The sequence below is a fragment of the Malania oleifera genome, chromosome 11 (assembly GCF_029873635.1).
Source record: "Malania oleifera isolate guangnan ecotype guangnan chromosome 11, ASM2987363v1, whole genome shotgun sequence".
NCBI lineage: Eukaryota > Viridiplantae > Streptophyta > Magnoliopsida > Santalales > Ximeniaceae > Malania > Malania oleifera.
This window is the reverse complement of record NC_080427.1, coordinates 37,844,230-37,905,177: the sequence shown is the minus strand read 5'-3', so window position 1 is coordinate 37,905,177 and position 60,948 is coordinate 37,844,230. Positions and strand designations below refer to the sequence as shown.

General features: G+C 34.3%; 2 protein-coding genes across 5 annotated transcripts; one reads left to right on the top strand and one right to left on the bottom strand.

Moving 5' to 3' along the window:
- Positions 1-3,212: 3,212 nt before the first annotated feature.
- LOC131167376 (protein DETOXIFICATION 42-like) lies at positions 3,213-29,235 on the top strand. Of its 4 annotated transcripts, none has more exons than XM_058126173.1 (14): positions 3,213-3,355; positions 3,744-3,837; positions 4,141-4,262; positions 5,987-6,190; positions 6,346-6,524; positions 8,198-8,333; positions 25,047-25,143; positions 25,303-25,403; positions 27,195-27,358; positions 27,750-27,821; positions 27,987-28,103; positions 28,211-28,306; positions 28,422-28,543; positions 29,023-29,235. In XM_058126173.1, the coding sequence occupies exons 2-14, from the start codon at positions 3,761-3,763 to the stop codon at positions 29,063-29,065; spliced, it is 1,530 nt and encodes a 509-aa protein (XP_057982156.1). In that variant the 5' UTR covers positions 3,213-3,355; positions 3,744-3,760; the 3' UTR covers positions 29,066-29,235. The 4 variants fall into 4 exon arrangements, with proteins under 4 accessions (XP_057982156.1, XP_057982155.1, XP_057982154.1 ...); XM_058126172.1 differs by having other exon boundaries at positions 3,214-3,355; positions 3,676-3,837; XM_058126171.1 differs by having other exon boundaries at positions 3,222-3,355; positions 3,671-3,837.
- A 6,535-nt stretch (positions 29,236-35,770) lies between these two features.
- Positions 35,771-40,037, bottom strand: LOC131167374 (zinc finger CCCH domain-containing protein 30-like). Its single transcript, XM_058126168.1, is given in 5 exon segments — positions 35,771-38,444; positions 38,447-38,500; positions 39,295-39,375; positions 39,730-39,782; positions 39,922-40,037. Coding segments are annotated over 2 exon segments (2,190 nt in total). The 5' UTR covers positions 38,478-38,500; positions 39,295-39,375; positions 39,730-39,782; positions 39,922-40,037; the 3' UTR covers positions 35,771-36,285.
- Between the last annotated feature and the right edge of the window lie 20,911 nt (positions 40,038-60,948).

The window sequence follows — 60,948 nt, the reverse complement described above, 5'->3', positions numbered from 1 at the left end:
AAAAGGTTAGTGATCTCAATGATTTGGCTAGGGTCTATTTGGTATTGTTGTTATTTTCTATTTTCTGTTTCTACATAATGAAAAAATAGATTATAAGAATGTGTTTGTTTATGTTGCCAATTTTCTACTTCTATTGTCGGTTTTCAACCTTTTTTGAAAAAAAATTGAAAATTAGATTTTATGATTTTTAGTTGTTTTGACAACCTATTATTAGAAATTTTAATATCCTAAAATAGTTCTTTTGGATTAAACCATTCATTTTATACATTTTTAAATTAAAGTAAAAAAAAAATGATCATATGAATTTAAATATAATGAAGATAAAAATATAGATAAATTTCAAAAAATTATAATTAAGTTATAAGAAATATTTTTATTATTTTGCAATTGTCATGCCCAATAAATTTTTATTGTAAAGTAAAATTTGAAAGTATAATAATTATAATATTTTTTACTATAGTATTTTTTTAATATGCAATATTTGTAATTTTATTATTTTAATCATATTTTTATAATATTATTTGAGTCAAAGACGAGAATGAATATTTTTTAATTAAGTTTTAGATTTGTTTAAGTTTTATAAATATTAATCAAACAAATCGCTAGTTTCTGATTTTTAGTTACAAAATCTGGTTTTTGGTTTTCGTTTTTAATTTTTGTTTTTGTAATTTTTGTAAGTGACACCATACGATCCCTTAATAATTGAGTGACCCCAGGTACACTTAACTCGAACTATGGACTGTTGGACGGAACATGGGACTAATTCTCAACATGGACATGGTTCACACTAATTTAAGATACTAGGAGAGTTAAATGCTTAGTTAGTAATGAAAATTAAGTTTTACTAACAACATATAATATTTAGCGTACACAAATATAATAGGTTTAAAAAAATGACGTTATTTTATTATAATAACTATGTAAACATTGGTTTTATTTCAACTAATTTGGAATAGTATAAACATTTTAATATTAAAATTTAAAAATTACTTATCGGTAACTAATTCTATATTGTTAAAATAATACAATTTTTATATAGTAATTTGCATTCTGATTACTTCACTAAATTTGGGAATATATTCCTATTCCATTCCTTCCATGGTTGGTGGTTGAAGTAAATAACTATTTGCCTCGGGTCATGGTTATTTCATTCCCTCTCTTTATTTTCATAAACTAAATATAACATGAGGCTCCATTTGGAACTTGAAAAATATGAGCGAAAGAAAATGAAACATAAAAGAATTTAATTTCTCATGTTTGGTTATGAAAAAAATTTAAAAAGAAAATAAAAAATACATTGAATCAATGAACAAAAATGTGGTTTTATACATCATTCATGTTTAATTTTTTTTTTAAAATTTTTAATCATATTAGAATAAACTATTATTTTTATTAGTATTTGATATAAAGAAAAAAATACAATGGAAAATGAGTTTCTTTTATATTTTCCTTTCCTTTCCTTAAAAAAATTATTGATCAAAACGGATCCTAAATGTTTTAAAATATCATTTATTAACGTTGTGAAAATTTTCTTAAGAGTTATACGTTCTAAAATATTGTAATTCACGTGCAAGTCATTTTATTATTATTTTGAAACTACAACAATTTAATATATTTTTCAAATCAACGCATAAACCGTAACTAATATAAATACTACAATAAGGAATATAAATATATATATATATATATATTTAAATTCAACACTCATCATAACATTCTTTCTGCAAGAATAAATTGAGAGAGAATAAGGGTTTTTAACAAAATGACACATTGGTTTTTTACTTTTTTCTATATTTGTCAAATAGGTTGAGAAAAAGAATAACAAAAACACAAGGTAAAAATATTCTCACGACTAGAAGTCTTATGACCTTCCTTCAATACGGTGTGTGGTTAGCAAAACTTATTAGAAGATTTTTAATATAAAAAATTATCATCATATTTCAATATACATTATTGTTCATTATTACAGTGTTTGAATTTTGATACACCGTCCACCTGATATGGTAATTGGCCGATCAAATTAGGTTCAAGCAAGCCCGTTTATGATGTAAATCAAGAGAAATACCATATTATTATTGGATTGGAATTAACCTATTTGACTTGGCATAAACCCTATGAGTCGGCCTAAAACCTTGGGTTGGTAGGATTGACTCGAGCTTTGAAAATATGAACAATGAATATTGACATGGTTTTTGTATATTTTCTTTTTGACATCGGAGAGGAATTAAGCCAATGAATTAAAATGAAACATCTAGAAGCAAACAATGACCATTAATGTTATTGGTCAAAATTTCGAAAGACTCATTTAGAGGAGACTTAAGACAGATACTTTTAATCATGTATAACCTTGTGTCGAGGTTTGATGTGAAGTTTGTTAAAGAATGTTGAAAAAATCTCACTACTTTTTCTTAGAGATTCTTAACTTGTTTTATAAATGAGCGTTAATGTGTTTAATACAGAAAAACATAATTTTTGTCTCAACCAAGATATATTTAAAGCACAAATTAGTTATAGACAGTCAAAAGGTTCTCAAAGATTATTGAGAGTTCCGCGAAATATTGTGTGCCTATAGATTTATTTCAAGACTCATTTTTTTTTTTCAATTTCTCAAACACAAAGCAAACTATATGTATTTTTAAGATAAAAGTAAATAACTCATTCATATTTAACACAATATTTATCTCAAAGAAAAAAATAAATATTTTGTACTAGGTTCTCCGCATGCATTATGATTTTTTTTTTATAAAAATTACGATAACAAAAAAATAAAAAAATAAAGTAGTGTTTGAGGATATAAATTTCGAGTTTTAGATTTAAATTTGTATATTTTAGATAAAAATAAATATGATTTTGTAATCCACTTTATTTAAATTCAGAAAAATTTAAAATAAAAAAATTCCAAATATAGGATAAAAATGAAGAAGATCCCTGAATCAAAATCATGAGCAGAGTTAATTAAAGTTATTTTTCCCTTAATATTTTATATCTCAAAAGTTTTAAAATATCATGGAAAAAATTATGTAGTATGTTTTCTTTGACATCAATAAATTATATATCTGTCAATGTTTGATATTTCTTTTGCTCACCCACATGCATATTTATTTGTCTGAATTTGGTAATCAGTCCCGTGACTTCACAGACTTGGTTTAAGAAGACAATAAAATATTTCACAATTTACACTTTATAGAATGAATCGCCATCACCAATTTTACAGTGTTCAACTTTTTTCTTTTTTTGTTTTTAATTTTGTTGCGTTTCTTGAAAGTAGGAATGTGGCTCTGCTCTGCTTGTCCGACGACTTTGAATCGGATTCACTATCAGGAACTGTTCTAATATGCGAAATGTCGTATCTGAGGTGAGGCAGGCTTATTCAACAACTGGGTCAAACCAACTTCATATGCTCCTTCTCGCACTTGTTTTTTTTTATATAAAAAAGGAATATTGAAGCTCTCCAGTTCCCACCGCTCCGATACTATTCTGCAGTCTTGTTTCTGGGTTCTCATTTTTTTGATCTTTGTTTTTCAATAATATTTTCCAAAAAATTTTCTGGGTTGGCTCCTCCTCCTCCTGCTGCACCTCGTCCTTGTTCTTCTCTGAGCTGTCTCTTTCTGTAAGCTAAAATTTTTTGTTCAAAAAGACTTCATTGACTGCGTTTGTTTCTGCATGAAAGTGAAGGTATGGAATTTTCTTGGGAGGATCTGGGTTGCTGATTCCTTTAAATTTTCTGCATGAGGGGTTGAAAGGGTCATAGATTCCAATCATGGGCATAGATGGTGTTTCGTCTATGTGGAAGGATAGAGGCAAGATGCCGGTCTCTATATTGTGGAAGAACTTAAGGTACTATTTGAGTTGCTCTTTTCATTTGGATAGTTTTTAGGATGTTTCATCTTTTGATTTTCCTAGAGTTTCAGTGAAAATTAAAGTTTTGCAAATCACGTAGGCCAAACCAGGATTGAAGTTTGTATAATTTTCATGCATGATGTGTATTATGAGCCGATGTTAATTTGTTAGGGGTTTGTTTTCTTGGTAACGAGTATTGCATTATGTTTTAATTTTCTTTTATTTAGAAGAAGATGGAATATGAATTGATTTTTATTATTAATAAATAGCTTATGTGTAAATTGGCTGTGGCATGGGCAGCAATGTCTTCAACAAGGATGAGCTAGGTCAAGAGATTGCTCAAATTGCATTCCCTGCGGCACTGGCTTTAGCAGCAGATCCAGTTGCTTCTCTAATTGACACGGCGTTCATTGGCCATATCGGTTTGTCTTTGCTGTTTATGTCTATATAAATTATTTGTTCTCTAGCTTATGGTGCTCTGTCTAAATAAAAGAATTTATTTGTGCTTGGAGTTAAGAATTTGGGATATCACCATGTATAGATTAATTTATGGTTGTGGAACTATGTCAATGCAAGACTACGTAGAAGAACTTGGAAACTGGTAATTAACAGTTATGGATCATAACTTAGTAAACCTCCAATTCTTTCTTTTTCCCTTTTGGGAATTGGTAATAGTAGCTTTCAGTTTCCAAATGGCATAATCATATTCTAAGGATAATGTTTGGTAGAATGCTGAAATACAAGAGATGGAAGAACAAGCCCGAAGTTGTGCGTGCTAATGCAAAATGTAATAAAAATTACGACATGAATTCCTGTTTTGACCTGTCATTTTCATAATTTTTAATATATTATTATTATTTTCATATTTTTATAAAAACTGTTAATGTGGGTTTTCAATATTTAGAATATTGAGCACAGTCTTGTTGAAGTAATGTGAAAAATTGTATCTCTTAAATACCTCCAAGGCTCTGAGTCAGATGCTTTGTGTATGCATGCCTCCTCTTTTGTCTCTGCCATTAGTCTCTTCATTTCTTAGTCACTCGGATCACTCCTCTCTATCACATGCTTTCATTGGTACAGCCATGCTTCTGTTAGATATTTGTATATGCCTTAATGTGCATATATAAGCAAATTTTTTTGTGTGAATTTATTATTGCGTTATCTCAGCAAAAAGAAGAAAGAGAGATATGGTAAGAATTGGATCTTTGACCCTAACCCTAACCATCCCTTTTGAGCCATGCTATTTAACTGCAGCAATTATACTTGTGTTATCAACTTATAACTCATCCATCTAAACAACTCATTTAGATGTTCAAGTTTTATGGACTTGCACTTAAAGGCGTGGTTGATATGATCACTTAACAACTTTGTCCTTTAATGTGTTTCTCATTCATCATCAATCATTAGATATCACTTCCTCAATTTTCCATTTTAATTTCATCCACCCCTTTTTAATTATATGATGACATCCTTATTAGTTTTTTTCACCTTGTAAATAATGGATCTAAATTAGTCGATCTCACGTCAGTTAGCTTTTCATCTTAAATTTATACTGCTTACATCTACCCCTAGTTTTGCTGAGACCATATTCTATATACTTCTTTTGCATATTATAAGAGCATTTCTTTTTCTTAAGTATCTGTCAGTAGCTTATAAGTTCTCTTTGTCTTAGTTCTGTCCCTCAACCTGAATATACTTACCCTACGTTTGGGGAGAGGCCATGGGTTTGGATTTGGGTGGATTTGGACAACAATCAATACAATTTTGTATTTCATTTTATCCAAATTCACACAAATCCAAACCCAAGGCCTCTTTCAAGTATAGGGTTAGTTTATTTATAATGAATGCCAATGGAAATGGATATAATGTGGACCCTTGATACAATCATGCGAGCCTATTGTACTTGTTCATTCATTTTTTTTTTCCCTTGATTCTTATGCTCAACTTATATCATATTGATTGGATCAAAATATCTACCAACACTTTCTAAAATCCTTTATAGAATTTAGGTCTTTCTTCTTAGGTGTAAATATTTTAATTTGTCATAAGTTCTCTTTGACTTCTCACTGAATATCAGTTTTTAAATTTTTATATTGTAATAATGCCTCACATTTCTTTTTTTTTTTTCCCTACCTAATCCCTACAGGTCCTGTGGAGCTTGCTGCAGTTGGAGTTTCTATTGCTGCTTTTAACCAAGCATCGAGAATTGCAATTTTCCCACTTGTCAGTATTACAACATCTTTTGTTGCTGAAGAAGATACTGATAAAACTTTGACCACTGAATTACAAGAAACAGCAAGTTTTGAGAAAGGCTTCGACAAAGAAGAGGAACAGCTGATACCACAGGCTGGTGTGTTTTTTCTTTTGTTTTTATTTATTTATTTATTATTATTTTTATTATATCACTTACACTAGTAAATTGCATTTTAATATGGCTTTCAGCGTACTTAGGTACTTGAATAACTCTACCATTTTAACATTTTTTGACTTTTTGTTAATTGTAAGCTGACAAGTCATCGTCCACTACTTTTACCAACACAAAAGAGGCCAAATCTGAGCATGAAAGGAGGCATATCCCATCAGCTTCATCAGCATTAGTTATTGGTGGTGTACTTGGCATCATCCAAGCATTATTTCTCATATGTGGTGCAAAGTCAATCTTGAACTTCATGGGCGTACATTCTGTAAGTATATTTTTGGTAACAGTAGAGTTACTTTAGTTTCTATATGTATTGCTTATTTGAGTTGCTTGAATCAAATATGGAAGGCCTTAATGCTTTTATCATTAAAAGTCATCTCTTGAAAACAAATTTATGGGCCCGTTTAGTTGTGAAAAAACAATTTTCTTTTTTCATATTATTTTTCTAAATATTACAAAATTGTTAGCTAATTTTTCATTTTTACAAAATTGTATGAAATAAATAAACAACAATAAATAGTTTTGGCACTATTTTCTTGTGGAAATAGTCTTATTTTTCATTTCTTATTTTTCAAATGATTAAAATAATTTCACCTTGTTTTCCAAATTTCCAAATATATATAGAGAAGTTGGAAAACATCTTTTCATTACTTTCTAGATTTCTAATTCTTAGCTTGCATATGTAAAGTTTCTTTTGAATCCACAAAAAATCCAAATTCAAGCTCCAAAATCCATGATTCTACATATTTACCTTATATAAATTTTGGAAAATTGGAAAACAAGTTATCTTCTTTGTGACTATTTTGAAATCTAAAAGTACAAAAATAAAAAATTGTTTTGCTCATTTAAACGAACTCTTTATTTTCTACCCTTTTAATATGAATATTGAAAAGTTATAAAAATAAGCTAAAATTTTTATAATTCTTTGCCTTTGAAAAATAAAAAAATTTGAAAATGGAAAATATTTTCCACAACAAATGGGCCCTATGTTTTTTAGGTAGTTTCTCGGTTAGTCTTGTTGATCTTATATGTATGACTGATGGCATGAATGGTTGTGTGTGTATCCCTGGCCCCCCCTTTCTTTCATTCAGAAAGGCAGAATACATACGTTGATTGACTGATCTACTGTGCTTTCAAAACAAAAACGTAATCTTGCCTCCTTGTGCCTTGTGTGTCATAGTGGACAAAAAACGACTCCCACACTAATCCGGACTGCGTAGATTACTAAATGAATGTCAATCATAGGGAAGAAACCAATTGTTATTGTAATGAAATGTAACTGTTTGATGGTACTTACAATATTACCATCTGTTAGTCCAAGTGACACAACAAAATAATTTAGATTCTAATGCAACAAATTCACTTTGGGAAGCTTACTTGAAATTGAAGCCAATAAGGATTCCAGCATCTAGAGAATTATCTTGTTCTTGTAACAGTGGCATGACAACATCCTACATGCTGAAAACTATCTTTTTCGATAAATCTTTTTGCAGAAGTTGGATTATTGGAACTGGTTATACTCCTAGTTTCAAACTGATGCTTGTAATTATGAATCACAACTACAGTTTAGAAGTAATTTGTACTTAAAATGGAAACTAATGGGAGTTGAATTGGCATAGGATCTAAAGATTCAAAACTATAGTTTGAACTCCAACAAAGCAGCCTCATTTTCCAAGTAACAAAATGTAGGAGTATGTTAAAGATTGAAGTCTTGCATCTCTATCGTGTTTTGATTTTTTTTTTCCTGCCTCAAATAATTCCATGTCCTGTATATTTTTTTAGTTACCAGTTGTCAAACTGAATTTACATTTCAATTAACATTACATTTCTTTCAAAACTTTCTTCTGTGCTATTTTCTTAAATATTATTCTCATGCGTTATTACTCTGCTTATAATGGTATAATGAAAAACCATAATCAAACACTTTGGTTTAAATAGGATTCTCCAATGCTAATCCCTGCAAGACAGTACTTGACATTGAGGTCCCTCGGTGCTCCTGCTGTTCTCCTCTCTTTGGCCATGCAAGGGGTATTTCGAGGATTTAAGGATACAAAAACTCCCTTGTATGCTACCAGTAAGCAATGCTAGCTTTCACAGATTTTTTCATTTCTTCTATTGTATCAATAGTTTCATTCTTCTCTCATAGACACAAATGCATCTATGTCCATGCACACAGAGCGAGCATTTATTTGTGGCATTCAGATGTTTAAGACACCTTTCTGGCTTGTCAATTGTGGTGTTTTTAGTTATGTTAGTGGCCATGGCTAACACCGAGTAGGGCCAATACTATAAGTTTAACGTACATGTGATATGTCTATGTTAATAAAGAATATAATCTAAGAAGGTGTTAGTGGACAAATCAGCATGATATGTGAGTTTTTTTAAAAAAATATTTTTAAATTTTAAATAAGGTTTGGAGTGATGGTTTTAAATAACCAATGGACACGGTGTAATGGTTGTGGCCATTGTGAATGTTATGTAATGGGTAATGCATGCCTCATCTATAAATTCATCTTTTGCATTAGCAAACTTGTTAAAAACATATAAATTCACACGTTTTGATCTTAGAATCCTACATACTAATGCTTTAAATGATTTTTAGTAAATTTTATTCAATTTATATATGACATATACTACAAGTATTGGGTTTCATCTTGGTTGCTTTAGTTGCTATTGGCGAGAAGAAGCATGCATTTGCTACTTTTCACTACTTTATTGATCAGAAGTGAAGTTTAACTAAGAAATCATATATATATAATATAGAATGCCATCTTCAGTACTCTTTTAGTCTGTAATGGTTTTTGGTTATCTAAAAAATAAAATATAGACAGGTCATACTGGTCATATATTAAACAAGAACAAAAATGCTTAGCAATATAACGTATTTTTGTCTCTAATTTGGTGTAAGAAAAACATAAAAAAAATAAAATTGAAAGAACTTAGCATATGAAAATATGTAATTTAATGAGAGAAAAACCCAAGTTTGTTTGAATGCTAGTTATTAAAAAATTACATACTAAATGTCCAAGAAAATAAATCCTGAATTTTTTTTATAAAATATTACTAACTGAAACAAACCAACTTAAAATTGTGTTTTTAAGCTTCAATAAAGGGAAAAGAGAGTAACAAATGCAAAAATATATATATATATATATATATATATATATATATATATAAAAGGAAGATGAAAGGAATCAAAAACCTCCTTTATCATTCACAGCATGTAATGGCTTGTAATGGACTATAACAGTCTGTAATGCCTATAATGGTCCATTATTGCTGTTATGGTCGTAAATTGGAGGACTTCCAAGATATTGCCTTGTAACGGTCTTGGAAGCCATCGATGCAGTATGTAATGGCTGTTAGGTACCAATTTTTAAACCATGAATAGAGATGAAATTAAAGGGCGCCAAGGGTTGCCAAACCAAGTACAACAGAAGTCAAACAGCCGAAGATAGATAAAAAACTTAGCCCAAGAGGCATTAGAAAGGGGGATTGAGGACTCCGGTGAAAAAAATTTCTAGAACTCCAAAAAAAGAAGGTATGCACTTGGTGTTGGGAAAGTAAAAAGACAACTAGTACAACTGATAAATCTTTCCCACAAATTAAATTTGTGACGAGCAAAAATAACCAACCAACAATAATAATAAATCACACAGCACAGTAGGAACACCACGATTTTTAACTTGGAAAACTCCTCCAATGTAAAGGGTAAAAATCACGGGGCCTATGAGACCCAATAAAATTTCCACTATAATAGAAGCAAAAATTATAGCAGTACAATCACAAAAAATGCTCACAAACTTAGAGCAAAAATGATTCTTAAAAGAATTGCGATAAAATAAGAATGAGCGGAAAGAAGTCACCCGAATGCAGTTACTGTCAGTACTATAAAATCAAGTCCTCCAAAGCTCTGAAACAGATTTCCACCGTTCAGATCGAAGGTCGACAAATCCCGAATGTTCCCTCCAAATTTAAGTAAAATCGGATCACAAAAGACCTTTCGATCGTCGAGTTGATGAAGACTGCACTGCTGCCTCACACACTGCCACAGACACAGTTGCGGCTGCCCTATTTTTGTTCTTGTGCGGCGCAGCTCCCCAAAGAAAACACACTGTGCGGCTGCCCTACAAAGCACACACTGCCACGGCCTTTTTTTTTTTTTTTTTTCTTCTTTTGTTGCCAGCGGTGGCTCCACTCCACGCACAGCCACCTCATCCTTTAATTTGCCCTAATGGGCTTTACTCACATTGGTCTTTTTTTTTTTATAATGTGGGCTGGACCCAACAAATCTCCCCCTCCAATCCATAAGAGGAAGGAGACATTCATTAAGATTATCAAATAATTTTGATACCGGCTGCCTCGGCACACAACTCAAGCTTCGCACGAGGCACCACCTTTGTCATCATATCAGCGGCATTCTTATCAATGTGGATCTTCTCAAGTTCAAGCAACTTAGAATCCAAAACATTTCGAATTCAATGATATCTCACATCAATATGCTTTGATTTACCATGAAAGGTTGAATTCTTACTGAAATGAATAGCACTTTGTTATCACAGAATAACACATACCTCTTCTGAGTGAATCCAAGTTCACGAATCAATTTATTCATCCACAATAACTCTTTACATGCCTCAGTTGCTGCAATGAACTCAGCTTTCGTAGTGGACAAAGCAACACATTTCTGCAACCTGGATTGCCAAGACACAGCTCCTCTTGCAAAGGTAATCAAATAACCTGAAGTAGATTTCCTCGAGTCCGAATCTCCAACCATGTTTGAATCTGTATAGCTAACCAGAACAGGTTTTTCAGAACCAAAACAGAGTTTCAAATCAGCTATACCACAGAGATACCTCATAATCCATTTCACAGCATTCCAATGCTCTCTACCTGGATTAGAGAGAAATCTACTAACTACACCAACTGCATGAGTTAAATCTGGCCTTGTGCAAACCATGACATACATTAAGCTACCAACTGCAGATGCATATAGAACACTTTCCATGTCTCTCTTTTCTTCATCACTAGAAGGAGATTGTTTACTACTTAACTTGAAATGTGTAGTAAGAGGAGTACTTACCACTTTGGCTTTCTCCACGTGAAATCATTGAAGTACCTTCTCAATATACTTTTCTTGAGATAACCATAACTTCTTATCACTTTTGTCACATGAGATTCTCATGCCAAGAATATGTTTCGCTGGTCCCAAGTCTCCCATGGCAAAATACTTGCTCAACACGTGTTTGAACCTGTCAATTCTAGAAGCATTGTGACCAATGGTGAGCATGTCATCAACATAAAGCAACAAAATAGTGAAGTCATGATTAGTGAATTTTTAAATAAATACACAATGGTCCGAAGTCGTCTTCCTGTAGCCTTGTTGAACCATGACAGACTCAAACTTCTTATACCACTCTCTAGGAGCTTGTTTTAGGCCATACAAGCTCTTCTTCAATCTGCAAACATAATTCTCCTTACCTTTCACCACAAAACCCTCAGGCTAGTTCATATAAATTTCTTCCTCAAGATCTCCATGGAGGAAAGTAGTTTTCACATCCACCTGCTCGACCTTCAAATCAAGACTAGCAGCCAAGCTCAAAACAACACGGATTGACGACATTTTTCACTACCGGTGAGAAAATCTCCCCAAAATCAATTCCTTTTTTCTGACTAAAGCCTTTGACAACTAATCTAGTTTTGTACCATGGGAGTGAAGAATTCTCTTCCTGTTTTAATCTATAGACCCACCAATTTTTCAAAGCTCTCTTACCTTTAGGTAATTTTACCAGCTCAAAAGTGTGGTTGTCATGCAAAGATTTCATTTCATCTTCCATTGCACTAAACCATTGTTGCTTCTGCTCACTTTCAATGGCTTCTTCATAACACTCTGGTTCTCCCTCATCAGTTAGAAGAACAGACTCATCTATAGGATATCTTGTGGAGTGCTGTCGGTCTCAGGTATACCTCCTGAGTGAAGTTGTAGGTGGTTCAATATTCAAAGTACCTTCCTCATCAACAGTTTTGTGATCTTCCACCACATGATCATTCTGAACATCTGCCTTTGTATCATACTGATTACCAATCGCAACTGTATCAGGAAAATTTTCAGAAGGAATCAGATCCAAGTCAACTGAGTCATCACTATCCCGAAACTGAGAATTTTTTGTCTTGCCAATGTCTTCAATGGTTTGATCCTCCATGAAGACTACATCACGGCTTCTCACAAGTTTCTTTTCCACTGGATCATAAAACCTGTAGCCAAACTCATCTTGACCATACCCAATAAAAATGCATTGCCTTGCCTTGACATCTTACTTGTACCTTTCATCCCTAGACACATGAACAAAGGCTTTGCAGCCAAACACACGTAGATGGTCATAGGAAACATCCTTCCCATACCAAATTCTGTTAGGGACATCAGTCTGCAGCGCAACAGTAGGAGACAAGTTAATTACATGAACAATAGCATATAATGCCTCACCCCAAAATGATTTAGGTAGTTTTGCTTCTGCAAGCAAACATTTGACTCTCTCTACCAGTGTTTTGTTCATCCTTTCTGCCAAACCATTCAACTGAGGAGTCTTAGGAGGTGTCTTCTGATGTCGGATGCCTTGTTGTCTACAGTACACATCAAATGGACCACAATACTCGCCACCATTATCAGTGCGAATACATTTTATCTTCTTTCCTGTTCTCTCTCAACTAAAGCCAGAAAATCTTTAAACATATCAAGCACCTGTCTTTGGATTTCAAAACATAAACCTAGAGTTTTCTTGAATGATGATCAATAAAAGTAACAAAATAAAGTGCACCACGAAGTGTCATTACCTTCATTGGGGCCACAAACATCTGAATGAATCAACTCAAGTAACTCTATTTTTCTGGAAGGAGGAGGGCTCTTAAATGAAACCCTTTTCTGCTTCCCGGCCAAACAGTGAACACATCTTTTTAGTTTTGCACCATTTAAGCTTGACATCAAATTCTTCTTGGCCAAGCAATCGAGTCTTTTCTCACTTATGTGATTGAGTCGCTTGTGCCATAACTCTGTTGTGATATTGCTATCAACTGCATTCACATAATTCAAGCAAATAGAAGCATTCATAAAATATAAATTAGAAAATTTGTTACCTCGGGCCACAATTAAATTTCCTCTGGTAAGTCTCCATTGTTCATTACCAAAGAAGTTACAATATCCATCATCATTAAGTCTTCCAGCAGAGATCAAATGTAGACGAACACTAAGAGCATGCCTGACATTATTGAGTACCAATTCTGTTCTGTTGTTGGTCTTTAAGCAAACAGTTCCAGTGCCAACTATCGGTACCACAGCATCGTTTCCCACCTTCAAAACTCCAAAGTTATTGGAAGTATATGAACTGAAGAAATCCTTCCTTGATGTCACATGAAAAGAAGCACTACTATCAACCACCCAACTAATTTCATTACAGGCAACACTAATTACATTATCATCATAAGTAGGAACCAAATCATCTCCAACAGTAGTGGCAACACTATCATTATTCTCCTGATCCTTCTTTTCTTGCTTGTCACAATTACTTTTATTTTCTCTTTTCCACTTGTAACAGTGCTTCTTGATATGACCATTTTTACCACAATAATGACACACAAGATTTTTAAATCTTAACCTTGACTTGCTTTTACTTTTATTTCTACCCCTTTCATTTTTGTATTGGCTTCTTCCCCTATCTTCTGTAACAAGTACATGGGTATTATCTGTACCCATTTCTTTCCTTCTAGTCTCTTCATTAAACAAGCTATCTTTAACAAACGATAGGGTCAACACACCGTTTGGGGCTGAGTTGCTAAGAGAGACTACAACAGTCTCCCAACTATCTGGCGAAGAACTTAATAGCAACAAAGCTTGTAGTTCATCATCTAAAATTATCTTCATGTTGGTTAACTGGTTTACCAAATTCTGGAAATCGCCCAAATGCTCGGTAACAAATTTTCCTTCTTTAAGCTTCAAATTTACAAGCTTTTTAATTGCAAAAGCTTTGTTGTGAGCAGTCTTTCTCTCATAAAAACTCTCCAACTTCTTCCAAAGTATTTGGGCATCTCTCTCTTGAGCCACATGATGAAAAACACTATTATCCACCCACTGTCTCATTTTGCCAACTGCTCTCCTATGCATTTTCTTCTAATCAGCTCCAGTTTTTTTCTTTTCTTTTTTTTTTCCCCCGGCTTATTGCTACCCAACTCAATTAGATCAAATAAATCCTTACAATAAAGAATATCCTCCATCTTTGGTTTCCAAATTGAATAATTTGAACCTGTGAGCTTGCATATAGTACCTACGTTGTCTTCCATATTTTATATGAACCAAGCTCTGATACCACTTGTTGGGAAAGTAACAAGACAACTAGCACAGCGGATAAATCTTTCCCAAAAATTAAATCTATGACGAGCAAAAATAACCAACTAACAATAATAATAAATCACACACTACGGTAGGAACACCACGATTTTTAATGTGGAAAACCCCTCCAATGTGAAGGGTAAAAACCACGGGGCCTATGAGACCCAATAAAATTTTCACTATAATAGAGGCAAAAATTACAACAGTACAATCACAAATAATGCTCACAAACTTAGAGCAAAAAGGATTCCCAAAAGAATCGTGATAGAATAAGAATGAGCGGAAAGAAGTCACCTGAATGCAGTTACTATCAGTACTATAAAATCAGGTCTTCCAAAGCTCTGAAACAGATCTCCACCGTCCAGATCGAAGGTCGACAAATCCCGAATGTGCCCGCCAAATTTCAGCAAAATCGGATCACAAAAGACCTTCCGATCATCGAGTTGATGAAGACTGCACTGCTGCTTCACACACTGCCACACACACAGTTGCGGCTGCCCTCTTTTTGTTCTCGTGCAGCACAGCTCCCCAAAGAAAACACACTGTGCGGCTGCCCTACAAAGCACACACTGCCACAGCCTTTTTTTTTCTTTTTTTCTTTTTTTGTTGCCAGCGGTGGCTCCACACACTGCCGCCTCATCCTTTAATTTGCCCTAATGGGCTTTACTCACATGGGCCTTTTTTTATATTTTATTTTATGTGGGCTGGACCCAACGCAAGGGCATCCTTTAATTTTTGTACAATCATCAATTTCCCCTCGAAGGAACCTAATTCCACAACTTCCTTGAGATATGTGAGTCCTTGTTTGAACATCCCATGGAAACAAAGCCATTTGGATCTGTTTAACACACATTCAATGAGTTTGTGAAAATTTAAAATGAAATATTTGATGCAGCTTAGATTTTTAATATCAGATATGATGATTGATATGTTTTTTGTGAGGGGTTCATTATCTGTGACTTAAGATACCCTGTAACACATAGAATAGCTCCATCACATTGGTTGTTTATACATCCAATTATCTAAAGCATTTCATTTGGTTATATTTGTGCCATTTTTGTGCACCTATTTAAGTCATAGGATCAGCCCCATGGTTCTACTTTGATCTATGTGGCCAAGCATCAAAAGTTGTCACCCAACCAAAACGTGGTAAGATTCACACGCTCGACTTGGATCAAGACAATTTGCCCAGCTGAGAGGATCCAGTCATTGCCCATAATCAAATTATCGCCAACGTGTTGCAGTCAAATCCAAATACCTTGGTAGAATTAGCTTGTGGGGTTAGTTACAAGTTCAAGTTCAAATAAGCTGAGTGAAGGTATAAGATTGAGAGAATCTCAATCCCTTGTAATTAGGGCTGGATGTTGGATTTGCTATATCTATAGATACCTTGTAATAATAAAAAAGGGAACCTCTCTATGAACATACAATTATACCTTTATTCGTTCTCTCTCTCTCTCTCTCATGTCAAGTCACCTCCCTTTTTAATTCTTTCTATGCTTCTACTTTTCTATGGTTCTCACTATCTTTGGCCCTATCATGTAAGGAAATCCCATACTGGGTAAGGCACCCTATGTCGTTGTAGAAAAAATTAAGTCCTTGGAAGGACTAGCATTGTCTTCTCGTCCAATGTAATCACTCCAAACAGTAGGGCCTGCTGGACCCACATGGGACACACTGTTTGGAGTGATTTCATTGGACGTTGTGGGGAAGGTGGTGATGGAAGGACTAGCATGGTCCTCTTGGAGGACCTAATTTTTTTCATCCACTTGAGAGTTCTTATTCTCTCACTTACCATATCTCAATATCCTTATCTTTTTAGAGGTGTTTATTTTATATAAACATCTTTTTGGATTGTTTGGTGGGACCCATCATGCCGCCAGCTACTAGAGAAGCAGGAAAGAATGACAATGATGACATTGTGTTGCCAATTCCAGCCAGACTCAACAATTCTGATTTGATGGCAATCTAGAAATAAGCAATTGAAGAGAATCACTATGCAGCCTCCACACCTTTCAAGAGGTGCTAACGGTGATCAGGCCGATTGTTGAAGGAAGAAGGAAATGCACTATTGGATGGAGAATATGTATGGTGATGCTACCTCCACTTCTAGAAGTACTAGTGGGAGCATCCACTGCAGCTTGAGTGGATTTGAGGTATGGACATGTCTCCCCAATTCAATTTCCGGGCTTAACCCAACCAGTCTCACTTACGGGACTGAGATTCCTCAGTTCAATTTTGAGTTGAACCCAACCGATACATTAAAACATTTTTGTACATATGGAAATGCTTCTAAATACAAGCAGAGATGTACATCATTAAAACTCAAATACATACACTCTAATATGATATGAGTTATGCTTAGCAAAGAAAGGGTGTTTTCTCAAAACAATATTTTCAATCTTTGAGAAAATGATGTGTATGATAAAATACTCAAAGATATGTCCCTAATAAATTTTCTCCCAAAAATATATTTCAATAAAAATATAGGAGAACCTAGGGTTTTGCTTTTCAAATAAATTTCGCACAAATAATATATATAACTATATATAAATGATAAATATGTTCTCCAACAATGATTTTTGCAAAATAAAAATATTTGAAGAATCTGGGATTTAAGCTTACAAATATTTGTGCAATAGAAAATTTTTCCCAAGAATATTTACGAAGAAAATAATCGGGAAAAACTTTAATCCAACTCTTAAAATTTTTTTTATGAAGAACAAAACTTATGAAAGAGTGGATGATCTAAAGTAAATGCCTACACAAAAACTTCTCTTTCAAAAATGATTTTGCAAAAGTAATAAGTGAAAGAGATTAGGAGCCCCAAAGAAAAGATTTTTCAATAAAAATGTTGTTGGGGGAACTTTGATTAACAAAATATTTTGAGAGGAATTGGACGTTAATCGAAGTTGCGAATCTGAGGTTATGAGGGGATATATATAGACTGGATATATATAGACTTTGTGAAAAATATGAGCGTTGGGGATACGCCGGTAATTTTAGAAAACAATTAGTGAAAAATTAATGACGATTAGCGGATAAAAAATAACCAACTCGAGAGGTTCGGTCGACCAAGGAAAAGGTTCGGTTGACCACTTTTATAAGTTCGGTCGACTGAGGCAGTTTTAAACTATAGGTTTGGTCGACCATCTCAGGGCGATTCTGAACCCTTTGTAGGTTCGGTCGATCATGACTTAGGTTCAGTTGACCATCTTTGAGGTTTGGTCGACCAAGGCTATTTTGAACTACAAGGTTTGGTCGACCAAGTAGTTGGGATGTCAGACACTTTATGGTTTGGTCGACCGAGGATGGTGCGTTCAATAATGGGTCGGTCGACCGAGACAGGTCAAATATTTGACTTTCATCCCTTCGGTCGATCAAAGCGTTTATAACGCAAATCGGTTAGTCGACCGAGGTTTAGTCAAATTTTTGACTTTCTGGCCTACGGTCTGTTCGGTCGACTGAGCTAATTTGTGCATGGTGGGTACGGTTGACCAAGGCTTCACAGCACATGCCTCATGTGGCAGGTTTGGTCGACCGAGTCATTTAGTACATAAGGGTTCGGTCGACCAAGGCTTTTTAACTAAGCCAAAAATCCAACGTCGGTTGACCGAAGGCTTTGTTTTTGCCCCAATTTTGACCCTAACCAATTTAAACCTTTTTGTATGATTTAATTGTTAAGTAAAAGGTTTTCTGTGAAGTGTGTTGGTCCCTAGAGTCTATCTACGGTCGTTCTGAGCTTTCATCCATATCATGCAGATGCATGCATTATTACAAAGCAAAGTAATAAAAATTAAATGCAATACAAGTAGAATCAAAATGTCTTCTTATTTTGCTCTTCATTTTCCATAAAATTCGCTAGGAGAGTGTGAGCTTTATGTTCCTGTTGGCATCCATTTTTCAGTATCTTATGTTCGTGCTGAAATGAAAAACCTGTTCACACACAAAATGCAAACATAAGATACCGGTGCTTTGTTAGCATCAAAATAGGGATCGGACTCAAAAAGTCAACAAGACATGATCAAGGGAAAAACTCTAGAGGAGATACGCAAGACATTTAACATAAAGAATGACTTCACACCAGAGGAAGAGGAAAGAATGCAGCGAGACTTTGACGTTTTTGGTTCCGACAGAGAGATTGGGATTGATGAGAAAATGTTGAGGCAGGGTCTATCTAGGTTGGCAGACCAGATCTCGTTTAGTTATTATAGAGCTTCATCTTCCACAATTATTTCTTCGGGTTCTTTAGCCCAAAGAGGTAATTTTTTGCAAGCCTTGAGTATAACCTCTAGATCCAAAATTCCTTGGATTATTGATTCTGGTGCTTTTGACCACTTGACTGATGCCTATCATCTTTTCTCATCATATTCACTCTGTGCTGAAAATTTGAAAGTTAAAGTTGCAGATGGATCACTCTCGTCTGTCACAGGAAAAGGGAATATCTGACTCTCTGACTCCATCACACTAGAGTTCGTTTTTCATGTTCCTAATTTATCCTGCAACTTACTATCCATTAGCCAGTTAACTAAAGATTCTAATTGTTCTGCTAAATTTCTTCTCTCTCATTGTGTTTTTCAGGATCTATCATCGTGGAAGACAGATGTGCTAAGGAGTGGCAGGGACTCTACTACTCTGAGGAGGCTAATGTGAGTAAATAATGTTAAATTGCTATTTGTGATTCTGCATCCGTTTCTAGGAATAATGAGATTTTGTTATGATCTTCTAGGACGGGTCATCCAAATTTTCAATAATTAAGACGTTTATTTCCTTCCATTTGTTCAAATAAGACGTCTTCTGATTTTCAGTGTGAGATTTGTGAACTTGCAAAATACCATCGTAATTCCTTTCCAAAATCCACATACAAACCATCCAAGCCTTTTACTATGATTCACAGTGATTTATGGGGGCTCTCACGCTCTCTTAATCGCACTCACATGAAATGGTTTGTTACTTTTATTGTTGATTACACTCGTATTTGTTGGGTTTACCTATTGAAAGATAAAACTGAAGTTCATTCTATTTTTATTAGTTTCCACTCCATGATTCAAACACAATTCCAAACTTTCATTCAAATCTTGCGTACTGATAATGGTACAAAATATTTCAATACTCTCTTGGGAAATTATCTTCAAGAAAATGGGATTATTCATCAAAGTTCCTGTGTGGACCCCTCAACAAAATGGGGTTGTTGAACGTAAAGATAGGCATATTCTTGAAGTAGTTCGGACATTGATGTTCACTACAAATATGAAAAAATATTTTTGGGGCGATGTCATTTTAACAGCTACACATCTCATTAATCGAATGTTTAGTCGGGTTCTTTCTTTTGCCACTCCTCTCTAGAAACTCCAAGAATGTTTTCCCCACTCTTGGCTCCACTCCAATCTCTCTTGAAAATCTTTGGAATGTACTGCATTTGTTCATGTTCATGCTCACAATATGAATAAATTGGAACCTCGTGCCATTAAGTGCGTTTTTATTGGTTATTCTCCTACTCAGAAAGACTACAAATGTTATAATCCTGTCACAAAAAAATTGTTTGTTAGCCTTGATGTCACGTTCTTTGAAACCACTCCTTATTTCCAAAAGCCCTCTCTTCAGGGGGAGAAGTGGAGTGAAGATCGGTTCTTTGATTTCTTTGTTGATGAGTCTGCGATTGCATCATTTCCCGACCTATCATGTGCAAAAGACCACTTAAACCCAGGGGGAGATGCAGAAAAACAAAATAACAAGGAAATACTTGTTTACTCAAGAAAGCCAAAAACAAAGAACATGGAGAATCTCATACTTGAGGCACCAAGAGAGTTGGAATTGGTGATAGCTTCGAGCAACCATGAGTCAATGCCCAATCCCGATCAGGTAATAGATGGCTATGAGCTTCCTTCTTATAAGTCTGCACTTGATGACATCAATTTGCCCATTACAGTCAGAAAACAAACTAGGTCATGTACTTTATATCCTTGGTAAAAATACATGTCTTATAAAACTTTGTCTACAGGGTATTGTGCTTTTACCTCTAACCTTGACAAGATAAAATTTCCAAAGAATATCCAGGAAGCCTTGGAGATTCCGAAATGGAGGGAAGCTGTCATGGAGGAAATGTGGGCCCTGGGAAAAAAATGGAACTTGGGATGTTATGAATTTGCCGAGAGGGAAGAAGCCAGTAGGCTGCAAATGGGTATTTACAGTGAAATATAGAGCTAATGGGACAGTTGAACGGTATAAAGTCCGACTTGTTGCAACAGGGTTTACACAGACCTATGGTATTGACTACACGGAGAGGTTTGTACCAGTGGCAAAATTGAATACAATTAGGGTCCTCTTGTCCTTGGCAGCTAACTTAGATTGGCCACTACAACAACTCGACATTAAGAATGCATTTCTAAATGGCGAGTTATAAGAAGAAGTTTACATGACGATACCACCAGGTTTCAGTAAGAAAGGTGAAGAAACAGAGTATGTAAACTCAAGAAGTCCCTTTATGGACTCAAGCAATCTCCCAGAGCATGGTTCGATAGATTTGCGAAGGTGATAAAGAACCAAGGATACCAACAAGGGCAATCAGATCACACTATGTTCTTCCAACAGTCTGAAAGTGGTAAAAAAACAATTTTGATAGTGTATGTTGATAATATAATCCTAACTGGAGATGATACAGTGAAGATGGAAAGATTGGAAAGTCCTAGCTGTTGAGTTTGAAGTTAAAGACCTGGGACAAATGTGGTACTTCTTGGGAATGGAAGTTGCTAGATAAAAAAAGGGTATCAGTGTCTCTCAGCGAAAGTATATCCTTGATCTCCTAACCGAAACTGGCATGTTTGGATGCAAACCTAGTGAAACCTCGATTGAAGCAGTAAAGAGGGTCGAAGACTGTAGAATACTAGTTGAAAAGTAGAGGAATCAGGGATTGGTTGGTAAACTAATCTATCTATCACATACTAGACCTGACATTGCATTTGCGGTAAGTGTGGTAAGCGAACACATGCATTCATCAAAAAAAAAAACTCACCTAGATGCTGTGTACAAGATCCTCAGGTACCTCAAGGGCTCTCCAGGCAAAGGACTCTTCAAGAAATGTGAATGCAAGGAAGTAGAAATTTTCACAGATGCGGATTGGGCAGGACCAGCGGAAGATAGAAGGTCTACCGGATATTGCACCGTTGTATGGGGAAATTTGGTAACTTCAAGGAGCAAAAACCAGAATGTAGTGGCTCAAAGTAGTGCTGAAGCTGAATTCAGGACAGTTGCACAAGGGATATGTGAAGGATTGTGGTTGCGGAAACTCTCGGAAGAATTACAGATCCTGGTGAAATTTCCTATCAAACCCTATTGTGACAACAAAGCAGCCATCAATATCTCTCTCAATCCAATTCAACATGTCATGACTAAGCATGTAGAAGTGGACCGACATTTTATCAAAGAGAAGGTTGAAGAAGGAACCATCTGTATGACTTATGTACCTACCAAGGAACAAACTGCCGACATCTTTACCAAAGGGTTAGCCCGACAGAACTTTAATTATTTCATCTGCAAGTTGGATGTGATCAATATCTATGATCCAACTTGAGGGGGAGTGTAGAAATGCTGAGTATCTTGGAGTAATTTAGGGAAGTATATATGTAGAGAATTGTATATTCTTGAGAGAGATTCTTTTAGGAGATTATTTCCGTATTTAGATTTTCCGATTGTATTATAAATATTGTGTATTGATTTGTACAAAATTATTCCAGAAATACATAAATTATTCATTCTGATTTCACAACAACTTGGGGGGTAGAAGAATCCCCCTACCTAAACTGAATTTATTTTTGTTAATTGATTACATCAAAGAAAAGGTAGAAACCAAGCCCTCCATTTATGAAGATTATAGGGTTTGATTACATTGAGAAGGAGGATTCAAATCCCATTGAGCATGAAGATTTTGATGGCTTGATATAAAATGTCGGCCCACAATTGTTAGATTACCACTTTATCTAAAAGCTTACATAGTATCAAAGCTGGCTACCAAGAGGTCGTGAGTTCTAATCTCATTGCCCACATTTAAATAAAAAGTTATTGTATTCCTTGTAATGGGTGTTATCTATTGTGTGTTTATCTCTCCACGTGCTGTTAGGCTGCACGTGTAGGGTAGTGTTAAAGCTTGATATACATGTTGGCCCAAACCTTGAAGGCTAAGGTAAAGTGGTAATCTAAAAACCTCCAAGTATATGAGGATTCTGAGCTCACTCATGATGGGGATTATGATTTGAAGCTTGCCAATTACCTCGATGACTACAAGGACACTAAACACGCTAGCTATCTGGGCGTCATTCTGTATCTCGGGGCTCGGACGATTAAGGAAAGGGCAACAGACTTAAATGGAGATGAGTTTATCATTAATGAAGCAATGGAGGTGGGTGAGGCTCATTGTTTGTCTTGGTCCAAAACATGTATAGGATAATGGATTTGTATCCTTGATGCTTGATTCGTCAAATGTGCTCTAAGGATGACATGCTTGGGGGTGTTGTCTATGCCACAATTTGACCAATCAGATAATTGTTTAGCCTAGGAAGATAGATAAATATTGGCCATGCTTGGGTTGTATGATTTTGTCAATTTCTTTTCCATGTAAGTTAGGTTGTGATCTGTAGCTCTCAATTCAATTGTTTAACAACTTCATAATCAACCAGTGCTTAGGTTGTGCCGATATTGACTTTCAATCACATTCGGAGACATTTGTGTCATTTTTGTGTTCCTATCATGGAAGTCGTCGGACTGGCCACACAGTTCTAACTTGATCTACATGGCTGAGCATCAGGAGCAAGGTTTCACCAACCAAAATGGGATAAGGATCACATGAAATACAAGCTGGGTTGCCTACCTGCAAACCTCGCTCAGAATCAAATTATCACCTAGGTGGTTCAGTCAAGGCAAATCAGTTGGCATACAACTACAAAGTTTTATAGAATTCCAAGGGGTGATTATGGATTTATTTTTTGAATTAAAAATTCTCATGAGTTTAAGGTATAATATCATATGCAAATTCAAATACCCGAGTGGATAGCGTGTGGGTTGGTTGTAAGTTCAAATCTCAATAGGTGAGTGAAGGAATAAGAGTGAGAGAATCTCAATCCCTTCTAAATAAGGATGGTGGTTGGACTGGCTATCTATGAATAGCCTTGCAAAGAGAGAAATACAACCTCTCCATGAACATAAAATTTTGCTGGTCAACACACCATGCCTTGCGCCATTTATCCCTTCTCTTTGTCATCTTCCTATCAACTCTCTCTCTCTCTCTCTCTCTCTCTCTCTCTAATCTATATCCAGCCACCTCCCTCCCTTCTTCCTCCTATGCTTTATGCTTTTCTACAATTCTCTCTATCTTTGCCCCTAGTGTGTAAGGACACCCCTTATTTGGTGGGGTACCCGGTGTCTTTGAGGGGTTCCCTCCCAATTAAGGGTTGTTTATTTTTTATAAACAAGTAGATTAATTTTCAGGGAAAAGGATTTATGTACTGAACCACACCTAGTGGGACGTAACGCTTGGTTTGTTGTTGTTGTAAGTTTAAGACTAATTTGACCTTAAATAATGAATTTGAAAAATTGATGATTTTACGTCTTCTATCACTTTCTTTCATTTCCTTGCATTAGGTTTGTGCGCGGTTCTTCTTGCCAACAAAAACTAGAAAGCTAGTCTTGTATTTTCCCCCATTTTGAAATTTTTATTTTCTTTTATTTTGTTATTTAATATCGAGCACCTTGTATGTTCTCTTGATAAAAGTTTTAGTTGTTTGGGTGGTTTTAACTGTGTGCACTACAGAGATTATTATGAAGACTTGGACATCTGCAATGATACAGTTCGTTGGTTAAGATAAGCACATGGGGTGGCTGTTTATTGTCTTGTAAATTGAATTCTGACACGGTTGCCAAATTGAAATTAAATAAGAAAAATTACCAAATTGAAATTAAATAGGGACTATAAATGTTGGCATGTGAACTACTTTATGGGTTCAGATATGCAACTTGTACACAGATTCACGGGGACATACATAAACATGTATATAAATGTCGGCATGTGAATCACTTTATGGATTCAGATATGCAACTTATACACAGATTCACAGGGACACGCATAAACATGTATAAGCGCGTTCACTCCAAATGAAAGTGTATTTGTGTTTGTGTAGACACTAATACATATTATGTTATCTGTAAAAAAATAAAAAAGGAAAGGGCCAGTGTGTCTTGTATATGTATTATATTTTTTATGGCAGTATATCTTGAATTTTCTACTAAACATAATTTCATAGATTAATGCATATGCTCACTTTTCGACAGGAAAAAAAATACTTTTCACCCACATTGACATTTATATTTTTATTTGCATTTAAATCTTATTCTTTGTTTTATTTGTTTTTTATGTAGTCATCGGAGATGCAGCAAACATCATTTTAGACCCCATACTCATGTTTGTATTCCGCATGGGTGTCAGTGGTGCAGCCATTGCTCATGTTATATCTCAGTAAGTCATATCTATTTGGAAATTTAAAAAATGCTTCTAGATTCAATTTTCTGGCTTCTCCTTTGCTTTGCTAAGACTCTTTTTTTTTGTTTTAATGTCCTAATATTCTTTGCTAATTGGAACATTGCTGATATTTCTTACTGTGTGTGGTCATTTCAGGTACTTGATGTCATTGATACTTTTGTGGAGACTAATGAAACAAGTTAATCTCTTACCCCCAAGCGTCAAACATCTACAATTCAGCCGGTTTCTAAAAAATGGTGAGGGATTTGGTTTTTTGTAAGTTCATCTACAATTTTTTTGCCTTTCACGGTTTCACTGCATTGATGCATCCATCTTCATGTTTTCCATTCTCAAGATTCAATGAGAATGATTATGAGCTATAAAAATGGTTTTAAGTTGACTAACTCGATAATTAAATGTTGGAATTGTTTTCTGACTACATGAATGCTGACTTGCAAATTATGTTTATGTTTGGCTGAAACTCCTTTTTCCCTTTTTGATCTGCCAGGTGATGTAGGTTTTAAATTATTACAACATGGATATTACCATGAGATTTTCCGTTCTCAGCTCTTTATAACCATCTCTGAGCACAGTTGAACAACTCTCTCATTTGGTCATTATTTACCATAAACATCAATAGACCTTGTAGAAGATCCCAATATTTTTTTTTCCCTTTTTCGATAGAGGGCATATGCATAACCATAACTTTTCTGTTTACTGCAGGCACCATAGTACCCCAATCACATAGGCCCTGAGGGTGGACCCAAGGAGCTATTCACTTACCTTCTTCCATGGGCTTTAGTCGATGAGGTGGATGAGCAGTATAAACCTGAAAGATAGAGTAAGGAATGAACACGTCCATGTTAAGTTAGGAATAGAACTTGTGGAAGATAAGTTAGGGAATGACAGATAAGCTGGTTTGGAATCTTGCAACATATATCAAAATATAATTCTGTCTGATGGAATGATTTAGTTGATGTTAGGGGCAGTAGGATGGATAGGGGTAGACCTAGAATAACTTGGATTGAGATTGGATTTGTGACAATACTCTAGTTTTGTGAGGATATCCCCCTAAATCATGCAAAATACGGAAAAAAGATTTGTATACTTGGCCCCACTTAGTGGGACTTAAGACTTGGTTTTGTTGTTGTCGTGTCATTGTTCTCTCATGGATTTTGTTGATAATGATGTCGAAAGACATTTTCAAGTAGGCTATGGCTAGGCAAAAGATGGGATTCATACCCAAAATCGTGCATATTCTCTGCATACATGTGCTTTTTTTCCTGCTGCTTAAGTTTTTATTTTTATTTCCCTGAGTGAATCAAATTGCATTTGAAGAGTTAAATTGACATAACTTGGAGAAAATCATGTATTTCTGCTAATGGGATTGCAAATGCTGGACAAAGATTAATCTTGGAAACCAAATATGTTTTCTTTTTATCAAGCAACCACTTTAACATTCCCCTGCATGTGCAGCCCTGTTGCACATGGAGAGATAAACAAGGGATAAAAAACACCTGTTAAGTGAATAGGATAATTCTTTAACCACCACACAATAAAAGTGGGCAACAACTAGAACCCAGGATCTCTTGGCAACAATAGCTCTGACACCCATGTTAAGCAACCATTAACCTAAAGGCTTAAGATGTTAGGTTGTTGGCCAACAGTGTATATCAAGCTTTAACACTTCTGTTACTTGAGCTCTTTGTTTAGGAATTTTGGTTCTATCCTTTTTATAAATGTGTTTCTGCATTTCTGATTGGAAGAGGAAATTTGGATGAAGTTTTAGCTTGTTTATTTATTTATTTTGATAAATACGCATTTTCAATAATCAATATCTTGAAACATAGATGTTTTAAACTCCTAAAACTAACAAGTCACTCTTTTCTTAGGATTGGTGATTTTCCTTTTATTCAATTTTTACCATATTTTCTTTGTACTTGTTTCTTCAATAAATTTCTCTTAGTTTTCTGAGAGAACAGTTCAGAAAACTGTTTAAAACTTTTGCATTGGCCAAAGTGGTAATCTTGTTTTGCATCCATATCCAGGATTTCTGTTACTAGTAAGGGTAATAGCTGTGACATTCTGCGTGACACTGGCTGCATCACTGGCAGCAAGGCAGGGATCAATATCTATGGCAGCATTTCAAGTTTGCTTGCAAATTTGGCTGTCGACCTCTTTGCTTGCTGACGGGTTGGCTGTTGCTGGACAAGTAAGTAATAGATTTTTTTTAGTGCATGCAGTAGAGATCATGTTGATTTTATGTGACCAATTTTGTAAATTTTTTAATGAAGAAAGTGTGTTTTGCTTGCCAGGGAATGAACACAGCACAATACAAAAAAGAAATTGTAAATTAACATTTTCAAAAACCATAATACTAATTCAATTTGATCTTCACTTTGAGCATTGATGATCTTTTTTTAGGTTACTTATCAAGATAAATAAATAAAATTTTAATGTTAATCATGAACACTGTCTGCTCTTCTTTCTTATATTTAGAAATTACCTGCTCAACATTCGCTTTCAGCATCTTAATTAGTCATAAATCCTGTACTTGATAAGTTATCCATTAGCATATTTCAGTTTTGAATTTCACTTTTCAGGCAATCCTTGCAAGCTCATTTGCAAGAAAGGATTATGACAAGGTGACAGCAACTGCTTCTCGTGTCTTGCAGGTGCAACTATGTTTGGACTTGAATATTGTTCATTTTCTTTTTCTTTTTCAGATTTGCATATGATTCTATTCTGCACTTGGGTTTGGCCCTGGGTTTTAAGCTTTCAATCTTTCTAGTAGTCATATTATGGTTCAAACCAAAACTGAGTATGCTTTTATTCTGCAGTTAGGTTTGGCCCTGGGTTTAGTGCTCTCCATCACCCTTATAGTCTTATTACAGTTTTCATTGAGACTATTCAGCAAGGACATCAATGTTCTGCAACTCATGAGTTTTGGTATCCCGGTATCTCTCTCTCTCTCTCTCTCTCATGCGTGCATGTTTTTGGGTTCACACAACCTCTCAATAAAAAAGAATGTTAATACTGATAATTTCCACATTTTGTTCATTAGTTTGTTGCAGCAACTCAACCATTGAATGCCTTAGCCTTCGTCTTTGATGGAATCAACTTTGGGGCATCTGATTTTGCATATTCTGCCTGCTCCATGGCAAGTCTACATCCTCTGGCTGTTCCATTTTCTTATAGATAAACAGTGTTCAAATAGAACTTGATTTGCATGGTGAAAACACACTTACTCTTGCTTTTCAATTTTTTGGCCCTAGGTATTGGTCGCAATAGTGAGCATCATGTGCTTGTTTGTACTGTCCTCCAGTCATGGCTTTATTGGCATTTGGGTTGCTTTATCCATCTATATGAGTTTACGAGCATTTGCTGGCTTTTGGAGGTAATTTTCTTGTTGAAAGAGAACATGAACATGTTTCTTCTTGGGGATCAAATGGCTCTCAGCTTTTCTCAAAGCTCGAGGAAACCACTTTTATTTCTTCATTCTTTGGTTCTATCCTTGCCACAAATAATAATAAGAATTTAATGGCTAGCTTACAAAAGAAGATGCCTTGTTGTCACAAAACAAATGACAATGCATAAACTTTTATGAATCTATGACATGAATTGAACGAAGAAGAATGTCTATTCCTATCCTATTCTATGTTTTCGGAATAACACAAGCTTTTGCATCAGTGTTTTTAAAAAATTACTGTATATCCTTAAATGATTTTTGTTATATTTTCATCGTATTCTTTTTTATTCTTAGGAATAGATATTCTGCAAATCAAATGTAACCTTAGTAGAACCTCTTTCATTGGTCGTAAGTGACCCTGATTTAATGGCTAACACAGAAGTATTTTCCTTTGGCCGCATTTGCAGGATAGGGACAGGAACAGGACCTTGGAGCTTTCTCAGGAGCTGATAGCTGCTTGAAAATGCTTATTATATGTATGTATATGTATGTTCTCTAAAAATTGCAAAGCCTGATTCACAAAACTCTTATGTTGGTGTGTCATTTTTAGGGCATCAACATTCCCATTTCCAAGAAATTCATTTTAATGAAAATGTATATGCAAAAGAGATTTTTGGACACTCGATCTTATTGGTTTATGTTGATTATAGGGTCACCAATTATAAAATGCAACGGTAAGGTTGTCGCTATGTGACCTAGATGTCACGGGTTCGAGGTGTGGAAACAGCCTCTTGTAAAAATGCAAGGTAAGGCTGCGTACTATAAACCCATTGTGGTCCGCCCGGACCCAGCGTATGCAGGAGTTTTGTGTACCGGGCTGTTTTTTTTTTTTTTTAAGTGTCATCCAACTACAAAATGGATGGAAGAAGTTATTAGGTTGGATTGTCTAATCATGTTATATTTTAGACAGTAATCACGTACTTTAATTATCAGTAATTTTAAGCGGTAGTTATTCATATAGACAAAATTATCTCAAAAATAATTACCTAAAATCTCGAAATATGATTGGTAATATGATATTTGACATGGTCAAGTAGTTTAATTTGATAATTCCTCGGAAAAAGGGATGATTCTCTTTAAACAATTATCGTAAGTTTCTGTTTAAGGGCTTCTATTTCAGGCCTTTTAAGTATTGATCTGCATAAATTTGAACGAAATTTAAGATAAATTTGTGTTCTATTCTATTCAAATCAACTTAAGTCTAAATTAAAGATTTGTAGTTCCAAGTTCTCGATTACAAGGAAAGTAATGGTAACATTTTTTAAAATTCTCAAAACTTTTTATTACCCTTAAAATAAGGATTTGATATTTTAATACCACCCAACTCTCAATAACACTATCATCCATGATTCTTCATGATAGCTCGTAGCACATGCTCATGGCTAGTATTTTTTTAATATTAATTTTTTCTTGCCTTGGTAGATGGTTTCCAAGGTAGCAACTTCGGTTTTCGCCCATTAGAAAACCCGAACCCGAATATAAAAATATCTTAAATATAGAGCACAATGTTATATTTAAACATATTGTGTATGATAAATATTATATTTTAGTATTTATATACTCTAAAAAATATACAATAGGTTTCAATGGAGTGTCCAAAAACTCAAGTGTGGACTCAAACCCTTGTAAAAATGTTAATGCTCCATAACCATTCTTAATGATCATACACCATTATTACAACATTTATATATATATATATATATATATATATATATATATATATATATATATATAAGAAAGAGGTCAAAAGAATGATTCCCCTACATTGCATGCATTGGCTCCGATATTATTTTCTAAAGGTCACCCTTTTTTTATTTTCTATACATTGCTACTCTCCTTGTTACGGGCCCGTTGACGCATAGTATCATCTGAAAAAAAATGATTAAATAAAATACACAAATCGTGTATTTGGGAGTTTGTATTTTGGATCATACATTTGGATTTATGTGAATTTGAACAAAATGAAAAATAAAATTATATCGAGTTTTGTCCAAACCCGTACAAATATAATCAAAGAGTTAGAATTCATTTTCACGAACACAACTTGATTTTTCCAAAATTTTATTTGGCTACTTGATGCTAATTTTTCCGATCTGTTTTCCAAACTATAAGAAATGTCAGTAATTGGCTTATGCTCATGCTCCATGAAAAGTAATTGGCTTTCTAAACCTGTTCTTCCATATTTATTGAGTGATGGAACGAGAATTGAACCCTAATCAACAATAGGCACTATTCTTGCTTTACAAGTGGAATAGATAACAAGAGTTTTCAAATACTATTTTCTTCGAGTTGTTTGATAGTGACTTCTTTTGTTTGGTAGGGCAACGAAAGGCTACTTCAATCCGGACTAGTTGGGGGCCCTATATGGAGACAGCTGAAAACTAGGGGTGAACATAATTCGGGTTTAACCGAATTAACTGGTTGAGTTCGATCAGTTCGGTTCAGTTAATATATAGGTTTGGTTCGGTTCAGTTTGAGATTTGGATAATTTCAGGTATTTGATTTTCGGTTCGGGTATGGGGGATCTTTAATTCGGTTAACCAAATTACTCGAATTACTAATTAATTAATAATTAAATGTAAATTAGTAATATTAATATATGATGCATGTTAAATCTTGAATGTTTAATCTTAAAATATCCCTTTTATCAATAAACCCTTTTTTTTTTTGGTAACGAGGGACTCTTGCTACTGATGAGCCCAATTGGATCCCCTGATGCGGCACCAAATCCCGCCTACGCTAACAGTGCCTTCCACTGGCGTAGGATGTAAATCGCGGATAAACACTCAACTGGTAGGGTTTGAACCCCAGACGTACCTCTCTTTTAAGGCTATCTGGCTTCCGTCCTTACCACTTGAGCTTGTGCCCGGAGGCATAAATCTTTTTATTAATTAAATTGAAATTGGTAAACTAGCAACAAAATTTGTAATCATATTTTGTTTTTATAATTAATTTTAAATTTATTAGGTCAAATTCGGTTAACCGAATTACTCAAAAAGTTGGTTCGGTTGGGTACATTTCGGTTACAACAACTAATTCAGTCGATTCAATTAGGAATTAGTGTTTATCGAAAATTTTGGTTAATAAACCGAATTTGGCCGAACCGACTGTTTGCACACACCCTTACTAAAAAGCATGCCTTTCGAACCGTTGCCCGTAGCTGCTTCACCTGCTTCTTATTATGGTCATTATGTTGGCATGGCAGACATGAATGAACTATAGAGAGTTGTGGTTGGTTGTTGACCAACTGATCGACAAATAGCTAGGCGCGTAAAACAAGATCCCAATGGGGGGATCTCCAAATTCTAATGGCAAACCTGAAAAACGACTATCCATTTGAGACATCTCGAATTTGAAGTTTCATGTCTTCGATAGTAATTCTTTCACATACGTGTTTGAAAATTTAGAATTCAGATTTTGAATTTTAATATGTAAAAATTTAGATAAAACATAATAAAAAAATATATTAAAATTTTAAAATTCACAAAAATTCAAATCTAAAACTCAAAATTCATACCCGATACACAACCTCAATTCTTTCATTGTCCAAAATAAAAAATATCGAAGCCCCGTTCTCTAAAGTTGTTCTTTTTTCTCTTTGGCCAATTCTAAAAAAGGGACTCTCACACACATCCAAAACAAAAGAAACAAAAAAAAAACACCGAAAGGTGAGATTAGAGTGTGCTTTACTTGCCAACTTTCCTTTATCTTTTTTCTCGTGATCAATTTTAAACTTTTAAAAAAAAAAAAAAGTGCGAAGAACAACACAGGAACATTATGAATTTTTACCAAATCCCCTTTTATGCTATAATGAGCCCATAATCATGCACTTGATATAGACTTCATGCCACAACGTAATTACTTCAGTGGTAGAGAAAAAATATTTAGATTTTCTTTCGAGCTCGAAAAATGCTTTTAAAAATATAAAAGATATTCTCTTTTAGATGTTTGATTATGAAGAAAATGGAAAATATAATAAAAAAAATAAACAAATGAACAAAAAAAAATTAATTTTACACATTATTAACTTTGATTTATCACAATTTGAATAGTTTTTCATTTCTAACACTATTTAATATAAAAATAGAAATAATAAAAATATTTTTTTCTTCAATAAAGTTGCTGATCCAAACAGAGTCCTAAAAATTTATTTATTTATTTTGGTATGAAAGAGTTTGGTAATTCAGAGACATCCAAGCGTTTGATATCGGTATGAGTTTGGATCATATATATGCTATCTGATTTTAAATAAAAATTGAGGTAAAAGAAATTTACGTTTTTCGAAGCTCGATAAAAAGACAAGCATCTTCCAAATTTGTAAGAGTTTCATTAACCTTTTTTTGACACTTGATTTTCACGACACTTATATTCTACTCGTCGATTTACTATCAAACGGGTCAAGTTAAAATTTCAAAAGATTTCGTATTTAGCCCATAACACACATTAAATTAGTCTACGCTGATTAAAAATTCACCCTAATGGGGGGATTCACGCTTTTGTGGGGTATAAGATTACAAACTTCTTTGAATATTCAAAAAAAAAAAAAATCTATTCCCAATTATTGAGTTTGCTTGTTTTAAACGATATTTAAAATTTCATGTGCGTCAACGACAAAAAGAAAAAAAGAAAAAAAAGGGGGGCATGTAATAAAGGGTGTACCTTGCCACTAAAAAAAAAAAAAAATTACGCAACAAAATTTGAATATTTTTTTTATTTTTAATATTATTTAATACATAGCAACAAATTAAATATAAACAATTATTTGATATTGGTATCTTATATAATAACTGATTTTAAATAAAAATTAAGTGTATTTAAAGTAAAAGATACTTACCTTTCTTGAACATTGGTAAAAAAAAAAAATGTGAACCTATTAAAAATATTTAATTTTTGTGACACTTTGTCGATTTATTGATTAAGAATCCTTCTCAATGGATTTGAACCTTTTTTTTTTTTTCAAAAAAAAGGAGGGCGGCACCTCCATTTATTTATTAATATATCCTCACTTTTGGGAAAGGAATACCGTGATTAGATAAAACAAAACAAAAGTGAGAGTAAACCAACCAAATTAGGACAATAAAACTAAAATATAACTAATAAAGAAGATAAAAATATAAATACAACCAAAATCAACACCAAGCAAAACTCTAAAGATGAACTAACGACGAACGAAAACGAAACCCTACCTATCCATCCGAAAAATACTTTTCAGATAACGTGGTAGAAGGTATTGTTTTTCGTAAATTACATTGTTTCCCATTTCTCCTTCTTTAACAATAAATCGGCCGCACTATTACCTTCCCTATATTGAACCTTTTGAAGAAGGGGATCACATAATTTTTTTAAACATTTGAAAAGATTTCACTACGTGGGTGTGCGAACTTCAACCTTGAATTTGAATTTGAGTAAATTCTGACAAACTTTGGTACGATTTTTATGTTACATCTTTCTCAAGTTTATACAAATCCAAATCATAAGTCTTTTCCAAACATAGCATCATTCTTAATGGTCGAGTTTGTATTTTTTTGAGGAAGAGATTGCTCCATTTTTTTTTGGGAATACTCAAACAATATTTATGCAACTTCATGTGCATCAAGACAAAAAAACAACTTTTAAATTTTTATTCGGCCATTCAGAATAAATTGACGAAGAGAATATTTAAGTGTCCTAAAAATCAAATATTGATAAAAGTTTGTAGAAGCTTTGAAATATGGAAAAAAGTTCTTTTATTTTTATCTAACTTCAAAAGACATCAATATGTTAATGATGGAATCCAAGTTCAAACATTTTCCGCCTGAATTCTCACTCGAATCCTTTGCGTTCGAAAAAGGACTTAATATAAGAAAAACAAAATTGAATTTTAAGGATTTAAGGGCATGTTTAATTGTGCAAAACTCTTTTTTTTTTTTTTTCTTTTTTCATTTTTGAATTTTAAAATAATTATAAAGACATTATGTTGTCATTTAATTTTAGAAATTTATATAAAAAATCTAGAGAAAAATAGAGAATATTTTTCAACTTTCTAAAAAATGTATAAAACTAAAAAACAAGTTAAATAATTTTTATAATTATTTAAAAATAAAAAATAAACCTGATTTTTTATTATTATTTGGACTTAGGAGGGAACTTTAATTAACGCATAACTATAGAAATCTCATGGGCTCAAATGCGTGATCATTAGCTCCCTAACGAAGAAAATATATTATCAAGTGAATGGCCTCCGATGCCCTAAACTCTTGTGTGGGATTGGGAGCCCCATAAACAAACCATTTGAGAATGATATTATTCTCAACCCAGAGATTGGAACGTTCAACGACCCTATTGTTGCTTTGCGCAAGGTGTTGCCTCCCTTAATTTTAAATAGTGGGCAGTAAATGATAAATACTCAATATAAATTGTTAAGAAGATGATAGCTATCCTCGGTACTTTTTGAAATGTTTGTTTAACTCTCTTACCATTTAAATCATGGTTCCTCAATGATGAACTCAATTGGGCTTTTGGGCTTTGAACCATAAAACTTAACCTAGCCACTTGCGTATTTTCATATTCATATATATATATATATATATATCACCAACCACATGGCTACATGGGCTGATAATGAAAGGGGTCCATGCAAAATGTGATATAAATTTCAAAAGAAAGAGAGAAAAGAAATGCCCTTTCGAGTTATGAGAGACACATGGGGATAATCTGCATAACTCAAGGGATTACTGGGTGGAGCAAAAGATCCATTGTTCACTGGAGGTGGAACCAACATGTGGAGGGCATATTATCAAATGAGGAATATCATTACCATAAAGTTTCACAAAAGAGAGAGATCGATTCACAGCTCCCAATCCCACCTAGCATCTGATCTCCCCTAAAAAGACAGGAAGATTCTCTTTAAATAATATAAGCCCCTTTCCCCATTTTCAATTTTCCCCCCCCCCCCCCCCCCCCCGGTTCTTTCTTCTCCCCAATTGGGATTTCGAATCTACAGCACATCTTCCCATGCCAAACTGTCCCTAATTGACCACCAATGCGGAGAGAGAGAGAGAGAGAGAGATGGGGCAAATGGAATAGAACACAAAAGAGAACAATAGGACGGTAATATCGGAATCAAGTAATTCCACCTGCATGTGTTACATCATTGAAAGGACTTCTAAATTTCAGTTTCAGGCAACCACAATTATTGATTCAAAATTATGAAATCAGAATATTACAAAACATTACAAAAACTTCAAGAAGAGGGCTTCTTCACGACCACCCCTTTTTTGTTCTTTGATTTTCCCAGAGGTAACAAGGAATTAAAGGGAAATATCATGGAACAAAGCCTCGGGTTCCATTTTAATGTGAAACATGTTAAACCTCATCACAGAAGACCAAAAAAAAAAAAAATGACAACAATATACCTAAAATTTGAAACTACAGGAAGAGAAAAACACTTTACCTGGGCTTGATTTTTCAAATATAACCCAGAGGTGTTCTCACACTTCTTGACTGACTGCTGCTGTATTAATAATAAATGGTGAAAAACAGAAAATGAATTTTCTTCTGAATTTTGACCTTCTTTTGTCCCTTGCTTTCCTCCATTGATTGTAACTTTCTACCTCCAAAACCCAAAAAAGGACATTATTTCCCAAAAATTTCCCTGTTTTTAGTCTGGCTCAGTAAAAAGAATTCCGTTTTTACTGAGCCATGAGCTGATCAAGCTGCATTTGCTCAAGCCATGCACCGAGCAAAGCATGATCAACCGATTCAACTTGGGAGTTCAAGCTCGTCCCCTCACCAGAAGAGGCAGCATCTGCGACATTTGAGACTGGGGTTGCTACATTCTCTTTGATCTCAGGGGGAGACTCCTTGACGAGTGATTGAACCCATGATAGATCAGGCTCCTCACCATTGTGCCCAAGTTCAAACGAAGATGATCTCCTAAGCTTACCCAACTCACCTGCGCTAACAGTCCAGTCTGGCTTCCCATTGGTGGCTCCCCATTTTGACCAAGAATTTACAGGTGAGCCAACAATGGCAGCAGAGTTGGATCCAAGATCGCGAGAGCTAAGGCTGCGAAACTGTTGCTGCTTCTCATGTTGTGCAAGAGCTGAAACTCGAGAGCCCATTGGCGAGATAGGTTCCACACTTCTAGGGGACATTCTCCCTGAAGATGGAACGGCAAAGGAAGCCTGTAACAGAGGGTGGTCCACATTCTTGGGGGAAAAATTTGTGTTGATCGGTGACAACATGCTTTGTTGCTGCTGAAATTGATTGAAAACTGCTGATTTGTGTGTTGGGGAGTACATAGCCGAAGCCAATAACTGATCAGAATAGCGAGGAGATGAGCCCTCAGCAGAAAAGAAATCTTCTAAGTTTGAAGGTGTTAGGTTTTTTGTACGAGTGGAACGGTTCAAAGAATTAGAATTCATATTTGTCTGAGAAAGATAGGATAATTCACTGAGGAGCTGCTGTTGCTGTACATCAAAATCTGATGACAAATTAAAGTCCTCAGCTGGAATATCTCTAGCACTAAGGGACGATCTCAAGCGACTGGACTGAAAATTGCTTCCTGGTAGATGCAAGGTTGGAACATTTGGTTGGGGCCAAGCCATGGAGGAGTGTGAAACCCCAGGTGCAGATGGAGACATCGGTGGAGTAAATGGTGAAGGGGGCATGGCAGAAACTGATGACGGAGAGCCAGGCAACAGGCTCATGGCTGCAGCAATGTCCATCGCAGTGGCAGAACCTGAACGAGGCGATGGTACAGCAGATCCAGTAGAGACATATAATGGCCTGAGCTCCTCAGGCGTGTGAGCAAAGAAGCAGACTCTTCTATTGCAATTTGTGCCATCTTTACAAAGCCGCGTCCTGTACTGAGCCGGGTGCAACCAACACTCAAAAACTCCATGTGCATATTCGCACATATCTCCACGTCTGCAAGCCCCCTTTCGAAAATCAGGACAAGGAACACAGCTATAATGGAACTTCCTTGGGTCTCTTCTTCGAGCATTTTCACCTGGATGAACAAATGGGCACTCAGTCCAATCATGAGAATAGGCACGTGAACAAGGCCGGATCTTGAATGAAAACATTCGGAACTCATCGGTGGAATATATGCTGTTCTTGATGTCAGGCAAAGATGGGTCAACTGGGTACTCTTTCTTTTCAGATGCAGATGAAGGAGGGAGATCATTGAACTTCGAATTCATGGGAAAAGTGGAATCTGAAATAGATGATGGGGACCCATTTTCTGGAGAAGATGAAAGCAGTGGAGAATTCGAATTTGAAGTAGCTGTTGACACCCTTAAGCTGCGATCGCCAACAGAACCATTGGTTGCGAGGAGCTCTTCAAGGGTAAATTTCACATCCTGGAGCTTCGGAGGAACAACAATAACATCAATAGGATGACTACCATTGGCATCTACCAAATTTGGATCTGCACCCGCTACTAGTAACAATTTCACAACATCAACAGCATTCTCAGACCCACCTGATGCAGCACAATGGAGAGCAGTGCATTTATCGAGGCCACATGAACAATTTACATCAACATCAGACACAGAGAGAATCAGCTTTAGGACATCAATACTACCATAGGTAGCAGCAACCATCAGAGGAGTTCTGTTCTCAAAGACCATTTGTTTTGAGCCCTTCTGGCGGCCATACCATTGTCCAACATCATCAACACTTGATGGATCACGCTCAATTAATAGTTTGAAGCCCTCGAAATCATTGTTGGCAGCAAGCTCCAATAAGCTGGCAAAAGCATCCTCAGTTTCAACAGTCAAGTTATTCATGTCTATGTTAGCTGGTCTGTTACTGTTGGAAGACACAAGATACAGAGTGGAGAAATTATAGGTTTTAATTTCTCTGATCCACAGCACATGCTTTCATTTGCTAGACATCCAACTGAGAAAGATAAATCCACCCATCAGCATCAAAACTCTGAATGAACAAGACCCTCATAAGATAAAATAAAAGATAGAATCCTGTCAACACATAACAGGTCCCAAGAAAAGTGATCTGAAGGGTATAGATTTCTTTAAGGCTCCATTTGGAACTTGGAAAACAAGGAAAAGCAAACAAAATATGAATGAAAAAATTGGTTTAATCATACATGAAGTAGAGAGAAAACCCTTAATCCAACACTTGATGGATCACGCTCAAGTTATTCTCTAATAAAACCCTTAATCCAATTGAAGCCCAAGTGTGGGGAAAATTTTTGAGGTGTTGGGGAAAAATATGAGGACAGAACAGCTTTTGTGAAGAAACTATTTACCTATTTCATGATGGAGGTATACAGAAACAACCAATATAGAAAAAATCAGTGTGTAAAGAGATGCATGCGCAAATAATACTGAAGCTAAATGATCCATACAGAAAGATTTATTACTATCGTTTGGAAAACTAAAATCAAACAAAACAAAACTCAAAACTATATATTCTCAATCTTTTCCACAGTTTTCTGATTTTCTCGGCAACCAACCAGGCTGCAGAAGAAAATTTCCCTTCAAGAACGATTAAAAAGATGGCATGAAAAAAAGTAAAGTCAGAAGCCTCAATAGTAACATTCAGCAGTGAAAAACACAGGAAAGATGAAAGGAAAAAAATATATATAAATCTACAAAGCGAAGAAAAATCAAAACTCATCCTCAAGAAATCCTATTTTTCAGAATAATCTATATATATAGCTTACAACTTACAAGCAAAGGAACCAAAAACAAACTAGTACGAATCTTCTTCATGCAATCGAGCACTCGTCAAGTCCTTGAAAAAAAAAAAGTCTGTAAAATATAGAGTAAAAAATTGATGAGAAGGAGAGAAAATCAATCAAAATCAAAACACACAATCACCCAAAAGATTTATACAAATCTGCAACATAAATTCAGCATGCAGCCAGCCGGATTCATGGTGAATCTTACAAGTTCATAGCCATTCAGGCTAGATAAAACACAACAAAAAAGCAAAAAAAGAGTCAGGATCTTCCCGCCCCAAACAAGCGAGAGAGGGCGAAAGAGAGAAAGAGAGAGAGGAGGGTAGAAACAAGAACGAAATAGGATTGAAGTACAATCGGGGCAAGAAGGGAAAATGAAGCAGTAATTAGCAACAACAAAAGGCGCGATAAAGATGAATCTTACCAATTTCTCAGCTAAGAAGCGCAAGAAACCCCGTTACCGGAGCGAGGAGAGATCTGCAGAGATTGAGAAAGAAACAATGAACTTTAAGCAGCTTTAGAGCAGAGGTAGAAAAAAGGGCGAGAAAGCGAAAGAAAATAGACGATTATTTGAGACAATCAGAACGAGAAAGTCGTGAGCAGCAGCGATCATTACCGATGAGTACGAAAACGAGATGGGAGATTGAGAAATCACCTTCTTCTTCTTCTTCTTCTTCTTCCTCTTCTGCTCTTCGCCATTTCAGTTCTCAACATATTATTATAATTATAAGTAATTTAATAATTACTATTATAATATTAATATTTATTATTATTATTATTATCCAATAGCAGAGTGGGAATTAATTAATTAATTAATTTTAAAAATGAAATAAAAATAAACTGAGTAGTGCGTGAAATGAAGGGAATTCACCCAAATTCACTCTGATTTTCGAGTGGGTCATAATCGACTGCATTGTTCATCTTAGACTCACATGCAATCGGTAACGTGACTGTCTATAATTGGATAGATCGAGGTTATTAGTATTTTTGACTTTTCTATAATTTCCTAATTCTGACACGTTTGTGGGTGCAGGTGGTCCTGATAGCAGAGAAGAACACGCGGAGCGTGAGTGTACGCGTGTAATGCACACGCGTACCTTCGAAGATATGGGAACCGGTTAGCGAGGTGGACAAGTACGGCAGTGTTGCCGGGCGGTAGGTGAGTGAGAGGATTGAGGTGACTGCCCAAAGCGGTAGCCGAAATTAGGGCGGATTGGAATCCGAACTGGCGTCCGCCAATCAGAGACTCGGACCCCAAGTCTAGTGTCCGGACGGACTTCAACCAGTATTCAATTTCAGTTAAATGTAAAGTCCTGATTTTTTTGGGACGTCAAAAAAAAAAAAGAATCGCGGTCTCGCTGCCTTTTCTTTTTTTTTTAAATGTCCATTTTTTAATATTTTTATTCATAAAACAAATTACCATTTTAAAAATTAAAATAAATTATCATTTTAATAAAACAAATTTTAATATCCTTTTTATTACCCGAGCTTGAGAATAAAAAAATTATATTCATTTTTTACATAAATTAATTGCATTTTAAGAAGATGTCTTACGTTATTTATTAAAAATATTCATACCAAATTTCACTTGAATTTGTAATATTAATCTAACAATAAATTAGTGGATTACAAATTTTACATATTTCTCTTAATTTGTGTAAATTTTTGTTTAAAAAAAATAATTATTTGTTTCTTAAAATATTTAAATAATAATTTTATATGTATTTATTTAGTAAATATTTAATATTTTGAAAAATCAAATTTCTTAAATTACTTTTTAAAAAGGAGTAAATCAAATATAATTTTTAAAACAAAAGTATGGAGCACCAACGAAAGGGATTAATAATAAAAAAGAAAAAAATTATTACAATATTTTGCATGCAATTACTATTCTCAATTAAAATAATTATTTAAAAAATGAAATTGAGGAGGCCACCAGAGCAGCCGCCCCAGTTGACTAGAGATGAAAGTGAGATAAAATAAAATAGGAAAAATAGGAGATTGTTACACGTGTCACTCATACTCGATTCATTTGTGTGTCACTTGTAAAAAATAATTTTAGTACATAAAATTTAAACTAGATATGACCGGCATAGATTTTTGTAATGTTGATCTCGTATCATTTAAGTCGATTCAATTATTATTATGATATTTATACATAACGGGTTACAAGTTTTCCCATATTTAATATATAAAGAAAAATACAACAAAAATCGAGTTTTCTCCTCATTTTCCTTTTTTTTTTTGGTGTGCTCCTAAGAAGAGATAAATTGGATATTTAAAAATTTTTTGACTAATTAAAACATTTCGATTCACCACAATTTATATTTCATTCAATATTAAAAACATGTATGTAAAATGATTAAGCTATACATATGTGCAGCACATCTCATTTAAATTAAATGTGTGCATGCAAATAATTATAATAATAAGTAAACAAACATATACATATAGAAATTAAAGTGTAGAAAGTAAATTAAATAGTGAGAGAGTGACACAAGATTTGTTATCGAGGTTCCGTCAAACCAGCCTACATCTCGCCTTGGGCATACTCCCAAGAATTCTACTATCCCTGCTCATTTAAACGGGTGGAGGAGAAACCATTACAACCTCTCCTTACGGAGTGAGATAAACCCCAGCTCAATTATAAGGTTGAACTTAACTTGTTTCTCTTACAAGGCGGAAACTCCTCAGTTCAATTTTCGGCTTGAACTGAACTTGTGATGACTCAAAAATATATATATGATTAAAGTACAATAATAATAAAATAATAAAAATGGTCATTGATTTAATATCAATACATAAATGTTTTTTTGTAGGATCCTTGATTCCATGTTTGATGCTTAAGAAAGACCTTATCTAAGCGAGTGCTCAGAGACCATTGCGGCTCAGTCGCTCCTTGGAGGTCAGCCTAGTCAAAATGGAATTTCATAAGATAAACAGGATAAACACTCTTTGTACACATAAATAAGTATATATACATAAAATAGTATTTTGACAGACAAAATTTGTAAAAATACATAATAAGATGATAATAATATAGGTATCATATGTGGGGCCCACAAGACTATGTGGGTTTCACATGAGTTCCGAAGCCACAAGACACTGTTTATATACGTAAATTAGTACATAAAATAATGTTTTGACTGATATAATTTGTAGAAATATATGATAAAATAATAATAATATAAGTATCCTATGCGGGGCCCACAAGACTGTGTGGGGCCCACATGAGTCCCGAAGCCATGTAGAGGTTCATACGAGTCTCAAAACTATGTAGGACGCATAAAATCATATGAGGGTTATTCGAGTTACGTAGGATCCATTCGGGTCTTGAAGTTGTGTGGGGCCCACAAGACCATGAGGGGCTCACATGAGTTTTTAAAATTTAAATTTAATTCTTATTCAAAAATAAATAATAAAATAAATAAATACTAAAAATAGTTTAAAAGTAAAAACAATGATAATAATAATGATTAAGAAAAATAATAAAATAATTAATTAACTAATTGACTAATTAATTAGGTAAGTGATTAATTAAAAATTTATTTAATGGGAATGGTGGCAAGCACTCCCACATGGCCTCCATCCCCATCCCATACTCAACTCATACCTTGCCCATCCCTTGCCCATTCTTTAATTTTAAAAAATTATAATTTCACCCATCTCCCCACACTTTTATAAATTTCATTTATTCCCCAAAATTTTCCTACAAATAGGAAACTCTCAATTTTCATTTTTCACAACAATTTTTCAAAGAAGAGAAGGATTAGTGAGTGAAAAAAATTTGTGGTGGATAGAGAATTTTTGAATAAGTTCTCAATCATCCACTCTTTCCGACTCATTTCTTAGAGATAGTTACAATGTTCGTAAGAAAGAAGGTAAGTAAACTTTGATTATGTTAGTTTTTTTTTTATTTAAAATTTATACCCGAATTTATTTTATAAGTAAATTTCAATTATGTTAATTAGTTCTACAAAATTTCCATGAGTTTATTTTTACGCATATTTAATTATACCAGTTCTATCTTAATATACTTGCATCTATTTTTAGGTTAAGAAATGTTCTAATCCCTTCGGGTAAATTTTCAGCATTTCTTTCTATTCAAAAATAAAATTATATATATTTTTAACACAAAAATTGTGTGGCATGAGTTTATTTTTATGTTGCATTTTTTTATGATAATATGAGTAAAGATGAGATTTTTACGATATTATTTTAAATTGTATAAATTATAATAAGATGATTTTAAAACCCCTTATGACAACGAAAGTTCAAAATTACAGATACTTGGTACCGCAACTTAAAGTTTATAAGGATCAGAGTGCACCCACACTGTTTACAGAGTGGTTATTTATGTTAGTGGATTTCTCCTGAGTGCACACCTGGTTCCGGACCAGGACTTAGTAAGGAAAATCTCACTTAAAGTTTACGTACGTTGATTTAGTTTGGTCGGCTAGCCAGCTAAGTCCAGTTTTCGGACCGCACAACCCAGTCATGGGGGTAAACATAACTTACGACAAACAGACCTAAGGGTGGTTTTTATAATATATGTTTATACATATTTAATTACGTGTATAAAGTTACTGATAATTTGAAGGAAAAGTGTAAGTTTACGGGAAAATGATCATTTTAGTGCTTAAATGACGATCTAAGGAAAACGTATAAGGAAAAGTATATATATGTTTATCATTAAATGTTTATACAGTTTTAAAGTCAAAAGTTTAATTTAAAAGTTATAGTATATAATTATAAAATTTTACTATTGTAATTGATGACAAAAGTTTTATGCAAAAATTTTTAAATTTATATTTATTCTAAAAGAAATTTTGAAACTATAGTATTAAATATTGTTTTACTAAATTTTTAAAAAAGCTCATTTTGGCCACACACTAATAATAATCTTATTTACTTACTAAGCGTCGTCTCACTCTAATCATATTTTTATTTCAGATAACTCTGAAGAGCATGTTGGAAATCAGGCTTAACAAGCATGCGGGTGGGGATAGAAAAATAAAGATTATTTAGAAATATTAGTATGATGCCAGATATTTATGCTTATGTAATTTTTCTTCATTTGAAATAAATGATTGTAATATGGATAATTAGCGCTATAGTTTAATAAAAATTGAGTTTATTTTGCTTCCGCTGTAAATCAATAGTAAAAAGTTAATATCTCAGACCTCTCGGGGTCGGGGTGTTACATTTGGTATCAGAGCAATAGGTTATAGGTTCTGTAGACTTTAAGAAATAATTTTACCAGAGCATAGGATATAGGTTCTGCATAATTTAATATATAAATTTTACCAGAACATAGGTATAAAACATGGTTTGGGTAGGATTAGGTAGTTTAAAATATTTATTTTAGTTTGTTATATTATTATACGTTAATAATAGATTTATGATTTTAAAATAATATTTGGTCATTGTTTAAGAATGGATCCTAAAGATAGTAGCATTGGAGGAAATGAGATTTATGTGAAGGCTTCAAAGGATAGGTAATAATTATAAATTCTCTAAGAAAAATAGTAGTATTATTGAAGACACGTTAATTAATTTAAGTATGTTATTTATATTTGTAGAAACACGTACCCATATTGATGATTCATAATTAATTGTCAAATGCATTAATAATTTAAAATTTATATATATAAATATAATAATAATATCTGAGATTTAATTATTTTTACTGTTGTTATTTTCACTAAATATATAAGAAATAACCCATTAGACCCTACTGAATTTAGAAGTGCTACACATACAAATAGATATGAACAAACGGTCTATTATGAAATCTGAATTTACCCAAAATTTATTTGCATGTATAAGTTGGATATAAATATGTATTTTTATATTACATATTCAGTTATCAATAAAACATTCAAGCTTAATTTAGAAATATATATTTTGACAAAATCTTTAATTTTTATTTTGTATTAGTATATAAGGAATTGTATATCATTTAAATATTACTTATTATATTTAAATTCAAAAAAAAAAAAATCCCTTAGCGTGTGCAAGTTAAATATGTATATCTATTTTTGTTTTTTTTTTCCATTGCATATTCAATTTTCATCAAGTATTTAAGTTTGATTTAAGAGTACAAATTTTGACAAAATCTTAAATTTTGTATAAATTTATAAAAGTTAATACAACTTAAAATTTTCTATAAAAAAAAAATAAAACTTTATATAGTAAAAATTTAATTAATGAAAGCAATATAAAAATTAACTAATTTCCTTCAAATAACTAACCAATGTCAAATCTTCAATCGGCCAAACATGCCCAACATATATTTGATATAATAATAACAATAATAATAATAATGATAATAATAATAATAATAATAATAATAAAATATATATATATATATATATATATAAGGGGTAATCTTGCAGTTAAAAAAAATGGGGGGCCTCATGGATGGAAATCATCGGCTATAGCTCACTTACCCCCGAAGTAAGGCTAGGGCATGAGACCACTTGGGCGTAGTGGGGACTCGAACCCGCAATCACATGGATGCACGGTCGGTTCCTTACCACTAGGCCACCCACCCAAGTGGTGATCTAAGGATGAAATTAATTATAGTTAAAACATTAATAAAGATGTAAAAACATAAAAAGAACCTAGAGTCTGCAAATTTTGCAATACGTGTCGCTCGCTTCCGTGACACATGTCGCTATCCCTCGATTTGTGCAAAACGCGTTGCTTAATATCCGTGACACGCGTCGCTCTCTCTCGATTCTCGGGACACACGTCGTTCTCCCTCGATTTGTGCAAAATGCGTTAATCGATATTCGTGACACGCGTCACCCCCTCTCGGTTCTGGCGAGACACATCGTTCTCCCTCGATTTGTGCAAAATGCGTTGCTCGATATCCGTGACACGCATCGCTCTCCCTCGATTCTTGCAGTACACGTCGCTCTCTCTCGATTTCCACAACACGCGGTCATTCCCTTATAAAAAGGGTACGCCCTCCTCAAACTCTAAGCATCACAGTTTTCTACCATCTTGAACAACCATATTTCGATTTGAAGAGATTAGTTCTTCTCAACTTTTCTCTTGGTTGTCTCATTACTCAAAAATGTCACCAAATCACCCAACTCCTCAAGCTGCTGAGAGCAGCACTAGATCGCCAATCCAAAGATGGAAACCTAGTAAGGCACAACTGGAGATTTTAGAGGAGGCCTTCTGCAACAGTCAAGGGGAACTCCCTTCTAGGGAGCGAACTATCTTACTTGCAGCACAACTTTGAAGGTATGGTCCAATCGAGCCGAGGAATGTGCGCTTTTGGTTTGAGAACCGTAGGCGTAGGTGGGAATCAGTTGGAGAAGCCACTATCTCAACTACTACCCCATCAATTCTCCATATTACCTCCTCCACCACTACCGACCCGAGCAATGCCCCTGCCATTCTTCCAACCCTCTTCCCTATCGAGAATATTCCGACTATCAAACTTACAACTAATATCACACCAATGAGCCATATCCCTTACAATGACAATATTGTAGTCACCACACTAAGGGTTTCGGATAATGCTGGCCTACTTCACCATTGCAAGGAAATCCGATTCGTATTGAGACTCATACACGGGCCACCAATAACTCGGGAAGAGGGTAGCTCTTCCTCCTTCGCCAAACAAACGGGCGTTCTCTCCCTTTTTCCTACCCAAGCCGACGACATTACGAGAGGTCAACTCTACCAAGAAAAAACCCTGGCGGTTAGCAGTGACACCGCTAGTACTTCGATAGATGTTGACGTTGATCTAAGGCTCTAAAGGCCAGATTTCGTTTCATTTTTATACATATATTTTTAATTTATAGGACATGTATAATATATACATATATATAATTATCTTTTTCCACATCTTTTGAATTTCTTTTCCATTTCAACTTCTATTAGACCGACGATTCACACTTCAATTCTCAAAATAAAATATTTCGCCAAATTGACCCTCAATCTATTCTAAGACTTAGTCAAATCGTTAATCAATGTACTCTTTTAAATAGCGCAATCAATTATATAGTACTCATTTTAAATTAGTAAATTTCGAGGACAAAATTTTTATAAGGAAGAGAGATTGTGATAACCCAAAAATATATATATATGATTAAAGCACAATAATAATAAAATAATAAAAATGGTCATTGATTTAATATCAATACAGAAGTGTTTTTCTGTAGGATCCTTGATTCCATGTTTAATGCCTAAAAAAGATCTTGTCTAAGCGAGTACTCAGAGACCATTGCGGCTCAGTCGCTCCTTGGAGGTCAGCCTAGTCAAAATGGAATTTCATAGGATAAACAGGATAGACACTGTTTGTACACGTAAATAAGTATATATACATAAAATAGTGTTTTGACAAACATAATTTGTAGAAATACATAATAAGATGATAATAATATAGGTATCATATGTGGGGCCCATAAGACTATGTGGGGTTCACATGAGTCCCGGAGCCACAAGACACTGTTTATATACGTAAATAAGTACATAAAATAATGTTTTGACTGATATAATTTGTAGAAATATATGATAAAATAATAATAATATAAGTATCCTATACGGGGCCCACAAGACTGTGTGGGGCCCATATGAGTCTCGAAGCCATATAGAGGTTCACACGAGTCTCAAAACTATGTAGGACGCATAAAATCGTATGAGAGTTATTCGAGTTACGTAGGATCCATTTGAGTCTCAAAGTTGTGTGGGGCCCACAAGACCATGTGGGGCCCACATGAGTTTTTAAAATTTAAATTTAATTCTTGTTCAAAAATAAATAATAAAATAAATAAATACTAAAAATAATTTAAAAGTAAAAACAATGATAATAATAATGATTAAGAAAAATAATAAAATAATTAATTAATTAATTGACTAATTAATTAGGTAAGTGATTAATTAAAAATTTATTTAACGGGAATGGTGGCAAGCACTCCCACATGGCCTCCATCCCCATCCCATACTCAACCCATACCTTACCCATCCCTTGCCCATTCTTTAATTTTAAAAAATTAAAATTTCACCCATCTCCCCATACTTTTATAAATTTCATTTATTCCCCAAAATTTTCCTATAAATAGGAAACTCTCAACCTTTATTTTTCACAACAATTTTCCAAAGAAGAGAAGGATTACTGAGTGAAAGAATTTGTGGTGGATAGAGAATTTTTGAATAAGTTCTCAATCACCCACTCTTTCCGATCTCATTTCTTAGAGATAGTTACAGTGTTCGTAAGGAAGAAGGTAAGTAAATTTTGATTATGTTAGTTTTTATTTTATTTAAAATTTATACACGAGTTTATTTTATAAGTAAATTTCAATTATGTTAATTAGTTCCAAAAAATTTCCATGAGTTTATTTTTACGCATATTTAATTATACCAGTTATATCTTTAATATACTTGCATCTATTTTTGGGTTAAGAAATGTTCTAATCCCCTCGGGTAAATTTTCAGCATTTCTTTTTATTCAAAAATAAAATTATACATATTTTTAACATAAAAATTGTGTGGTATGAGTTTATTTTTATGTTGCATTTTTTTATGAAAATATGAGTAAAGATGAGATTTTTAAATTGTATAAATTATAATAAGATGATTTTAAAACCCGTTATGGCAACGAAAGTTCAAAGTTATAGATGCTCGATACCGCAGCTTAAAGTTTATACGGATCAGAGTGCACCCACACTGTTTATAGAGTGGTTATTTATGTTAGTGGATTTCTCCTAAGTGCACACCTGGTTCCGGACCAGGACTTAGTAAGGAAAATCTCACTTAAAGTTTACGTACGTTGATTTAGTTTGGTCGGTCAGCCAGTTAAGTCCAGTTTTCGGACCGCACAACGCAATCATGGGGGTAAACATGACTTACGGCAAACAGACCTAAGGGTGGTTTTTATAATATATGTTTATACATATTTAATTACGTGTACACAGTTACTAATGATTTGAAGGAAAAGTGTAAGTTTACGGGAAAATGATCATTTTGGTGCTTAAATGACGATCTAAGGAAAACGTATAAGGAAAAGTATATGTATGTTTATCATTAAATGTTTATACAATTTTAAAGTTAAAAGTTTAATTTAACAGTTATAGTATATAATTATAAAATTTTACTGTTGTAATTGATAACAAAAGTTTTATGCAGAAATTTTTAAATTTATATTTATTCTAAAAGAAATTTTGAAGCTATAGTATTAAATATTGTTTTACTAAATTTTTAAAAAAGCTCATTTTGGCCACACACTAATAATAATCTTATTTACTTACTGAGCGTCGTCTCATTCCAATCATATTTTTATTTCAGATAACTCTGAAGAGTATGTTGGAAATCAGGCTTAGCAAGCATGCAGGTGGGGATAGAAAAATAAAGATTATTTAGAAATATTAGTATGATGCCAGATATTTATGCTTATGTAATTTTTCTTCATTTGAAATAAATGATTGTAATATGGATAATTAGCGCTCTGGTTTAATAAAAATTAAGTTTATTTTGCTTCAGCTGTAAATCAATAGTAAAAAGTTAATATCTCAGGCCCCTCGGGGTCGGAGTGTTACAGAACCGGTCTCACTTATGGGGCTGAAACTACCCAATTCAATTAACGGGATGAACCCAACCGATCTCACTTACGGGGCTGAGACTCCCCGGTTCAATTTACGAGCTGAACCCAACCGGTACATTAAAAATATTTTTATTCATATAAAAATGCTTCTAAATACAAGTAGAGATGTACAACATTAAAAGCTCAATACAAGTACTCTAATATGATATACAATAATGCTCAGTAGAGAAAGAATGTTTTTTTTCAATTTTTGAGAAATGATGTGTATGATAAAATACTCAAAGATGTGACCCTATTAAAATTTTCTCCCAAAAATATATTTCAATACAAGTATAGGAGAACCTAGAGTTTGCTCTTCAAATAATTTTTGCATAAATAAAATATATGTGAATATATATATATATATATATATATATATTTCTGAGTCTAGTATATTTTTGCCCTTTTCTTGTAGTTTTTCTTGGTCTTGAGACATTTTACTGATTTTGTTCTCTAGTTCAAAAATATATTAATCTTTCTTATTATCAATGGAAGTTTGAGATCTTATATCTTTTAATTCCTTCATCACCTTTTCATTTTTACTTTATAATCTCTTAATTTTTAAATATTTTTCTCTTTCAGCGAGTTTTTGAGATTCTAATTCTTTTATTACACTTTTACTCTTATTTTTTAATGATGTGTATCGTTTAGCCATTTTAACTAGGATTTTACGAACTTTAAATAGTTTACTTTGTAGTTTTTTCATAAGATGACATACTTTCATCATCGGATTCATTAGATGAATCATTGTTATAATCATTAAATGATTTGAATGAGAAGTTTTGTTCTTCATCATCATCTCATGTCATGAAGCAAGCAACTTCTTGGTCACTTGATTCACTATCTGAGTTACTTGTACTAATATTATCACATGTAGTGGCTTTCATTGCCCTTTTATTTTCTTTTTGGAATCTTTCTTAAGTTGTAGACAATTTGGTTTTATGTGTCCAAATTTCTTGCAATTATAGCATGTAGGTGGTTCTTTCTTTGTTTATTTCTTATTAGTTTCTTCTTCATTTGATTTTGAGTTCCAGATTTTTCTTTTAAACTTATTCTTTCTTCTAAGTATTTTTGCAAGTTTCTTGGATATGAAGGCTATTTCATTTACATCCATCTCTTCTTCATCTTCATCACTAGAGCTTTCGTTTGAGGCGTTAAAGGCAATGGATTCTTGGGCTTTAGATTTTTCACTTCTTTCGCTCATTGCCATCTCATTGGTGAGAAGCAATCCAATCAATTCATCAAGGGACGTATTTTTTAGATTTCTTCCTTCTGTAATTGCTGTAATTTTAGGATCCCATATTGGAGGAAGTCCTCTAAGGATTTTTCTAATCTTCTCATAGGTTGAATAGTTTTTCCCTAAAGCATTTAAAGAATTTATTATGTGTGTGAACCTAGTATACATGCTAGTGATAGTTTCTTTCGGATTCATCTTAAAGGCCTCATACTTGTTAGTGAGCATGTTGATTCTACTATCTCTAACATCTATAGTTCCTTCATAGGTTATTTCTAACTTGTCCCAAATTTCTTTGGCTGACTTACAAGCCATGATCCTATTAAACTCATTAATGTCTAAAGCATAATATAGTCCATTCATGGCACTAGAATTAACTTGCATCATTTTGTAGTCATTGTCGGTCAAGTCTTTTTCTTCTTTAGGGACTTCTTTACCATCTACGAGTTTAGTAGGAATGTAGTCACCATGTGTGACAACCTTCCATGCTTTCCAATCCATGACTTGAATATATATCCTCATTCTTTATTTCCAAAACGTATAGTTTAAACCATAAAAGATAGGCGGTCTAATAGAGGATTGACGTTCAGCAAAAGGGGATACACCTAGGTGTGCCATTTAGACCTTTATATAGTTTCTAATTTGGATTTGCTACAACTATGCTTTGATACCAATTGAAAGTCAAGGTATAGTCCTAAGAGGGGGGTGAATTGGGTTTATAAAAATTATTTTAAGTGTTTTTACAAATTTTCAGCTTTTTGTATACTTAAGCAAACACACAAGAATGCTATGGTTTTAAATACTCAATTACACCAACCACAATCACAGACACAAAACTAATTACAAACCAAATAATCAACAATTAATCAATCACACAATACTTGACCAATTTGAAAGCTTGTGGCACTTTCTTATTTCAGCGTTTGCCAAATTTCAGTTTGTGGCCCTGTATGAATGATTTTTTAAGCGCTTCTTTTAATAAAGATTTTTGCAAGCGATTAATCAATGTACTCCCTTTAAGGTTTCTGCAAACGATTAACCAACGTACTTTATTAAATTAAAAGGTATTCTTAATCTCAGTTTTCTGCAATCTTGCACTTTGAAACACAATTTTTGAATACTGAAAGTTGTAGATTATGTTTTTGGAGATGTATATATATATATGTAAATGCAGGTTGATGGATGGATTATTTAGGTTGTTATAGTTAGAAACTCTAGTATTTTATTGTTGAAGGATTATAATAATGTTTTCCGTTGCGTGATTGAATTGAGTATCAGGTTCAGATGAATTAATGACATGGCACCCAGGTCCCACAAGGTGAGTTCGGGACGCCACGGAGTATGTTTATTTAGAATAACACATCGGGCCCTGTTATCGGGTTCGTGGTGTTACAATTCTAGAAGAGGCTCATCGCTCTCTTTATACTATTCATCCTAGAAGTATGAAGATGTATAGAGATTTGCGAGAATCCTTATGGTGGACTAACATGAAGAGAGAGATTGCTAGATTCGTGGAACAATGCCTGACATGTCAACAGGTAAAAGCAGAGCACTAGAGGCCAGCAGGACCACTTCAGCCACTTGATATTCCTAAGTGGAAGTGAGAGCATATCTCGATGGACTTTGTATCAGGGTTGCCTTCGGTGGTGTATGGTTAGAATGCTATCTGGGTTATTGTGGATGGATTGACGAAGACTGCGCGCTTCGTCCCGATCAGAGTCAGTTACTTTATGAATAGGCTGGCAGAGCTTTATGTACAGGAAATTGTACGAGTCTATGGCGTCTCGGTTTCCAAAATTTCAGATCGAGATCCATAGGTCACTTCTCAGTTCTAGAAGAGTTTGTAGGAAGCCTTAGGATCTCAACTCACTTTCAGTACCGCGTTTCACCCACAGACGGATTGGTAGTCTAATAAGACCATTCAAATTCTAGAGGATATGTTGTGGGCGTGTGTGCTAGACTTTGGGGATTGTTGGATTCGGTATCTACCGCTCATTGAGTTTGCTTATAATAATAGTTATCAGGCCAGTATCGAGATGACTCCATATGAGGCTTTGTATGGTCGCTGGTGCCGATCTCCGTTGTACTGGGATGAGGTAGGTGAGCGGAATATTTTGGGGCTGGAATTAGTTCAGTAGACCTCTGCAAAGGTCAGGCTTATTAGGGATAGGATTAAAGCAGCATAGAGTCGGTAGAAGAGTTATGTGGATACTCGCTGACGGGAGCCAAGAGTTCAAGATTGGTGATATGATATTTGTAAAGATTGTTCTGATGAAAGGGGTGATGAGATTTTGGAAGAAAGGCAAGTTGAGTCTTAGATACATTGATGGGGATCAACAATCCCTAAACATAACATTCGCTGAGATGGTGTCACGTGGATACATTCGCTGGGATAAAGACAACTGCACACCTTTACAAAAAAAAAATGCATAACTTCATCTACAAATGCCCAAATAACCCGATTCCAATTAGGTTGGAAAGAAGACTCCCATACCTTTATTTGGGTATAGGGAAACACATGAAGTTCAAATTGTACATGAGTTGGTAGCCCAATAACAGTTGTCATTCGTCCAGAAATTTTGCATCACATGGACAACTGTACATCTTCACTAAATATGCCATAACTTTCTCTAAAAGAGTCCAAATGGAGTGGTTAAAAGTTTTTTGCAAAGAATGCTTCCATAATCGTTAATTTGGTATATGGTAGGTGAGATAATTCAAAGTATTGAACATTTGGAAGGCCGAAGAATAATACTATTTGTTTTGGAAATTTCTACATTTTTTATTTTTGGTTTCGCTTTATCATTTTCCATTCAAAACTTTGTTATATTTTATTTACGTATGGTTAGAGGGTTGTTCCAACATCTTTATATATAGATGGGCATGTAAGTTATTAGGGACATCAAGTATTTTGAATTGAATCAAGAGTTATTGTCTTGTGCTTAAGCTTTAAGCTTGTTCCCTCTTTGCGAGTGAGTGGTGAAAGACAACATCCCTTCTTCTTTGGAGATTGAGTGATGAGAGACCACGAAGTTATCATTTTTCATTCTCCATCTTACCATTCCAGTAGCTGTTGTGTAAGATTATTGCTTCAACAATCAAGCGGATCAATCAAAACCCCAAGTATCGCCAAGAATCTTCATTCGGGATATTGAGCAAGGTTCGAGTGTGTTGTGTTTATCATTCCGAATAATTTCAGTAAGCTCATTTTAAACACTTCCAAAATACACCCTAGATAGTCAATATAATATTCATCTTCTAGTAATTTTTTCAAAAAAAATCCATGGCATGTCTTTGAACAATCTCTGCAGACAAACTCTTCAAAGCCAAGAAGATTTTCACACTTGAATGCTTGATTGTGTCTTAATCTAAAGATATATAATTTGCATGTTTAGGCTTAATTCTAAGGCTTGAATCTACCATCTTTCAAGTGATTATCTTATCCTACTTGATTAGGTCCTTAAGGACAAGTCTACGTGAATCTTATAACTTTTTGAATTTTTCACAACCTGTAGTTTTCGCATATAATTTATATTATTCATTGTGGTTAATTAAATTCTCATCTTAAAGTGTATCTGGTGTGTGCACATTTGTGAGAGGGCCTTTGGTAGGACTAGGGTTCCTAGAATCGTCCTACATCATACATTAGGCCATTTGAGATCCCGGAAAGGATTGGTCCAGTTGTCTATCGAGTGGCATTACCCCCAACATTGTCTAGAGTTCATAATATTTTTCACGTATTAGTACTGAAGAAATACGTGCTAGATCCTTTGCACGTGATAAGTTATAAGCCTTTGGAGATTGGGGATGTGATGACCCAAAAATATATATACGATTAAAGTACAATAATAAAAATGGTCATTAAGTTAATATCAATACAGAAGTGTTTTTCTGTAGGATCCTTGATTCCATGTTTGATGCCTAAGAAAGACCTTGTCTTAGCGAGTGCTCAGAGACCATTGCAGCTCAGTCACTCCCTGGAGGTCGGCCTGGTCAAAATGGAATTTCATAGGATGAATAGGATAGACACTGTTTGTACACGTAAATAAGTACATAAAATAATATTTTGACTGACATAATTTGCAGAAATTATGATAAAATAATAATAATATAGGTATCCTATGCGGGACCCACAAGACTGTATGGGGCCCACATGAGTCCCGAAGTCGTGTGGAGGTTTACACGATTCTCGAAACTGTGTAGGGCTCATAAAATCGTATGAGGATTATTGGAGTTACGTAGGATCTATTTTGGGAGTTGTGTGGGGCCCACAAGATTAGGTGGGGCCCACAAGACCATGTAGGACCCACATGAGTTTTTAAAATTCAAATTTAATTCTTATTCAAAAATAAATAATAAAATAAATAAATACTAAAAATAGTTTAAAAATAATAACAATGATAATAATGATTAAGAAAAATAATAAAATAATAAAATAATAAATTAACTAATTGATTAATTAATTAGGTAAGTAATTAATTAAAAATTTATTTAATGGGAATGGTGGCAAGCACTCCCACATGGCCTCCATCCCCATCCCATACTCAACCCATACCTTGCCCATCCCTTGCCCATTCTTTAATTTTAAAAAATTATAATGTCACCAATCTCCCTACACTTTTATAAATTTCATTTCTTCCCCAAAATTTTCCTATTAATATGAAGCTCTCAATCTTCATTTTTCACAATAATTTTTCTAAGGAAGAGAAGGATTAGTGAGTGAAAGAATTTGTGGTCGAGAGAGAATTTTGAGTAAGTTCTCACTCACCCACTCTTTCTGATCTCATTCCTAAAGATAGTTATTGTGTTCGTAACACACGGTAAAAAAAGAAGGTAAGTAAATTTGATTATGTTAGTTTCTTTTTTATTTAAAATTCATACCCGAGTTTATTTTGTAAGTAAATTTCAATTATGTTACTTAGTTCCGTAAAACTTCCATGAGTTTATTTTTACGTATATTTAATTATACCAGTTCTATCTTTAATATACTTGTATTTATTTTTGGGTTAAAAAAAAAAATATTCTAATCCCCTCGGGTAAATTTTCAACATTTTTTTCTATTAAAAAAAATTATATATATTTTTAACATAAAAATTGTGTGGCCTGAGTTTATTTTTACGTTGTATTATTCATGAAAATATGAGTAAACATGAGATTATTTTAAATTGCATAAATTATAATAAGATGGTTTTAAAACCCTTATGACAAAGCAAGTTCAAAGTTACAGATGTTCGGTACCACAACTTAAAATTTAAACGGATCAGAGTGCACCCACACTGTTTACAGAGTGGTTATTTATGTTAGTGGATTTCTCCTGAATGCACACCTGGTTTCCGATCAGGACTTAATAAGGAAAATCTCACTTAATGTTTACGTACGTTGATTTAGTTTGGTCGGCCAACCAGCTAAGTCCAGTCTTCGGACCGCACAACCCAGTCATGGGGGTAAACATGACTTACGACTAACAGACCTAAGGGTGATTTTTACAATATATGTTTATACATATTTAATTACGTGTACAAAGTTATTGATAATTTGAAGGAAAAGTGTAAGTTTACATGAAAATAATCATTCTTGTGCTTAAATGACGATCTAAAGAAAACGTATAAGGAAAAGTATATGTATGTTTATCATTAAATATTTTTACAATTTTAAAGTTAAAAGTTTAATTTAAAAGTTAAAGTATATGATTATAAAATTTTACTGTTATAGTTGATGGTAAAAGTTTTATGCAGAAATTTTTAAATTTATATTTATTATAGAAGCAGTTTTGAAGTTATGATATTAAATATTATTTTACGAAATTTTTCAAAACTCATTTTGGCCACACTAATAATAATCTTATTTACTTACTGAGCGTCGTCTCACTCTAGTCATATTTTTGTTTCAGATAACTCTGAAGGGCATGTCGAAAATCAGGCTTAGTAAGCATGCGGGTGGGGATAGAAAAATAAAAATTGATTAGAAATATTAGTATGATGTCAGATATTTATGCTTGTATAATTTTTCTTCTTTTAAAATAAATGATTGTAATATGGATAATTAGCGCTCTGGTTTAATAATAATTGAGTTTATTTGCTTCCGTTATAAATTAATACTAAAAAGTAAATATCCCAGACCCTTCGAGGTTGTGGTATTACAGGGGATGCTCTGGCATACGAGGAGGTAGCAGTTCAGATTTTGGATCGAAAAATACAGGAACTACGTACTAAAGATATACAATTAATGAATGTGCTTTGGCGTAATCACGTAGTAGAGAAGGGTTCTTGGGAGTTAGAGACAGAAATACGCCAAATATACCCACATCTTTTCAGAGAGGTTTAACCCTAGTCAGATCAGTAGGCAACATAGGTAAGTGTTAGTTTTATTTATAGGTCAGGTAAGGTAGGTTTGTTTAGTTTGTTAGTTGTTTACGATTTCAAACATGAATGGTGTTGGGAGAGTTTGGTATGATATTGTAATCTCTCAAGACATTGTGTGTAACCATGGTATTCCTCCGCCATAAGTGAGGGTAATTAATAAACTTGGGACGGGGCCGCTCTATGGGAGGCTACCGACTTTTCAGTAGAGATGGATTGTGATATAAGGATGTGATTAGTATCAGTTAGCAATTTCGAGGATGAAATTTTTATAAGGGGGGGGGGGGAGATTGTAGAAACCTGAACCCAAAAAATAAAAGAAATAAATAAGAAAAGAAGAAAGGAATTTAAAAAGGGCAAAGCAGTAGGGTTCGTCGACGAATCTCCTGTTTTCGTCGATGAACGCCCTTCTGTGTTTCATTAACAAAGTTCAGACGTTGTCGAGCGTTCATCGACGACATTGCACTTTGGAAGGAATAACCGAGGGAAATTATTAGGGCCTTGTCGACAAACATAAGGGATTCGTCGACGAAGGTATAAGAGGACTAGACCTGGCAAAATGGATAAAAAATCCATTAATCCGAACTGCATCCGACCCGTTTTAACCGACTTATAATTATTTGTTTGCTAAACGAGTCGAATATGGTTTTTCATTTTCATATCCGCCCTCTTAGCGGGTCAGGTCGGGTTTATCCGGCAAATATCCACCAACCCGCTTACATTAGTAACCTAGGAAAACCCAACAGGCTACTGCCAAAGTCCAAAGACTCCAAACCCAGCCAGCCTAGTGAGCCCACTGCCCAAGTGCCCACGGCCGCACGGCCCACACGCCCCGCTCGGCCCCTCCCACTCCACTCCCAGGACAACCGACCCAACCCTAAATCCCTAATCACCTAATGCCCGCAGCCCTATTCAATTTAAGCCCTAGCTACCTGCTGCCCTATTCGATCCTTCATTTGAGCGGGACGAACATCTCTGTTCAGAGAGCCAGCACGAGAGGAGAGAGTGACTGAGTGAGAGACCCTTCATTCTAGCCTTCTTCTTCGACCCTTCGAAGCCCTTTGGCCTTCGTGAGTTGGTTTTCCACACTGCAAACCAGCAGGAGCCCTTTGCGAGTTCATCACTTCGTCAGGAGCTTCGCGAGTTCATCGTGGACATTTTCAAACTAGAAGGAGCTCCTCGCAAGCTCGTCTTTGAGCGTTCGTGAGTTCATCTGCGTCAAAGTTCGAATTTGTATGTATTCTTCCTCTTCTTTTACAAATCTGCGTTTTGTTTTCCATGTTCATCAGTTTTTTAGTATGTTTAGCAGCATTGTTTGGGATTTTCACTTTTGTTTTAACCTTAATGATGGGGAGCTTGAGGAACTCTCTCATGTGGTTCTTCGATTCTTCTTGTTATTACCATTGTAGGGATTTTAGGATTGGTGTTTGGATAATTATGGTATTTTCTCTTGTAAATGATTTTGTACTCACCTGAACACATCTTATCATGCTTTTCATCTTGCCAACAAATTGTGGAGAGCTAAAGTTCCTTCAAAGTAAAGGTGTTGTGTAGATCACCATTCTTGATAGGGTTAACATCAATGATTTGTTGTAGCCTTGCAGGTTGAGAGACCTTATTAGGCTTTATGTTCAGATGTTTGTGTCATGTGTAGCTATGGTAATAAGGACCGTGCTCATTTATTCTCAGTCCTGTGGCTTGGTGTCTTTGGAACAAGATTTTTGGATTTTTGGGAAGTGTAACGACCTAGAAAATATTGATATTCAATGTTAAAGAGAGAGGAAAATTGAAACAAAAACAAAAGGAGATAGTAGGCCTCATCGACGAACGCGACGACATCGCATTTTGAAGATAATAATAATTTCAAGAGAATTGCCAGAACTTGTCGACGAATACAGAGCTTCGTTAACGAGTGCATAAGAAAACTCATCGATGAATATAGGGCTTTGTTGACGAGTACATAAGGAAATTCGTCGGCGAATTCAGGGTATCGTCAATGAGAAAATACCGAGAGGGGGTATGGAGCAGCTTGAATTTCGTCGACGAATATAAGGACTCGTCGACGAATTTAATGAAAGACTCGTCGACGAGGTGACGTATCTCGTCGACAAATCTGGCAGTATAAATGGAGGGAAACCGAGAAATTTCGTCATTTTTAGCGCCCCTCTCTCTCTCCTCTCTCTCTCTCTCTCTCTCTCTCTACGACTCTCTCTCACTTCTCTCTTTGTTTCCGGGCCCGTTTCTCACCGGATCGAAGATCTGAAGCTACCACGACGCTCTTGGCTGAATTCTCTACAAGTCTGCTGGAACGGATCGTCGGGAAAACGAAGTTGGATTTCATCCCAAATTTAGGGTAAGGTATTTTATTCAGTTTTTGACTTCCTGACAATTATAGGAAATGATGTAGGTAATAAAATACTGATGTTTTGTTATGGGGGATTGTGTTTTCAGGATTTTGAGTTAAGAACCCAGCGAGTATAAAGTCAGAAATTTATAGGGGCTTATCAAAGTTAAAGTAAGGGAAATATGCTATGCTAGGAGTTTTCATAATGCTATTAGAGATTTCATCGACACATGTTTATACCAATTTATTATACAGTATTTATAGATTATGAGTTTAAATACTTGTGTGGCCTAAGTAGACTTTTATGTGACAATGCAATTTATATAGCTTTTATAATATATATAAATTGCATTGTCACATAAAAGTCTACTTAGGCTACACAAGTATTTAAACTCATAATCTGTAAATACTGTATAATAAACTGGTATAAACACACACACACACACACACACACACATATATATATATATATATCATACTATACTGAATGTATGAAAGTAGACAGTATATACAGAATATGCAGATACAGATATATATTCACAGAAAATTATACCAAGAATTGTACATGCATACACAGCTTTTATACGAATAGTTTCATGAAATAGATATATATATATATACATATATATATATATATATATATATATATATACACATATACATGTATACAGTGTTATTCAGATAAGTATTTATATCATAGCTTTATACAGAACAGTATATACAGAGTTTAGTATGTCATGTTTCCTAATACCATAACATACAGAGTATACAAATAGAAAATATAGACAGTGATACAGACATATATATATATAGAGGTAGAGTATACAGAGTTTATAGTATTTATAGTACAGAAAGATAGCATGATGGTAATTTGGGAAATATGGCGAAAACAATAAATGAGTATATATGTATATATGTATATAGTATCAGATCCCTGTGGAAAGATTATAGACAGATACAGTACAGATATAGATTACAGAGGACGGTACCGTTGCTATATACAGATAGAGTGCAACCACATATCTCAGATGGTGTGTGGGTACCGTCTAACCGTGCTCGGAGAGGATGCAGCTCCCCAGTACACTGGGTAGAGGGAGCCGGTTAGA

Excerpts from the sequence above, each read along its gene's own strand:
- LOC131167376 (XM_058126173.1), top strand. The coding sequence starts at position 3,761 with ATGGGCATAGATGGTGTTTCGTCTATGTGGAAGGATAGAGGCAAGATG. Across the intron at positions 6,191-6,345 it reads ACAGCTGATACCACAGGCTG|CTGACAAGTCATCGTCCACT; the intron begins GTGTGTTTTTTC and ends GTTAATTGTAAG. Across the intron at positions 25,144-25,302 it reads ATTGCTCATGTTATATCTCA|GTACTTGATGTCATTGATAC; the intron begins GTAAGTCATATC and ends TGGTCATTTCAG.